This window comes from Nicotiana tabacum, chromosome 20 (assembly GCF_000715075.1).
Source record: "Nicotiana tabacum cultivar K326 chromosome 20, ASM71507v2, whole genome shotgun sequence".
NCBI lineage: Eukaryota > Viridiplantae > Streptophyta > Magnoliopsida > Solanales > Solanaceae > Nicotiana > Nicotiana tabacum.
In genome coordinates this window covers 139,202,599-139,274,687 of record NC_134099.1, presented here as the reverse complement: position 1 = coordinate 139,274,687, position 72,089 = coordinate 139,202,599, and the positions used below count along the sequence as shown (strand labels likewise).

Genomic DNA, 72,089 nt, shown 5'->3' with positions numbered 1-72,089 from the left:
GTTTAGGGACCAAAGACTTACCCCAATGAACTCCTCTGAAAATCCCTCTTGAAAAGTGCTCCCCACGCTTCTTCCCGTTTAAAAAGAGGTGAAAATGGCTAAAATTCACGAAGGCAAGTATATGTATGTTCTGCCCAGCGATTTCAGCATCTGCGGTCCGGCTTTTGCGGACTGATGGTCGCATCTGCGACAATCACTAACTCAGCCTGATTCCGCATCTGTGACTCCCCATCCGCATATGTGATACCGCTTCTGCGGAAATTCTACCGCTTCTGCGGCTCCTGCTGAACCTCCCCATTTCCGCTTCTGTGATGCCAAATGCCACTTCTGCAGCTCCGCACCTACGGTCCCACACTTGCAGGTGCGGTTATGACAGAAAACCAGCTGAAGTTGCAACTCCAAACTCCAAAATCCTTCCGTCAACCATATGAAATTATCCCGAGGCCCCCGGGACCTCAATCAAAGGCACCAACAAGTCTAATACCACTGTCCAAACTTATACCAATCCTTAAAACACCTAAAACAACATCGAAACGATGAATCAACCACGGATTCAAGCCTAAATATTCCAAAACTCTAAAAATACGCTTTCGATCCAAAGAGTCTATCAAACCTCGTCCGAATGACCTGAAATTTTGCACACACGTCACATTCAACACTAAGGAGATACTTCAACTTCTGGAATTCCATTCTGACCCTCAGATCAAAATCTCACTATCGAACCGGAAACTTCAAAATTCGACCTTTCGGCATTTCAAGCCTAAATTAGCTACGGACCTCCAAAATACAATCCAATCATGTCCCTAAGCCCAAAATTACCCCACAGAGCTAACGGAACCATCAGAATTCCATTCTGAGGCCGTCTTCACACTGTTCCAACTATGGTCTAATTTCCAATACTTAAGCTCTTATTTAGGGACTAAGTGTCCCAGAACTCTCTGAAACTCAAAACCGAACGTCCCAGCAAATCAAAATAGCAGAAATAAATACGGAAAAAGCAGTTAATAGGGGATTGGAGCGTTAATTCTTAAGACGACCGACCGGGTCGTCACATGTAAGATGTTAGTATGAAGTTGTTGCGAGATTTTATTTGCACCAGAGGTGCAGGTATCGCAGTAGAGCTTTAAGGCGTAATGTGGAAGGAAGGTTATGATAGAAACAAAAGATACAATGTGAGATTTAAAAGTAAGTAAGTTAAAAGGTGAAGAAGATATGAGATACCCGACTACAGAAGGTTGTGAATAGTCGCGACTTCAGATATTGTTTGGGGTTTAGTTTAAGTTACATAGGAGACCCTAGTAAAAAATTTGTAAATCTGTAAAAGTTAACATTTGAGGATGAATATTCTAAAGGGGGAAGGATGTTACACCCCATAAGTTTAACAACCTTGATACCGTTATATAGAAAAAAAATTGTTTGAAAAATATGATTTTATATAGTTATTATTATTACTACTTTCGAATAAGTTTTTAATTGTACACACGATATGAGAAAATTTATGAGGTTTTCTTTATTGTAAAGATATAAATTATTTTCTCACATGAAAAGAGGGTTATCATTTTACCATTTCAAAAATTAAGCGTACGAAAATTTGTACTCTCTATATGAGATTAGAATAATTATAAGTGGAGAAAATATAAGTATTTTTACATGGATATTTTACTGAAATAATAGTGTATGAATTTATTTTATATGGCACCACATGACCATGATAGTAGGGTATATATAAAGTGTAATAAAAGCGAATATCATATTAAGTAATTTGAAATAATTCTTAATTATCTGGATAATTGGTTAATTATTAATTTAAGTGGGATTTTGGATAATTACTAAAAGGACAATAATCCACGTGGGATTATGAGAGAATGGCAGCAAAGTGCCAACTATCTTTATGTTAAGGAGGAGGTGGCATCCATGCACACCAAAAACAGAAATACTATGAATTCTTTTGACTCTAATAGTTAATATTTTCAAGTTTGTACTCTTATCTTTACTACTCAAGTAAATCTCATCAAATCACTTGTACTCCATTTACCATAGTCAAGTTTCTATTAATTGATTAATATTTGTGGGGAAAATATCTTGAAGTGTTAATCATATATTTTTGCTACTATGCTGGTGCTTTTGTTATTGGTTGCTCAGATGCAAGTAGTGCAATAAATACCAGAGACACCAACTCCTGATAATGGAAAGAAGATTTTAAGCAGATCGATTAGTTGGACTACAAGTAAAGCATCTATTATCATTTATAGAGTGATTTGTACTATACCATGGTTGAATTGTAGAAATGATCCATGAAGGCTCTCAGCGTTTTGTACTGTGCCTAAGGGTCAGGAGATGTGATTTTAAAAGAACGCGGTCCAACCTTTCTCAAGAATATCATACGAATATTTCCCTACTCCGATCTTGCTATTACGTGTTATCGCTATTGTCATGTGTTAGAGGGATTGTCAAGAAAATCGACTCAGGTATGTTAAAGCTATCTCTTCTTTCTTTTGGCATAATCCATACAAATATTTCAACTTTTTTATTTGGATTCTTGGATACAAGCGTGAGTTTAATGGAGGAGTTGAGAAGTTGACGTGGACCTGAGAGGTTGAGTTGATAAATATCAGCTTCTCTGAGAGTGAAGTTGGATCTTGTTGGGTGGAGAGTGAGATACAGAAGAAAGAAAAATGATAGAATAGAGAGAAAAATGGTAGAGAAGCCAAATAATAACTTCTTAATTGGGAGTAATTTTTCTAAGTTGAAGTTATACTCTTTCTCGTCACAATGTGTCACGACCCATTTCCATAATAGGTCATGATGACGCCCAACACCATTGCCGGACAAGCCAATGCAAAAAATACTCAATAAGTTCTCACTTACTTTTAACAAAATAGTTGAAATAATTCCTTAAGTTAAAGTAAAAGCCAGAAATGAACAGTAAGGTGCTAAAAATAATCATACAATCCAAAAATACTAGTCTACTAATATGTCTGCCAAGACCTGATGTCACAAGTTGTGGGCAACTAGTAGAATATATAAAAGAATCAATCTATCCTACTATCAGAAAAATAGAATAGACAGCAAAAATAAATAAGAGAGACTCATTCAAGCTGCTGAACGGCATAGGAAGGGAAGCAACTCATCGTAGAAGTCTCGAAATCTGCTCAGGGATGCGCACCAGACTGATAGCTAGAGACACCTGCCTCAGATCCTGTACAATTAAGTATAGAAGTGTATTATGAGTACATAAACAATATGTACCCAGTATGTATCTCGTCTAATCTCGAAGAAGTAGAGACGAGAGGTCGACTTGATACTTACTAGGGTCAAATAATATGAGAAAGAATTTATTATGGATAGCACATTTAATTAGCATTTTATGGCAAGGAATAACAGTTCTTTTTCCAGATAATATCATGGGTATCCCTTTACATTTCAAGGCATATACGAAGTTCAATCCATAGGAAAATACTAAGTAAAGCATGCGCAAGTAATACCGAGGGTCGTACGGCCCGATCTAACATAAAAGTAAATTGTGTACTGCCAAGGGTCGAACGTCAAGAACCATAGATGCATCTATTACCCCGCTCGAGAATCACACATGTGACACGGTCAAATATAAATAAACTCAACAACATGCAGACAATAATGTGTATCTAAGGAGCAGTTATTCGCAGAAATATTCAATTTCTCTTTAAAAGGCCAAGGAAAATAAAGTTCCCCTTACTAGTCTCTTTTACCTTAATCAACATGATTTGTAAGAATCCGAATTAAACATTAAGTTACAAGAATATCACATAGAGCATGTTTATGGGTCCTAGACTACCCGGACATAGCATAATAGTAGCTACGCGGGGACTCTCGTCACCTAGTGCGTACGTAGCCCCCGCACATAGTAGCAATTTATTCGATTATTACACCTATGGGGAAAATTACCTCTTACAAGGTTAGAAAGGAGACTTACCGCGCTCCAAGTATACCTCCAAATGCCAAGAACGAGCCCAAACTCTCAATTTGGAGCCGAACGATCCGAAACTAGTTAAATGAGGTAGGAACTAGTCAATATAAACTCACAAGATCGTATTCTATCTATTTCTAAAATTTCCCAACCCTCAACACAAGTTTCCTAAAATCTGACCCCGGGCCCACATGCCCGGATTCTGAAATTTTTTGAAGGAAGTTGTTCTCTATAACCTAAGGATCAATAATATATGATTTCTAATTCATTTCATAACATATTTCGTGGTTAAATATATCTTTTGTCAAAACCCTAGGTTTTATTTAACCCCTTGATTTTACCTAAATTCTAGTGTTTAATCTACCTAATACACAAGTATTAAACTAAGAATAGGTGAGATAAACTTACCTCAAGATGCTAAGTGGAAGTCTTCTCTCAAAAGCTCCCAAAATCGCCAATGGAAGAGCGAAAAGTGGCAAAAAGTGAATTAGAACCCGTATTAAATGAAGCTCACTGCTTCAGCGATTTCCGCATTTGCGGCCAGCGGACCGCTTCTACCGTCCCACTTCTGCGAGAAATCGGATGCACCTGCAGAACCGACCAAGCGGGATGCGATCGCTTTTGCAGAGCCGCTTCTGCGGTTGTGGCCTGGCCTACCCTGGGCCGCATCTGCGATAGATGGACCGCTTCTGCAGTCTCGCACCTGCGGTCGACCAACCGCAGGTGCGGTTATGATAGAAGTAGATGCTTCAGCACTTTTCGAAAATTCCAACTTCACTCGAGTCTCGTTAGATTGATGCTTGGGGCTCCCGGGCCCCGCCCGAACATACCGATAAGTCTAAAATCATGAAACGGACCTACTCGAATCTTCGGAACGCCCGAAACAAGGCTAAATCTAAGAATCACCCCTAAAACCAATTGAATCAAACTTATGAAATTCAAGTTCTTAACTTTCCTCTAACGAGCTGAAATGCCCTTAAACTACTCGGATTGGCACCAAATTTTGCGAGCAAGTATTAAATGTTATTTTGGACCTCTATCGGGCTCCGGAACCAACATACGAGCCCAATACCCATGTGATCAATCATTAGTTAGTTTCTTTAAATCCTTAGAATTTCAGTTTAACAATTTCTAATAGAAATTCATTACTCGGGCTAAAGACCTCGGAATTCGATTCCGGGCATACGCCCAGGTCCCATATTTTCCTACGGACCCTACGGGACCATCAAATCATGAATCCGGGTCCTTTTGCTGAAAATGTTGACCAAAGTCAAACTTAGCCTTTTTAAAAAAATCCTTAGGAATCAAATGAGCATATTTCACTCCAAACTCTTCCAAATCCCCAACCAACCATCCCCGTAAGTCATAACTTAGTTAAAGCAAGCACGAGAAGTTTTATTTAAGGGAACGAGGTTCTAAAAAGCAAAACGACCGGTCGGGTCGTTACATTCTCCACCTCTTAAACAAATGTTCATCCTCGAACGGATATAGAAAAGTACCTGAGCTGCTGAATAAATGTGGATATCTGCTCTGCATGTCCTCCTTGGACTCCCAAGTCACCTTCTTGACTGGTTGGCCCCTCCACTGGACCCTCACCGCAAAAATCCTTTTGGACCTCAACTAGTGATCCTGCCTATCAATAATGGCAACTGGCTCCTCCTCGTAACCCAAACTCTCATCCAGCTGAATAGTACTGAAGTCAAACACATGGGACAAGTCGGCATGATACTTCCGAAGCATCGATACTTGAAAAATCGGATGGACTCCCGATAAGCTGGGGGGCAAAGCAAGCTTGTAAGCAACCTCCCCAACTAGTCTCAACACCTCAAATGGGCCAATAAACCTAGGGCTCAACTTGCCCTTCTTCCCGAACCTCATAATGCCTTTCATTGGCGAGACTTTCAAGAGAACCTTCTCGCCAACCATGAATGATACATCACATGCATTCTGATCCGCATAGCTCTTTTGTCTGGACTGAGCTGTGCGAAGCCTTTCCTGAATCAACTTTACCTTGTCCAAGGCATCTTGTACAAAATCTGTACCGTATAACTTAGCCTCACTAGACTCAAACCTCCCGATTGGAGAACGACAACGTTGACCATATAAAGCCTCGTATGGAGCCATCTCTATGCTGGATTGATAGTTATTGTTTTACGCAAACTCCGCCAAGGGCAAGAACTAATCCCACTGCCCTCTAAAGTCAATCACACATGCTCTGAGCATGTCCTCCAAAATCTAAACTTTCTGCTCCGACTGCCCGTCGGTCTGAGGATGGAATGTTGTACTGAGCTCTACACGGGTCCCCAACTCACTCTGAACAGCTCTCCAGAAATGGGAAGTGAACTGAGGGCCTCTATCTGATATGATGGAAACAGGCACACCGTGAAATCGGACTATCTCCCGAATGTAAATCTGAGCATACCTCTCTGCTGTATAAGTAGTCACCATTGGAATAAAGTGGGCCAACTTGGTCAACCTGTTAACAATGACCCATACTGAATCAAACTTCAGCAAGGTCCGGGGCAACCCAACTATGAAATCCATGGTAATGCGCTCCCACTTCCACTCTGGTATAGGCATCTGCTAGAGTAGGCCACCCGGCCTCCGGTGTTCATACTTCACCTGCTAGCAATTCAAACACCTAGCCACATACTCCACTATGTCTTTCTTCATCCTCTGCCACCAATAATACTGCCTCAAGTCGCGATACATCTTTGTGGCTCCCGGGTGAATGGAATACCGCAAAATGTGTGTCTCCTCTAGAATCCTCTCCCTCAGGCCATCAACATTAGGAACACATAGACGACCCTGGAGTCGCAAAACACCATCCTTGCCAATGGAAACCTCCTTGGCACCTTCTTGAAGTACCGTCTCTCTGAGAACCGCCAAATGTGGATCATCGAACTGCCGGGCCTTTATCTGCCCCAATAATGAAGACTGAGCAACCATACACACAAGAACTCGGCTGGGCTCTGAAATGTCCAACCTCACAAGTCTGTTAGCCAAGGACTGAATGTCCAAAGCTAGTGGCCTCTCCTCTGCTGAAATGAATGTCAAGCTACCCATACTCTCTGCCTTTCTGCTTAAGGCATCCGCGACCATATTTGCCTTGCCCGGATGATAAAGAATGGTGATGTCATAATCTTTCAGTAACTCAAGCCACCTGTGCTGCCTCAAATTAAGATCCCTCTGCTTGAACAAATGCTGTAAGCTACGATGATCAGTATAAACCTCACAGGACACCCCATACAGATAATGCCTCCATATCTTAAGAGCATGAACAATCGCAGCCAACTCTAGATCGTGCACAGGATAATTCTTCTCTGACATGAAGCATATGCAATAACTCGCCCCTCCTGCATCAATACACAACCCAAGACAAAGTGTGAGGCATCGCAATATACCATATACATCCCCAAATCGGAAGGCAACACAAGAACTGGTGCCGTGGTCAAAGATGCCTTGAGCTTCTGAAAGATCTTCTCACAATCGTCGGACCAACGGAAAGGAGCACCCTTCTAGGTCAATCTAGTCAGAGGTGATGAAATAGATGAAAAGCCCTGCATGAATCGTCTCTAATAACCTACTAGCCCCAGGAAACTCCTGATCTCGATCACTGAGGTAGGATGTGGCCAACTCTGAACTGCCTCAATCTTCTTGGGATCCACCTTAATACCCTTTCCTAATATAACATGCCCCAAGAATGCCACTAACTCCAGCCAAAACTCGCACTTGGATAACTTAGCATATAGCTTCTGCTCTCATAAGGTCTGAAGCATGACTCTCAAATACTGCTCGTGCTTCCCCAGGCTACGGGAGTATATCAAGATGTTGTCAATGAAGACGATAACAAATGAATCAATATAAGGCCTGAAAACCCTGTTCATCAAGTCCATGAATGCTGATGGGGCATTAGTCAAGCCAAAGGATATCACCAGAAACTGATAATGGCCATATCTAGTCCGGAATGCAGTTTTCGGAACATCCGAGTCCCGAATCTTCAACTGATGGTACCCTGAACTCAAATCGATCTTAGAGAACACCCTAGCACCCTGCAACTGGTAGAACAAATCATCGATACGAGGCAACAGATACTTGTTCTTGATGATGACTTTGTTCAACTGGCAGTAATCAATGCACATCCGCATAATCCCATCATTCTTCTTCACAAATAATATTGGCGCACCCCAAGGTGGTACACTGGGTCTAACGAACCCCTTTACTAAAAACTCCTCAAGCTACTCCTTCAACTCTTTAGGAGCCATACGGTATAGTGGAATAGATATAGGTTGGGTGTTTGGGGCCAAATCAACACAGAAATCAATATCACAATCCGGTGGCATGCCAGGAAGATCAGAAGTAAACACATCGGCGAACTCTCGAACTACTGGAACTGAATCAATCATCGGAGACTCTGCGGTGGTGTCCTAAACATAAGCTAGATAAGCCAAACACCCCTTCTCGACCATATACCGAGCCTTCAGGAAAGAAATAACCCGACTAGGTGTATCAATTGTGGAACCCTTCCACTCCAACCTCGATAACCCTGGCATATCTAATGAAACAGTCTTGACATGGCAATCTAGGACGACGTGATATGGATATAACCAATCCATGCCTAGGATGACCTCAAAGTCGATCATGTCAAGCAACAAGAGATCTGCTCTAGTCTCGAAACCACAGAATGTGACCACACAGGACCGGTAGATCTAATCCACTACCACAGAATCACCCACAGGTGTAGACACATGAAAATGAGTGCCCAAAGGCTCAGGAGAAATAACCAGGAAGCGAGCAAACAAAGATGATACATATGAATAAGTAGACCCTGGATCAAATAATACTGAAGCATCTCTATCACCGACGGAAATAATACTTATGATGACGACATCTGAGGCCAATGCATCTGGCCTGGCTGGAAGGGCGTAGAATCTGGTTGGAGTACCGGCTGGCTGGCCTCCACCTGACTGAGAAGTAGCTGGCTGACCTCTCCCTGCCTGGCCTCCACCTCTAGGACGGCCCATACCAATCTACCCTCCACCTCTAGGTGGCAGGGTAGCCGATGCTGAAATCATAGGTTGCTGACCCTGTTGCACTGCCTTGCCCCAAAGTCTGGGCCAGGCCCTCTTCATGTGACCCGGATCTCCACACGCGTAGCACACTCTCGATACCATAGCTTGCTGCCCTGATGTCTGAGTCTGCTGACCCGAATACCCACTGGAAGAACCATAGGTGGCTGGCGGGCGATATGAACTCTCTAGCGCGGCACTGAAGTGGGCACTAGAAGAATCCTGATGACCAGAATACCCGCCGGAGAAACCCTGAATAGCTGGTGGGTAGTAAGAACTCTCCGGCATCGGACTGAAATAAGATCTCACTAGAGCACCTCGGGGAGGGGGTGGTGGTGCTGAATACGGGGGTCTGCTGGGCTGACCCCTCCCGAAGTGACCTCTACCCCTAGATGGGGCACCTCTAAACTCTCCCAAAAATTGGGCCCTCTTGTCCTGTTGAATCTGCTCTCTACCCCTCTGGCGATACCCCTCAATCTTGCGAGCAATCTTTACCACTAGCTGATACTCAGTACCCATCTCCACCTCTCGGGACATGCTAGATTGAATACCGGGGTGTAACCCCGTAACAAATCTCTACACTCTCTCTGTATCTGTAGGAAGTATCATGAGTACATGGCGAGACAACTCAGAGAACCTCACCTCATAATCGGTCACAGACATCTAACCCTGCTCAAGATGCTCAAACTGATACCGTAGCTCTTCCCTCTCCGAGGGTGGAATATACCGATCCAAGAATAACTGGGTGAACTGACCCCAGGTGAGGGGAAGAGAACCTACTAGCCTTCAAAGAACATAGGACTGCCACCATCTACGGGCCCTGCCCTCCAACTGAAAAGTAGTGAAGTCAACTCCATGCGACTCTAATATCCTCATGTTGTGCAGTCTGTCCCTGCACCTATCAATGAAATCCTGGGCATCCTCATGACTCTCACCCCCGAAGATAGGAGGGTGAAGTCTAGTCCATCTATCCAATAACTTCTGCGGGTCACCGTCCGCAGCTGGTCTGGGCTGGGATGCCACTGCAGCAACTGGCTGGGGCCCATCTGCGGGTAGTGCACCCGGAGTCTAATACACTGCAGTTGCGTGTCCAGGAGACTGAGCAGTAATAGTCTGTGCTCCCCCTCCTACCTGAGATATAGTTGATCTGCTAGAAATAAACCAGCATGAGTCATAGAATCCATGAACCGCAACATACGACCCATGACCTCCGGGAAGCCTGGTGATGTCATAAAGTCCGTCGGGGTAGGCTCAGCTGCGGGCACCTCGCCCTGCTCCTCGATGATAGGATCTCCTGCAAGATTTGCTGGTGGTACTAATGAGATAACTCTGGGACGCCCTCGTCCCCTACCTCGGGTCGATGCCCTCCCCGGCCTCTGCCTCGGCCTCTAGCAACGGGGGGAGCAGCTCCTCCTAGGTTTGGAACATTAGTCGTGCGTGTACTCACCATCTGTAAGAGAATAGAAGAGGGAAATTTAGTATACCAGCCACTGCACGATAGGAAATGAATAAAGAGTAGTTTTCCTAACACCCTATAGCCTCTCAAAGATAAATACAGACGTCTCCGTACCGATCCGCAAGACTCTATTAGGTTTGCCCATGACTTGTGAGACCTATGTGAACCTAGCGCTCTGATACCATGTTGTCACGACCCATTTCCATAATAGGTCATGATGGCGTCCAACACTATTGTCGGGCAAGCCAACGCAGAAAATACTAAATAAGTTCTCACTTACTTTTACCAAAATAGTTGCAATAATTCCTTAAGTTAAAGTAAAAACCAGAAATGAACAGTAAGATGCCAAAAATAATCATACAACCCCAAAATACTAGTCTACTAATGTGTGTGCCAAGACCTGGTGTCACAAATTGTGGGCAACTAGTAGAATATACAAAAGAATTAATCTATCCTATTGTTCGAAATAGAATAGACAACAAAAATAAATAAGAGAGACTCTTTCAAGCTGCTGAACGACATGGGAAGGGAAGCAGCTCACCGTAGAAGTCTCGAAATCTGCTCAGGGATGCGCACCAGATTGATAGCCAAAGACACATGCCTCAGATCCTGTACAATTAAGTACAGAAGTGTAGTATGAGTACATAAACAATATGTACCTAGTAAGTATCCCGTATAATCTCGAAGAAGTAGAGACAAGAGGTCGACTTGATACTTACTAGGGTCAAATAATATGAGAAAGAATTTATTCTAAGCATGGATAGCACAATTAATTAGCATTTCATGGCAAGGAATAATAGTTCTTTTTTTTCTAGATAATATTATGGGTATCCCTTTACATTTCAAGGCATATACGAAGTTCAATCCATAGGAAAATACTAAGTAAAGCATGCGCAAGTAACACCGAGGGTCGTACGGCCCGATCCAACATAAAAGTAAATAGTGCACTGCCGAGGGTCGAACTCCATGAACCATAGATACATCTATTACCCTGCTCGTGAATCACACGTGTGACGCGGTCAAATATAAATAAACTAAACAACAAGCAAACAATAGTTTGTATCTGAGGAGCAGCTATTCACAGAAATATTCAATTTCTCTTTAAAAGGCCAAGGAAAATAAGGTTCTTCTTACTAGTCTCTTTTACCTTAATCAACATGATTTGTACGAATCCGAATTAAACATCAAGTTACAAGAATATCACATAGAGTATGATTATGGGTCCTAGACTACCCGACTTAGCATAATAGTAGCCACGCACGAACTCTCGTCACCTAGTATGTATGTAGCCCCCGCATATAGTAGCAATTTATTCGATTATTACACCTATGGGGACAATTCCCTTTTACAAGGTTAGAAATGAGACTTACCTCGCTCCAAGTATACCTCCAAATGCCAAGAACGAGCCCAAACTCTTAATTTGGAGCCGAACAATCCGAAACTAGTTAAATGAGGTAGGAACTAGTCAATATAAGCTCACAAGATCGTATTCTAGCTATTTCTGAAATTTCCCAACCCTCAACACAAGTTTCCTAAAATCCGACCCCGGGCCTACATGCCCGGATTCCGAAATTTTTCAAAGGAAGTTGTTCTCTATAACCTAAGGATCAATAATATATGATTTCTAATTCATTTCATAACATATTTCGTGGTTAAATCTATCTTTTTTCAAAACCCTAGGTTTTTCTCTAACCCCTTGATTTTACCTTAATTCTAGTGTTTAATCTACCTAATACACAAGTATTAAACTAAGAATAGGTGGGATAAACTTACCTCAAGATGCTAAGTGGAAGTCTTCTCTCAAAAGCTCCCAAAATCACCAATGAAAGAGTGAAAAGTGGCAAAAGGGGACTTAGAACCCATATTAAATGAATCTCACTGCTTCAGTGATTTCCGCATCTGCGGCCAGGGTACCGCTGCTGCGGTCCTGCTTCTGCGAGAAATCGGACGTACCTGCGGAACCGTCCAAGCGGGCTGCAATCACTTCTGCGGTCTCGAAGCTGCTTCTGCGGAGCCGCTTCTGCGATTTTGGCCTAGCCTACCCTGGGCCGCATCTGCGATAGATGGACCGCTTCTGCGGTCTCGTACCTGTGGTCAACCAACCGCATGTGTGGTTATGACAGAAGCAGATGCTTTAACACTTCTCAAAAATTCCAACTTCACTCGAGCCTCATCCGATTGACGCTCGGGGATTCCAGGCCCCGCCCGAACATACCGACAAGTCTGAAATCATGAAACAGACCTACTCGAACCTTCAGAACGCTCGAAACAACGCTAAATCTAAGAATCACCCTCTAAAACCAATTGAATCAAACTTATGAACTTCAAGTTCTTAACTTTCCTCTAACGAGCCGAAACACCCTTAAACTACTCGGATTGGCACCAAATTTTGTGGGTAAGTCTTAAATATTATTTCGGACCTGTACCGGGCTCCGGAACCAACATACGAGCCCGATACCCATGTGATCAATCATTAGTTAGTTTCTTTAAATCCTTAGAATTTCAGTTTAACAATTTCTAATAAAAATTCATTACTCGGGTCCGTTTGCTCAAAATTTTGACAAAAGTCAAACTTAGCTTTTTAAAGAAAATCCTTAGGAATCAAATGAGTATATTTCACTCCAAAATCTTCCAAATACCGAACCAACCATCTCCGCAAGTCATAAATTATTTAAATCAAGCGCGGAAAGTTTTATTTAAGGGAACGAGGTTCTAAAAGGTAAAACGACCGGTCGGGTCGTTACACAATATTTTGGAGATCTTACATCAATTAGGGACATCAAGATTATTAGAAAGAGAGAACTAAAGAAAGACGTGTATGGGGTGAGTTCACAAGGATAAGAAAAGGAAGTGAGGAGGTTAAATATAAAGAGCAGCAATTATTTTGTGCTTGACTAGTTTTTACTGACTGCTCCGCATGGGGTATTGACTAATTAAGGGAAATGATATTAGTGGAAAGTAGCTGAGAAATTCTACTAACTTCTGGAATGTGTTCTCTTTTCATTTATGTTAATACTGTGATTTAATTTTGAGTTTAACTTTTATGGACTAACGGTGAAAAAAATATTTATACATAAATTACTTAAAAGATAGTTTCAGATGATTTTTTTTGTAAGAGCATTGATTGATAATCTTTAACAAAAATTAATTACAGTGACTGTGGAGATTATTTATTATATTGTCCATGCATAATATCTTCTCTAAGGCCACAACACCTCAATATTGAAGCTATTAAGTTTTCAAGCAGCATATATAATTTTGCATGCGTCTCTTTAAGCTTCTAGTTCAGAAAACTTTTACAAGACCTGACTTGTAGATTCACCTGTCTTCTATGGATTAGAAGTCAAATATACTTAATAGAATCATTGGCTTAATTGTTGTCAATACAATGATTTTGAATCTTCTCTAGTGTTTAGCTAGTTTCAGTTCAGGTATGTTAAGTCTATCCCTCCTTTCTTTTGGCTTGATCCATATGATATAAATGAAACGAGAAAATTCACAACTTCCATAAATGACTTTATTCATAAAAGTGCTAGAAGTGCCTATGTTCTTGAATTCTCATGTGTGTCACAACCCTAAAACTGACCCGGTCGTGATGACGCCTATCGTGAAACTAGGTTAGCCGACACAACTCCCAAATTAACCATTTAATAAATAATAACCATTTTTTAAGCCTTTAATTAATCAAATATCTCATGATAAAAATCTAAATGAACAGTGTGGAATAAATGCTCAAGCCCTACATCGGGGTGTCATTAGTCACGAGCATCTACTCAGGCCTGAATACAACAAGAGTTTAAAAATGTACTAAATATAGTCTAAGAAAGACAAGAGGGAGAAAAGCAGTGCTGCGAACCTTGGGCAGCTACCTTGCTAACTCCAATAACTCTGCCACTGAGCAATCAACACCATCTACCGGGTTTAGAACTACCTGAATATGCACACAAGGTGCAGAGACTAATGTGAGTATGCCAACTCAGTAAGTAGTAAAGGTAAATGAAAGCTGAGTAGTAAGAAAACACGTAAGACACAACATAACGCTACAGCAAATGCAGTACCTTTCCAAAACAGTACAGAAATTGTTTTCTTCATAAATCAAGCTTAGTTTTAGTAAATCCATTTTTAAACAACTTTCAATAGTTTCAAACGAGTGATAAAAAAAGTGAGTAAAAATGATAGAAACGTAAACAGCCCATCGGGCAAAATATGTACCATAAACCGCCCATCAGGCATAATATCAACAGAACCAGCCCCTTGGTCTACCGCACAATCACTCGTAATCAGCCCCTCGGGTAAACATGGATAAGGAACAGCCCCTCGGGCATCAATATGAAATGACAACAGCCCCTCGGGCTACAACATATCACTCACACTGGGTACCAACGCTCACTAGGGGTATACAGACTCCGGGAGGGGCCCCTTACGGCCCAAACACAATAACAAGACATCTAGTGGCATAATCAAACAGGCTCTCAGCCTCATAACAACAAGCCACCTCGTGGCATAAATCAATCAGACCCTTGGCCTCACAATATCGTGAATCAATAACAACCTGCTGCGGCGTGCAGCCCGATCCCATATATCCTCACAACACAGGCCCTCGGCCTCGCTCAGTCAGAAACCTCTCAAGCTACTCCGGCAACAGTAAAACATGATGCTCAACCCAAAATATCATTTAAAATATAAAAAATGAGTAAATATGGCTGAGTTATGAAAACAGTAGAATATAGCATGACTGAGTACAAATATAAAGTAAAAACAGTGAGGAATAGTAGTAAAAATCCCCTAAGGGTCCAAAACAGTTGGCAGGAAGCCCAAATATGGCATTCAGCCCAAAACATGGTAATAATTTCCAAAACACAACGACATCAAATAGTTTTCAATCAAATTCGCGACTTAACAATCATACCGGACAGACTAAGTCACAATACCCAATGGTGCACGACCCCACGCTCGTCATCTAGCGTGTGCGTCACCTCAAAGTAGCACAACGATGTGAAATCAGGGGTTTTATACCCACAAGACAAATATTTACAATCATTACTTACCTCTATCCGATTCAAACTCTAGCCCGTGATGACTTTGCCTTTCTAATCGGCCTCTAAATGCTCCAAATCTAATAAAAATCAGTATATTATCATCAATAAACGCTAAAGGAACAAAGCCCAAGCAAAAACAATCAAATTAACTCAAAAATCCCGAAATTGGCTCAAACTTGGCCCCGGGCCCACATCTCGAAATCCAATAAAAATCACAAAACTGGAAAACTCATTCGCTCACGAGTCTACCCATATCAAATTCACCAAAATCCGACATCAAATGGCCATCCAAATCCCCAAAATCAACTCTCCAAGCCTTCTTCCATTTTTCCCAATTTTCACCCCAAATTCCCAAATTAAATGATAAGAATCAAGACATAACATGAGATTTAACCAAATTTGAGTGAAGAATACTTACCCCAATCAATTCTCTAAAAATCCCTTCAAAAATCGCCTCAACCCGAGCTCCATAGCTCCAAAAATGCAAAAATGGCCGAAATCCTCGAAATAGAGTATATTTTAATCTGCCCAGGCATTTACCCTATGCTATCATGAACAAACTAATGCTATAGCAAAGCACAAAATTTTTCAGCCCTTCTTTTACCCTATGCGATCGCAGCCATACCCCCGCGATCGCGTAGAACAAGTATTTCCAACAGCCTTCTCCAACTCTTCCGGATAGCCTCTACTATAATGGTCATAACTTTTCATACAAAAATCCAAAGTCAGAGCTACAATTTTTATTTTTGGATCATCTTCAAATTCCTTATAGTTTGTGAGATATAACCTTCCAAAGTCGGGTCAGTGCAACATAGATTTTACTCTCAGACGTCACAAGCATAAGAATTCCAAAACTTCTGAATTCCGAATTCGATCAAAAATTCTATCAAACCTCGTCCGAATGACCTGAAATTTTGTACACACGTCACAAATGACATAACGTACATACTCCAATTTTTGGAATTTCATTCCGACCACGATATCAAAATTTTCACTGTCGATCGAAAAATGCCAAATTTCCAATTTCGCCAATTCAAGCCTAAATCTACCACGGACCTCCAAAATACATTCTGGATGCGCTCCCAAGTCCAAAATTACCTAACTGAGCTAACCAAATCATAAAAATCCAAATCCAAGATCGAATACTAAAAAGTCAAAACCTTGTCAAACCTTTCAAATTTAAAGCTTCAAACTGAGAATTGTTCTTCCAAATCTATTTCGATTATCTTGAAAACTAAAACCGGTGATTTACATAAGTCATAATATAAAACACGGGGCTAGTCATGCTCGAGAACTGGCGATCGAAATGCAAAAGCGCAAAATGACCGGTCGGGTCGTTACAATGTGTCTTATTATTACATCTTCTATTCATAGGTCTCAGAATAATATGTAAGTTAAAAACGTTTACTTCATGATATTAATCAAAGGCATAATGGTTTTATGACATTCACGTACTTCTCATGCATTGCATTCATTTACATGTGCATTTACCCATGACTCAAACGACGTTATATATATATATATATATATATATATATATATATATATATATATATATATATATAAATATATGGGATATGGGAAAAGGTTATGACATTATATACGCATCACCACCTGATCAGCTGGTATACGTTGATGATTTTGCCTACAGTGGTCGAGATGATATTATATACGCGTATATATATAAATATATGTATATGGGATATGGGAAAAGGTTATGGCGTTATATATGCACCACCACCTGATCAGCTGGTATACGTTGACGATTTGACCCATGACCAGATGGCATTATATACGCGTATATATATATATATATATATATATATATATATATATATATGTAAATATATGTATATGGGATATGGGAAAAGGTTATGGCGTTATATATGCACCACCACCTGATCAGCTGGTATACGATGATGATTTTTCCCACAGTGGCTGAGATGATATGATGTGATGCCCTCAGAGGCTTTATGATGTTATGTACGTATAGACCTATGCATTACATGACATTTATACGCATATGCATGATACTATAAATATTTCATGATTTACAGAGCTATTCAGATTTACAGGTTGAGTCATTTACTCTATATTTCTTCGATGTCCTTAATTAATATTGACTTACTGTTATGTTTCAGTTCTGCCTTACATACTCGGTACATTATTTGTACTCACGTCCTGTTATTGGGGACACTGCATTCATGCTTGCAGGTATAGATAATCAGATTGATGAAACCCTCGCAATAGATGAGGTCTGCGTTCAGCGAAGGATCGGTAAGACTCCCCCTCATTCGGAGTGCAGCCGAGTTTTATGAGTCAGCGTGTCAGAATTTTTGCTACAGACCTATGGGTAAGCGGTACCCTATCCCATTCTATGTCAAATAATCTTAGAGGCTTTGTAGACGTAGATTTATTATGTACAGTATGTCAAAGGCCTTGACAGCCCGTACGTATCCATGTTTTATGAACGATGGTTAATTGATATAACATTTGCCCGCTTACAATTGTACATTACGAGTTGTGGCCATATTTATGTTGGCTCATGATAATTACAAAAGGAATGAATGAGTTACAGAGTGGTTCGCTCGGGCCAGTGCGATACCGGGTGCTAGCCACGCCTCCCAGGTTCGGAGCGTGACATCATATATATCAATATATCTCAACCGCCTATGTGGATCCCATAGAGAGCTTCATTCAACCAGTCAACCTTTGGACTTGTTTCTTAGTAGTCGGTTCTCCGGTATCCCTTCAATAGCTTTGATGCAGTTTGGGTTGACTCTGATCCCCAGTTGTGACACTAAGAAACCCAAAAACTTTCACGAGGCTATGCCATATGCGTACTTCTCTGAGTTTAGTTTCATTTTGTACCGTCTCAGTATGTCAAAAGCTTCCTTCAAATGGTCGATATGGTCCTCCGCCCTTACGGACTTGAACAACATGTCGTCAGTACGTCGAAAGCTTCCTTGTTGATTGCTATTCCTCTTTTTCTTATCTTTCTTCTGTTGGGTTATCGTGTTTTCTAAGATGATGTAGTAGCATTCTCGGGACGTGCCCCGTTCTCCCTATATGCTGAATATCCCCCAAGGTGTTGGGAATTTGATTACTTGGTGTAAGTTGGAGGGGACGACCCTCATGGGATATATCTATGTTCATCCTACTATGGCATTGTATGTGATGACCTGGTCCATAATATGGAACATTGTCTCCAGAGTTATGCTGCCGGTCAAGACGGGAAGCGTAATTTCACTCGAAGTCCGTTCTACTGCATTATTAAAATCTGTTAGTGTGATGCAGTGCGTCACTATGTCCTCGAGTCTTATTTGGGTGATGACTCGGGGATGGATAATGCACGCTCCACTCCCATCATCTGCCATGATACGTTTGACATCAGTATCTAAAATTCGTAAAGTAATGACAAAAGCATCATTGTGAGGGAAATTCAAACCGACGGTATATGACTCGTCGAAGATGATACTTTCTTCGAGTCCATCATACCGTTTGTGTGTGATAGATCTTTTGAGCTTGTGAGTGGCAGTGAATTTAACGTCGTTGATGGAGGTGTCATCGCTTCCACCGATGATCATGTTGATGGTGCGAGCCACTGATAGTGTCTCCGGGGGGCCTTGAGGTTCACGACCTCTGATGAAGTTGTTTCTCCCCTTGTCACTCAGCAGCTCTTTGAGGTGTCCATGTTGTAGCATCACAACCTCTTGCCTAAGGGCGATACAGTCTTCTATTTTTTGTCTGCATTCCTGATGGAACTTGCAGAGGGCTTCACATTTTGTGGTGCTCGGATTGAAACACCCTGAATTTTATAAATAAATTATGTGTATTAATGTGATCTTGCTTTTATTGCTAATGATTTATCACTTTTCTTTAATTTAATTTTTCTACTTTATTTGATTAAAAAAGGTATTAAAAAACTAAGTATATCCTATTGGATCCCTTAAATATATTTTGACCCATTTGATAAAAATAATATCTAGCTTCTATCCATTTGGAAGATAAACCCTTTATATTAGCAAAATCTCTTTCTATCTCTCATAAGACAAGCTTATTTGAAACCCTAGTTTGGATTTGTGGAGAAACTCTGTCAAACTTGTGGCAAGCTTCTTTTTCAACATATTGTGGTGAAATTATTAAGTTTGTTGTTAGAGAATTTGAGATTTTGAAAGTAAGAGATTTAATCCCGCTTTTGAACTGGGCAGTAGTTAGTATTCTGAGCGTAACGTTTTCTCTAAAACTTGGATTGTAGTGCTTAAAACATTTATAGAAAGATAAGGCATAGATCTACAATTGTTATGAAGACCAAAAATGGTCAGTTCTATTGTCTACTATGTCAAATGAGGGCTGAAATACAGGGCAGAGTTGCTGCCAGATTTTTACTAAAATAATTGTGACCCATTTAGTCCCCCTTTTTGATATTCATCATGATTTGGTTTAAACATATTTGAATTTCAGACCTTAAGTGAGTGTTGATTACGTGTTTAAGGTACAACAGACATTCATTCAAGCTAAGGAGCACACCTTAGGAAAATCGCTCTTTTCTTGGCTTAGAAAATCTTAAATCCCTTGATGTCATTTGAGCTTTAGAAACACTAAAGCTACAAGGTTTGCACATAACTTGAGTGTTTCTTTCACTTTAATTTGTTGAGATATTGTAAGTGGTTAAGGTTTGATGAAATTTAGGTAAAATTTGTCGTCATATTGATTTGGTTCTACTTTACTAGTTTACTTGCTTTGTTGCTGGAGAAAGAATATCTTGAGGCATTTTGATTTATTAGTGGTCATTAAGGGTATAATTTCGTAATAGAGTTATGAATATGTTAAAAATCATATGAGTGTCATGTGAAGTATTTTTGAAAGACAATTTAACTCGCCCACATATACCGATTGCTTGAGCATCATTGCATTCTTGTCAGGATTTTATCCCTTTGTGATGGTGACTTTATCACTTTTATTGGCATGCCTTTTGTTTGGATCTTGACCCATCTTGACTTTGGATTCACACTCCATCTTAATCATGGACTTTTTCCATTTTGTGTTGGATGGAAAAGCCACTTTCAATATGACTCTTGATTCTCTTGATAATTGGGTGACGACCCTACTTGATCTAGCACTCCGGTCCTTCTGGTTACTTGATTATATTTTGATGTAATTGCATGATGCATGTGTTGGGAGAATCAACTAATCGGTGGACTTTCTCGGATTATAGTTGAAAATCTTCTTGATATTGGAGATTTTAAATAATGGTATTTTAAACTATTTTATGATTTGATATTTAGCCCTCTTGAGATGATTGTACCTTCATTAAGTACTTGATGCTGATTTTAATAAGCTCATATCTAGAATTTATTCCTTGTATTTCTTTCATAGCTTACCTTTCTTTTATTATGAAATATTAGTTAAGTTTATGAGGCAATAAGATTTATGCTTAGCGATAGTTTGTTACTATCGTAGGTGATGTGCCGGGAGATGCTTGAGGATATCATTTGAAATAGACTCTTTAGAAGATTAGATGAAGATCACACTTGCATAGGCATATGTAATTTTTTGTTTGTAGACTTTTGTGGACTTGTACATGATCCATATGATATACTTAGATATGCACTCTTGAATGATTACTATGTCATGACATTATTATTTTGTTAACCTAATCTTGGTAAATGATTTGACTATTTTGGGGGTGTTTATGCCCAAGTCTTATATTTTATTAAATTTGGTACTTGAATTGAACTTGGGAGATTATTTTTGAAGACTTAACTAGCTTTTATTTGATTGAGAGTTGAACTTTATGCTTAGTTTGAGTCTCGAATGGTGTATGAAAAAGATATTCTTCTACTAGGTATTTGGTAAATTTTAATGTATAAATTTAACTTAAATAGATGTTGCCATTTTCTTCTTCTTTTTTTTCCTTTTTTTAATAGTTGTATCTTGAAATTTTAAAGAGATTTTTATGAGATTTTTCTAAGTTGAGATGTCATATGTCGAAGTTTATTCACGGGAATATTTCTTTTCCTCTTTTTGATAGTTTATTTTATTAAAAGAATGGTTAAATTTATAAGTATTACATTAGTGTTTATAAGTAGCATCCTCCTAGGGGGTTGCTACACGGATCGAACCTCATCGTTGGCGGCCACTTTACCTTCGTTCTGAGTTTCTCCAGGGCATAGATTATTTCTGTAGGTGACACACAAAAATTGTGAGCAGACAGTAAGGGGGCATGCCTCTTTCATTCTGGTGAGTCCCCGTCCTCGACTTAGACGGGCCATCATCATAGAAGAAGGAAGACCGGGAAGGGGGGAGGATGACGTATGGTTGACGTCGCTCCTTGTTTGGTTGTGAGACCAGGTGATCCCTCCTATGTTATCTCTACATTCTTTCCTGGGCTCGTCTTGTACCGAGATGAGCTGTTGGGTTAGTCTATTGAGGTCGTCATTATCTGATCGTACTTCGACACAGTAAGCATTGTGGATTTTATCCCAAGTGGTTAGAGGATACTTCATCAAACGGTTCAACAATTTTTTGGTTGCTCTTGAACCCTCTCTACTCAACCCGTTCTGAAACACTACGACTGCCATCCCTTAGGAGACGTTTGGTAGGGTCATCTTTACCTTGTCGAATCGGGCTAGGAAGTCCCTCAGTCCTGCTCCCAAGGAATGTTTGATGACGAGAATGTCATTTACTCTTGTTTCGGCTTTGTTGGCCCCAGCATGCGCCATTACAAACTTATCTGCCATTTCTTCGAAGGTTTCTGTAGAGCGGGTTGGTAGCTGTGAATACCATGTTAATGCCCCTCCCATGAGGGTTTCGCCAATTTTTTCAGCAGAATAAAGGACACTTGTTCTTTTGTGAGTTCGTTGCCCTTCACGGAGGTAACGTAATGAGTCACGTGATCTTCAGAGTCAGTCTTTACGCCATATATCCTGAGATATGGTGGAATTTTAAAGGTCTTTGGTATGGCATGTGGGGATGCTTCCTCGCTGTACGGCTGCTCTATGAATCTGTCGGCATCCCTCTTTTGCAGTAGCTTAGAGGCGCCCGATATCTTATCAACTCGTTCTTTGTGTTCTTTCATTTGATCTCTGAACATTTTGTTTTCGTTCTTCATTTCTTCCGTCCTCTTTAGAATAGTGGCGAGGACGTTGTCATCTGCATTGTTAGTAATATTGTGAGTTATACCTAGTGTTGGAGGGTCTGGTTGGTCGCCCTGCTTGTCTGCTCATTGCACGGTGTGGGATCTTGTGGTCTTCATGGTCGTGCATGGAGTAGGTTTTTTGAGCATGCTAACTAGTGTATCGGTCAACCACGCTTCGAGGAGCTTTTTCATGGCCAATGGCGTCCTTTCTCCTGTAGACGTGAAGACCCCTTTTCCATTTGGTTTTGTTATGCCATAATGGAGGGGAGCGACCTCTCGCGCCTGGGGGAGGCAGTGGGTGTCGCGTCATCGCCCAGCATTTCACAGCTCTCATTGATAACGTTCATGAGGTTGCCAGGGAAGTCACCTACCACTTTAGTCTTATCTCCTTGGTTACCTGCTATGTAAGTATCTGTACGTGTAAAGAAAGAGAAAAACTTTGTGGTTCGTTAGGTTAGCTACTCACATGAGTTGTAGATCTAAAGGAAAATAAAAATTAGCTAAGAATTCCCTACATACGGCGCCAAACTGTTTGATCCAAAAAACTAGATCCGGGTTCAACTAATTAGATTTAAATAAAGTATAGTCAATCTTAGTTAATATTAATATCCAAAAGACAATATGACTGATTTGTAATAAAATAATACGTATGTGTTAGGTCGGGTGGAAATAAATGTGAACAATGTCTACAATATTTAATGGCTCAAAGGGAGTGAGATAACATTAACTAACAATAAATAGCAATGGATGATATTTATTTAAATAAGAACGTATGAGTCACCCGAAAAGGGGTAAGATCCGTTGATATTCCTTTTGACAATGATGAATGATTGATAAGCCTTCGAACACTCAGGTTGTTCTTGGATCAACTGGAAAAGTTAGACAAGAATCTTAGTAAAATGGTATATTTCGTATGTTTGCAATAGGGTCAAATTCTCTCAATAAAGTCAATGTCTTCTCTTACAAGTGAATATCTTCTATCACCTATCATTGCGTCTCTTTCTATTTATAGGGAACATATTCCTAAAAACCCTAATAGTACTGGTACAGAGATATCCACTAGAATATTCTCTTTTGTGTCTTATCTTAAAATTAGTCATTATAACTCTGTCTAAGATGCTCGACCTTGACCTTGATCTATGACGACTTTACGAACTTGATCTTCACTGACTCCTCGATCGCACCCTTCATCGCCTCAAGGATACTTCGACCTAGGGCAGATTTTTGTTGAAATCTTACTGATATCACGTGGCGGCCGATGAAGGCTATCATGATGATGACGTGGCTTGCCTATATCAAAAGATATTTTTTGGCCCATACATGTTGATCATCTCTTACTTGTTATGAATTTATATTTTCAATAATGTTTGAACTATTAATTTCAAAGTTATAAGAAAATGTTTAAATAAACTTTTCATGTTTAGCAAAGAAAAGCAATGGTTATTACTTCTAGTTCAATTAACTTATATTCTAATGTACCTCAATTAAGATTTTCTCTCAAAATTGTACTTTCTTTTGGATAATGAATTAATGATACTAAATTTGTTTTGGTTTTCATTTAAGGCCAAATACATCGACAATCCCTTAAAGTTTTTCACACTTTTCACTAAGATACTTCATTTTAAGTATGTTCCTTTACTTTTACCGTGTCATTCAGACACAATATGCTAACAGGCAAAGTAAGTGTCTCTCACATTTTTCAAGCGCGTGAAAATGATCTGAAAAACAAACCTTTCATACTTGCCGAAAAATGAATATTTTTGATGAAAAAAATTTTCAGTGAAAATTTCTTTTAAATTTTTAGATCTTCCAAAAACTCTTCAGATCCGAAAGCTCTGCGGTGAGACCTAATGGGTCGCAGGAGAATTTTGTCGGCACCAATTTATTCCGGCTAGGCAATGTTGAGAATATGCTTAACTTGTTGGTGCACTGGATAAACAAACTAAGACCCAAAAATTTGTTCCTATTGCAGCAACATTAACAAGAAAATTTGCTCAAAGGTTGTTTTTGATTGATTTGTCATTAAGAAAAAGGTATTTTTGGTTCCTCTTATGTTGTGATGGGCAAGGTTTCGCGTGAAGATTTGACGCCGATAGGCGGTGATCCGCGACAACAGCCATGGCGTTATCGGCTTCTCTTTGCCCCATTTTACACAGATATGAGCCTCAAGGATTTTCAGTAAAGGATGGTCGGCCCTCTCTGTCATGTCCATGATTTTTCCATTATTAAAACCAATAATTTTTTGAGAAAAGAAGAACAATAAAAGGAAAATATTGAACCATCTCGGCAGCACTCCTTTATCTCTGTAAAAAGGGGCTATTGTGCTCTTTCTCTTTCTGCTGTTACAACAACTAATTTGCACAAATAGCTGATTTTCTTCGCTAGAAATTTTTTTCTCCAATCATTTTGGTTCCAAACTCTCAGTAGTTTTAACCTAAAATGGAAGAATGAAGAAAAAGAAGAAAAAGAAGAAAAAAAAGTTAAATTTCTGGAGGAGAAGAAAGAGCTGGAAAAGTAATGGCCGGACATTGATTTTTACACTGAGGAGGAATCGTTGGGGAAGATGACTCGTTTTTTTAATTTGATTAAGTTAAATCCACATGTCCTCGTCTTATTCGTTATTGTGGTGTGTGAATTACATGCACCTTTTGTGGTTGGCTGCTTACGAATTTTGTGTCTAAACGATACAGTAAAGGCCTGGTTAAAGTATTTAAATGGAACAAAGTTAAAATAAAATGTCTAAATAAAAAATGTGGACAACTTTAAGGGTCTGTCAATGTATTTGGCCTTCGTTTAAAGTACACTAATAATACCTAATCACATGTAAATCATGCAAGTGAAGTGGGACCTTAAGCATAGCAGGGGCAAACAAATTTAATTCACAAAAGGGAGAATTAAAAACGGTAAAAAGTTGTCACATCGCCCCCCCCCCCCCCCCTCTAAAAGAAAGAAAAAAAGAAAAGGAGGAATGTATATCTTTAGCAGCTTCCTAAAATATTAGCCGACAATATATATATTTTTTGTATATAGTTATACACTTTTCGACTAGTGAATGCAATTAGTTTCAGCCGACCGACGATTTTACATTTTGGCCAAAGGAAAAAAAGAAAAAGAATCTCAAAATTGAAATACAAGTTACATAGTCTTCCTCTTCCATATAAATTACAAAACCAGAAAAAGATAATACCATCTATTAAATACATTATATATCTTCCATCAATAAGTTATAGGTTCTTGAAAGATAAAATTGGTGGCAAACAAGAAAAAAAAAACATGGAGGCTACTCTTAGTTTACCCCACAACTATAAACCATATCTCAGTATATATGTCCTACACAAAAATCAACTCTTTCCATTTTTCTGATTGTTCACATGCTTTCTTTTGAAAGAGAAAGCCATCAAGCAGATGTGCACCACAAAACATCCTATAAACATAAAAAGTTGTTGCCACAAATAAGAAGAATGGCGGTATAAACATGACTTACTTCCAGTGGTAGATCCAGAATTTAGATGTTGTGAGTTCTACATAATTCTATCGATATTTGCTTTTCGTGCATATATATAAAAATCAACCCACTTAGGTTCAGTCGAACCAACGAACCTTTTGTTGGATCCACCACTGCTTACTTCATTTTGTCATGCATTAAGGGGCTTAGATTATTCCCCTCTATTTTCTGAAGTCACTTCAGATGAAGCAATTGTACCGTGGAAGCTCTTTGATGCAGGAGTAGGATTATGTTGAGGTTCATTATTCACCTTCCTTTGGCCTGCCTCAGCTAGTCGTCTAAGAAGATTCGTGACTGTAGGAAGGAACTTTGTGGATAAAGAGAGAAGTCCAGGAAGCTGTCAACACATGTGTCAAGATCAGGTAACAGATAGATTGTTATTTTGAAAGTTCTCATCATTGTAATGGAAGAAATGAAGTGCAGCAATCATACTTATATCCCATCCGTTTGTATTGCTTCATGTATAGACCCCTTTTGTCCAGGTCTAAACAGTTAACTCTAAAAATGTTACAGAAAAGAAAGGAAGGTACAAATGTGTTTCATCTTAGCAGACTAGATTAGGAAATAACTCCTGAAAGCCCACATAAAACATTCCAAAGATTATGATGAATCGAAACGCCATTGAAAGGTTAAAACGTATTTGTGTTGGCGATTTTAGCTTTGCATGAACTTTTACAAGAACAACAACAACCCAATATAATCCCACAAGTAAGGTATGGGGAGGATAGTATGTATGTAGATCTTATGGGCAGAGAGGTTGTTTCCAATAGACCCTCGGCTCAACAGAATTCTAGAGAGTTGCAAAAGAAAATGGTAGGAAGTGTCATACTTTAGGACAATGGAGGAAGTTTAACAACAATATCTTATGAATGAGCAAAGACCAAGAGTTCATACAGTTATTTGGTCAAATGCTTCTAATGCAACAAAACTGAAATTTTAACAAATCATATTCAACACTTACAGCGCCATTGCGGAATTCGCCCGAGATGTCCAGTTGCACCCAGAGGGCTTTCACTAGTAGAAAGGCAACAAATATGACTCCCAAATACAAAGGATTTCTGAAAAGAGTAAAAAACCAATGTGACATATGTGATTACGGTGGATACATGCTATCATCAAGTGGATATAAAAGCCTCTATTCGTCAAAAGGGGTATCATGACTAACAACAACAATAACAACCCAGTGAAATCCCACACGTGGGGTCAGGAGAGGGTAGTGTATACGCAAACCTTATCCCTACCCCGGAAGATAGAGAGGTTGTTTCCAATAGACCCTCGGCTAGGGGGTATCATGACTAAGAGTATCAAAAATACTCCAAGAGAATGAAACAAAATGGATAGAGAAATGTTGACCCAATTCTAACAAGAAATTGAGAGGTGGTCATTAGTGGGGAGGTTGGATTATGACCTGCTATTGAACATATATTTGACCCAACTCATGTTTACCCAAGCAAATATTAAACGAGTTGGTTACAGCCATACTTTTTAAAACTGTTTTGACTCGCGCAATCCAAACCCACTCATGATCCATAAGTAGGAAATGGTACCTCAACAGTGTCATGAATTCATTGAACCCCAGAATAAGCAACGCGACAACTGCCCATGGAGGTGGCAGCCAATTGTTATTTCTCCTGCTAGCCTCCTAAAGTTAAAAAAAAACCTGATGGTCAGAAGCTAACAAAGGAGTCTACAAATATTACAACCCTGAAGAGAAATTTTTTGTCCTGATTGAATATATCAAATAGAGATGTCACGGCAGATGTTAAGAAAAAGTGCTATGTTAACATACAATTAAAAGGCTCAGAGAATCGTTGGAATCAAATTATAGAGCTACAGATTAACGTGAATCATACCTTTAAATTTGTCTGATTCAAAGGTACTGAAAAGTGTTGTCAAAGGTGAAAATCATAAAAGAAGAACCAAGGTTGATTGGGACTTTAAGTGCAAAGTGCAATTAACGTGTGAGCTTTAGTTAAGAAGGTGCAAAATTAATAATATATAAAATATTACTATATGTCTGTGCGATCGTAAAAATTAAATATAAAAGGAATGAAGTCCTAAAAAGCACAAAGTTATGTGCAAGATGTAAGATAACGTGCCTGAGCAGCAATGGCTTGTGTAACAATGTATTCAGTCTCAGTGTTAAATTGCTTCCACAACGACTTGCATTGGATAGGTGTGATCAAAGTTTTTGATGCAGAGACCTGCAATGAAAAGTTAATCAAAAAAGATGACAGATATGACAGGTCAAATATGGAAAAAGAAAAAAAAAGGTTATTCAATAAATGTGTAAGTTCAAGAGATGAACTTTTACATCCAACTTTCTAATCATGAAGGTCTAAATATGTGACGACCCGACCGGTCGTCTTAAGAATTAACGCCTCGATCCCCTATTAACTGCTTTCCCCGTGTATATTTCTGCTATTTTGATTTGTCGGGATGTTCGGTTTTGAGTCTCGGACAGTTTTGGGGTACTTAGTCCCTAAATGAGAGCCAAGTGTTGGAAATTTGACCGTAGTCGGAACAGTGTGAAGACGACCTCGGAATAGAATTCTGATGGTTCCGTTAGCTCCGTTGGGTGATTTCGGGCTTAGGGGCGTGTTCGAATTGTGTTTTGGAGGTCTGTAGCTAATTTAGGCTTGAAATGCCAAAAGGTCGAATTTTGAAGTTTCCGGTTCGATAGTGAGATTTTGATCTGAGGGTCGGAATGGAATTCCGGAAGTTGGAGTAGCTTCGTAGTGTTGAATGTGACGTGTGTGCAAAATTTCAGGTCATTCGGACGAGGTTTGATAGACTTTTTGATCGAAAGCGTATTTTTAGAGTTTTGGAGTTCTTAGGCTTGAATTCGTGGTTGATTCGTCGTTTCGGTGTTGTTTTAGGTGTTTTAAGGATTGGTATAAGTTTGGACAGGGGTATTGGACTTGTTGGTGCTTTTGGTTGAGGTCTCGGGGGCCTCGGGATGATTTCGGGTGGTTAACGGGAAGTTGGAAAGTTGGAAATTGCAGCTGAAGTCTATGGGCTGCTGTCATAACCAAATCTGCAGTTGGTAGGCTGCAGATGCGACTACCGCAGATGCGGAGTTGAGCCGCAGGAGCGGCTAAGAGAAATTTGAGTAGGGACGCAGAAGCAATAGGATTACCGCACCTACGGGACCGCAGATGCGGCATCTGGGTCGCAGGTGCGGAGATGGAACTTTAAGTGAGAACCGCAGAAGCGGTATCGCAAATGCAATGGGTGGATCGCAGATGCGGGATTTGCTGGGCAGAACATATAAATAGTTGCCTTCACGAATTTGAGCTATTCTTTCACCATTTTCATCCGGGAAGTAGCTTTTGGGGAGGTTTTTGAGAGGGAATTCATGGAAACTTCGAGGAGGTAAGATTCTTGGAACCTAAACTCGTTATTGAGGTGATTTTTATCATTATAAACATAAAAATTTAAGGAAAATCAGTGGTAAATTTGGGGGTTAGGGCTTGACTAATTAGAGACCTTTGAGTGATGATTTGAGGGATCATTTGAGGTCCGATTTTGGTACTTTTGGTATGACTGAACTCGTGAGAGTGTGAGGATTCTGGAAATGTAAATTTTACCTGATTCCGAGACGTGGGCCCGAGGGGCGTTTTGGTCATTTTACTTAATTTCGCGTATTAGCTTAGAATTTCTTTGTAGAATCAGTTACTTGAAGTGCTATTTACATTATGAAATTGAATTGAATAGATTTGGTCCATTTGGAGTCAAATACATGTGGTAAGAACGTGGTTTCGAGTTGATTTTGAGCCAGTTCGAGGTAAGTGGCTTGCCTAACCTTTGTGTGGGGGACCTTCCCCTTAGGATTTGGTATTATTGTTAATTGAAATGCCTTGTACGTGAGGTGACGAGTGCGTACTTGTGCTAATTGTTGAAAATCCGGTTTTCATTAAGTAATTACTAGTATGTTTCCTTCCCTGTTTATATTACTTGCACTTTAAGCCTGTAGTTAGCGTAGGAAAGCATGTCTAAGTGATTTAATTGCTTTATTTGCTCAAACTGCTTTACCTGAATTCTGTGCAGCATGCTAGACTAGAATTACTTGTTTGCCTTAATATGAAATTGACATTTGCTGAATATTTTCCTATTACTGATGTGTATTTATATTGGGACTACGGATGTGGGATTCCGGTAGATCCCCCTTGTCTGTTTAATTGGGACTACGGATGTGGGATTCCGGTAAATCCCCTTGCACAGTTATATGGAACTACGGGACTGCACCCGGTAGATTCCCCCAGTACTGGGTATTTATATTTGGGACTACGGATCGGGATTCCGATAGATCCCCGCGCACTGATAGTTGGACTACGGGACGGGATCCCGGGAGATCCTTCAGATATATATGATGGACTATGGGATGGCATTCCTGGAGATCCACTGGATAGATGTAATTGGGATTACAGGACAGTATCCTGGAAGGTACTCCCATTGTTATCTCTGTGTTGAGTTGTATTTCCTTTCTGTGATTATTTGTCTCTGTTCTAGTTGTTGTTGTTCTTTTTATTCTATGTTATTTCTTACTGTTGCACTTAATTATACTGTCTTATTCTACACTGTTAGGCCTTATATTTTATTTAACATCAGTAGGGCCCTGATCTTCCTCGTCACTACCCGACCGAGGTTAGGCTTCGCACTTACTGAGTACCGTTGTACTCATGCCCTTTCTGCGCATGTTTTTCATGTGCAGATCCAGGTATTGACTCACTCCTATCATTCTTGAGGCGAGGCGACTGTTTCAGAGACTTCGAGGTATATCTGTCGCGTCCGCAGACCGAGGAGTCCCTTTCCATTCTATCTTGTAGTGATAGCCTTTCTATTTTCTTCTGTTGATGTAGACATTCTGGAGTTAGAGCATTTTTATTATATTCGTAGCTTGTGATTCATGGGTTTCCGGGTTTTGGGAAAGTGTATTGGTTTTAAGAGTTAATATTGTGTATGCCGAGCGGCACTTTTAAACGTTGTTTTATTACTCTATTTTTATTTTAAATTGTTTTCTTTCTGCAAATTTGGTTTATCTTCCGCATCTTAGGCTTACCTAGTCGTAGAGACTAGGTGCCGTCACGATGGTTCACGGAGGGCAAACCGGGGTCGTGACAAAATACCAAAATGAGAAAGGTAAATAAATGCAAATGTTAGACTAAGCGGCATGATTAACATAGAAGGGTATATATAGTACTGCACTGATAAAAATTGATAATTTAATTGAGATGGTTCAAAGAAAATATTCACATTTTATGAACTCTATTAAATCACTTTGGACAAAACTTGAACAAATCTTGCTTCTCCTTTTTCTTTGATCATGCTTATCTTCTTGTAATTAACTTCTAAGACATACCATCTTATCAACTAAGCGAGTTACCTCATTCCAAGTGCTAGAAGCCAGAGGATCCAGAGATGCAATGCCTTTTTTGGTTGAAGCACCTCCATCCGAAAGAGCAACAGCGAGTGTATTCTCTATGCTATCACGTTCATCTTCCAAACGAATTGCAGCCATAACTGACAGGAGCTTCAGAGACTGAGGAGCGCATTAAAAGGACAGAGATTTATGTGATATTCAAACCTTAAACAGACAACCGAAAAAGAAAAATTAATTCAGTCAGTCATACAGCTGATCTGGCAGTTTTGGTAATAGCTCGAATATTTTCCTTTCCAGTCCAAACTCGTGGCATTGAATCAGAATCATAGCTAAATAACATTGAAAACCTGTCAACGAATTTCAGGTCAGTAGAATATGGAGTATTATATATCTAAAATATTACCATGTAAGAACTTCTGAACAAGATAACCAATATCACTACCTGTCCTTCATACGAATCAAAACCCTTCCAGCCTCTTCCTTCGCCTTTACTTCAACCACTCCACGTGCATAATCCTTCAATCTCAAAACCATATTTTCCCTTGTTTGTTCATCCATTTCAAAACCAGAAAGTGAAGCCGAAAACCCAGCGAGTGCTGAGTCAGTCTCACGCTGAAGCAGTTTTCTTATTGCTGGCCATGTATCATCAGCAGCTCCATCTAAAAGACCCTCCACAGGTCCAGCTAAAGCATCATTTAATTTGGTCTAGACAAAAAATCGAGAAACTTCAGTGCCAGTATAACTACATTTAAAGATACGGTCAATCTCAAAAGATCCAATTATAACAAGGAAAAATTTATTGACATTATGAATGTTGTAAGAGCCGTTCAGCTGTCAGGTGACAATGTTTTGTCATGTTGAACTTTTATTCCAACAAATGCCAGATTATTTGGATCTCAAAATCCTAGTATCTAACACTAGCCAATGATAAACCAAGTTTGAATAATTTTTGATACGTACTACAAAAGGACTAAAATATATGGTCACTAACATCGTACCTCGTAAAGAGTAGTAACTTCAGCCAGCTTGGCAGTACGAATTTCAGCAATATGAGCATCTATATCACGCTTGAGCTTATCCCTAACTCTGGATGAGTCCCATTTTGCTTGATCAATAACAGCATCTGCAAAATAATGTATCAGCCTACAAGTTTCAAAGAGCAATCTGCTGGGACTAAGCTCAACATTTTACGCTCAGCACAATTTATCAGTCACCAATGCTTTGTCTTACTCCACTTTGTTGATGCAATTGTTGAGTGTATATAAATAAAGTCCCACATGAAAAGTAGAAAAGAAAAATAAGCTACTTATAAGGAGTTGGATACTCTTAATGTTGTGAGGACTTTTGGGGAAAAAACTGTGCAGGCTTGGCCCAAAACGGATAATATCACACCATGTTAAGAGTATTTTTGGGCCTTTTTAGCCCAACAGCGATGTTCAGCAAGATATTTAGAAGAAAAATTGTAATGAACACTATCTGCTAAAGATTTGTCAGTTTTGCAAGTTTATCATATAGCAACAGCGGCTGTAATTTTATATCACACCCCTGGTAAACATGATCAGTAATGACAGTTAATATGATCTTATCTCACGAATAGATTAAATCGAGTGGGGTTACAGAAATGGCAGGTTATATCCTGTACCTGCGCATTCTTCATCAAACTGGGACATAAAAGACACAGTGCACTCATGAGCGGCCATTGCAAACCCTATACCTCCCTTCAGTTCCTTATCAAATGCTTCTTTGAATCTTTCCAAAGTATCAGATCGTATGCGTCCCAGCATAGATTGGTAGGCTGGTTGGACAAGCTACAACAGAATCATCACCGTAGCTGCATGAGAATCTTTATTGTATAGGTATAATAACACGTAGTTGGTACATCGTTCTAAGGGATAAACTCCAGTATCAATATACAACCACCACCACTACACAACTTAGATACCTCAGTAGAAAGTACATATACTATCAAAGTCTGTCATCAGGATTTCTTAGTTTAGTCTCTAAATTCAGTACTTTAATGAAAAAAAAAAATTCTCTCCATTTCAGACATTCATATCAACACAGTGATATTCGAATGCAGAAAATGACAGAAAATTGTTAGGAATGCAGATGAAACTCATGGAAGAGTTTTAAAACTTTGATGCGAAGTTTTCTCTATCAAACTAACTTTCTACCATGGTTTTGCTATGTTTTCCACTTCTATAACACAAGTCAAGATGATTATCTTAAATGTGCCTAGTCAAACACCTTCATATAAACTTAATGTAGGTAGTATAAATTTTTCTACTGGGGAGGGAAAATGAAATGAGATCAGCAGTTCAGGGGGTAACTACTAAATTAGCACTGAATTCGTTGGGTCTAGGAAGTCCTAGTAGCTGGCATCAAACGAAAGGAATCCACCAAGTTTTATTGGTCAAATAATCAAAGGTAGAAAAGTGAATTCAGCTATATACAAAGGTGTATACACGGAAACAATTTTAAGGGAGAGCATTGTCTAGCTAACTAACCTGAAGCAATTTCTCTTCCAACTGCTTTCGTTTTGTAGATCTCACTCCTTCATCAAAGAATGTAGCCTCTGCATCATATCTGAAAAGAGAAAAATCTTATAGCCCAAGTACGTATGTGCTTATTATTGACAACATGCATACAAGTTCATAACATGCATTAAGTAGTTAGTCATGTATAGTATCCCACATCGGGAAGTAGATACCTATTATTATGTAATCACTGTATATAAATAGGCATTGTACAACACTTTAATTAATTAATAAGATATTTCTCCCGTGCATTCTCACATGGTATCAGAGCAACCGTGAGAAATTTATCGCTGTGCATAAATTCTAGCAATTCCGGGAAGAGAAAACAGTCAACCGGAAGCCCTTTTTCCGGCAAAAACAAGTTTGTCCGCAAGAACCATACTATCTGTCAGTGTTGTGCAAAAACCAGCACCACCAGGAAGTAGATCAAAGCTCGGCAACCAACCCTCACAAAGATCTCCGGCAGAAAATGACCCACGCGCCCTCACGTGCCGCCGGAAGAAGTTTTCCGGCGAAGCTTCGACGTCCACGCTTTCTTCAGAACAATCTCTTCTCCTCGCGAATCCGAGCCTACCCATCCAATTAAAATCAAATTTCGACCATTTTTATATTTTTCCGGCGTGAACAATGAGTTTTCCGGCGAGAACAGTAATCCATAGAAAATTTTTGCTTTTTCCGGCGTAATATTATAATGGCCTTCGTATCAGAAGCCTTTAACTCACAATCCGTTGGATCCAACGCATTGAATCCAATCCATATGGTTTCTTTACTGGATTATATGGAGTTCCTTAAGTACAAAGCATGTAAACAGACACATCTTCAGGGATAGCTTCCGTTGTTCAAACAGATAGTAGCGTGACTTGTGTCTCTCAATCTTCAACCTCCGAGTCTTGGGTCATTGATTCAAGTGCATCTGATCATATTTCTGGTAATAAATCTCTTTTCACTACTATTTTATGTTTTTAATCTTTCCCAACAGTCACAATGGCAAACGGGTCTCAAACCAGGGCAACTGGAATAGGTCAAGCAAGTCCGCTTCCTTCCTTACCTTTAGATTCAGTTCTTTATGTTCCCGGTAGTCCCTTTAATCTCATAGCCGTTGGTCACTTAGCCAAATCACTTAAAAGCTCTTATTTCTTGATGAGCTTGTTTTTATATAGGAACGCAGTACAGGGCATATCATTGGTACCGGGCGTGAATCAGATGGACTTTATTACCTTATCCTTGCAAAATCACATGGACTCATATCTTGTCTTCCTTCGACAACTTCTCCTATTATCGATTCACCAGATTTATTACATACAAGGTTGGGGCATCCCAGTTTGTCAAAACTTCAGAGAATGGTACCTGGTTTATCCACTCTAGAGTATGAGTCATGTCAGCACGGTAAGCATACCAGCTCCCATTTCCCTCGGCGTCTTGATAATCGAGCAGAGTCACCTTTTATTTTAGTCCATTCGGATGTTTGGGGTTCTCGTCAGGTCAGTTTTACTTTGGGATTCCGCTACTTTGCCAGTTTCATTGATGATTATTCCAGGTGCACTTGGATATTTTTGATGAAAAATCGATCTGAGTTGTTTTCTATTTTCCAGACCTTCCACGCTGAAATTTAAATCAATTTGGGGTTTCTATCCGCACACTTCGTAGTGATAATGCCCTAGAGTATTTGTCTTCCCCATTTCAGCAGTTTGTGAACTCTCATAGGATTATTCATCAAACATCTTGTCCTACACATCTCAACAAAATGGGGTAGCTGAAAGAAAAAATAGACATCTTATTGAAACTGCTCATACCCTACTCATACAATCTCATGTTCCGTTGCGTTTTTAGGGGGGATGCAGTTCTTACATCTTGCTATCTTATTAATCGTATGCCATCTTCAGCAATCCAGAATCAAGTTCCATTCGCTGTCCTGTTTCCCCACTTACCTTTGTTCTCTCTTCCACCCCGTGTCTTTGGAAGCACGTGTTTTATTCATAACCTTACTCCAGGAAAACATAAGTTAGTTCCTCGTGCTCTTAAGTGCGTATTTCTGGGTTACTCGAGAACGCAAAAGGGATATCGATGTTATTCTCCTGACCTCCAGCGGTACATTATGTCTACTGATGTTAAATTCTTTGAAACCCAATCATACTTCACATGTCCCGGTAATCACTTAGATATTTCTAAGATGCTACCAATTTCATCTTTTGGATATTCAGTCACTATCTCCCATTCATCATCCTCTACAACACCAACTCCCCACCACCTATAGCTCCAGTTCCACCACTTATAGCTCAAGTTCCACCACCCAGTCCAGTTTCACCACCTACGGCTCCACCACCTAGTCCAGTTTAACCTTCTGCAGCTCCACCACTCTTGACTTATCATCGTCGTCCACGTCTAGCATCAAGCCTAGGTGATTCACGTCCTGCATCAGATTTTGCACCTACTGCGGACTTGTCTCCTCTTAGTCAACCAATTGCACTCAGCAAAGGTATACGATCCACACTTAATCCTAATCTCCATTATGTCGGTTTAAGTTATCATCGTCTATCATTACCTCATTATGCTTTTATATCATCTTTGTCCATTGTTTCTATCCCAAAGTCTACAGGTGAGGCATTATCTCATCCAGGATGGCGACAAGCTATGATTGACGAGATGTCTGCTTTACATGCGAGTGGTACTTGGGAGCTTGTTCCACTGTTGGTTGTCATTGGGTTTATGCCGTCAAAGTCGGCCCGGATGGCCAGGTTGATCGGCTTAAGGCTCGTCTTGTTGCAAAAGGATACACTCAAATTTTTGGACTTGATTATAGTGACACTTTCTCTCCCGTGGCTAAAGTAGTATTTGTTCGTCTCTTTTTGTCCATGGTTGTTGTACGTCATTGGCCTCTTTATCAGTTAGACATTAAGAATGCTTTTCTCCACGGTGATCTTGAGGAAGAAGTTTATATGGAGCAACACCTGGTTTTGTTGCTCAGGGGAAGTCTAGTGGTCTTGTATGCCGATTGCGCAGGTCACTATATGGTTTGAAACAGTCCCCTCGAGCTTGGTTTGGTAAGATCAGCACAGTTAATCAGGAGTTCGGCATGACTCGTAGTGAAGCTGATCACTTTGTGTTTTTATCAGCATCCGGCTCCTAATCTGTGTATTTGTTTGGTGGTTTATGTTAATGATATTGTTATTACTGGCAATGATCAGGATGGTATTACTAATCTGAAGCAACATCTCTTTCAGCACTTCCGAACTAAGGATCTGGCAGATTGAAGTATTTTCTAGGTATTGAGGTCGCTCCGTCTAGCTCAGGTATTGTTATTTCACAGCGAAAGTATGCCTTAGACATTCTTGAGGAGATTGGAATGATGGGCTGCAGACCTGTTGACACTTCTATGGATCCGATTGCTAAGCTCCTGCTTGGACAGGGGGAGCTTCTTAGAGATCCTACGAGATATAGGAGGTTGGTCGGCAAATTTAATTGCCTCACAGTGACTAGACCTGACATTTCTTTTCCGATGAGTGTTGTAAGTCAGTTTATGGATTCTCCCTGTGATAGTCACTGGGATGCAGTTATTCGCATTCTTCGGTATATAAAGTCAGCTCCACGCAAAGGGTTACTTTTCGAGGATCGAGGCCACAAACAGATTGTTGGGTACACATATGCTGATTGGGCAGGATCACCTTCTGATAGACGTTCTACGTTTGAATATTGTGTTCTAGTAGGAGGTAATTTGGTCTCTTGGAAGAGCAAGAAACAGAATGTAGTTGCTCGATCTAGCGCCGAAGCCGAATATCAGGCCATGGCTATGGCAACGTGTGAGCTAGTTCGGGTCAAGCAATTGCTCAAGGAGTTGAAGTTCGGAGAAATCATCAAGATGGAACTGGTGTGTGATATTCAAGTTGCTCTTCATATTGTGTCAAATCCAGTGTTCCATGAGAGGACTAAACACATTGAGATCGACTGTCACTTTGTCAGAGAAAAGATACTCTCAAGAGATATTGTTACAAAGTTTGTACAGTCGAATGATCAGCTAGCAGATATTTTCACTAAGTCTCTTACTGGTTCTCGTATTAGTTACATTTGTAACAAGCTCGGTACATATGATTTATATGCACCGGCTTGAGGGGGAGTGTTAAGTAGTTAGTCATGTATATTGTCCCACATCGGGAAGTAGATACCTATTATTATGTAATCACTATATATAAATACGCATTGTACAACACTTTAACTAATTGATAAGATATTTCTCCCGTGCATTCTCACAACATGTATATCAAGGAAAGAGCATAGAATTATGCCTATGTTAAGATGAATTCTGCGCAATCCAACTTTGCTTAATAGACATAAAGAACATCACCATATAGATATGCTTCACTACAGACATAAAGATACTCCTCTCAAACGTCATTTGGTATCTGATATGTAGTACAGCTACTTTGGAAGGTATAAGAAAGAAGGAGAAAGTTGAGCAAAATTGTATAGATGTATGAAAGATTTATCCATACAGCTATAAAGCATGCATACTATAATGTATGAGATAGGTGTTCTTACTCTGATAAACAAGTGTTCAAAATGGAGCTAAGCTTCTTCCCAAAGCCACCCACAGGATGAGATTGCACTGCCTCTTTTAATTGACACCATCCCTATAACAAAAGATTAATCATTACCTATAATTAAATGCCGGTGTTCAAAATTGGTCAATAAAAAAGAAAAACGAGTAATTCACTAAAAAAATTAATAAAATGCAAATACCTCATTTGCTGTGAAAGAATCATATTTTTCATGGGCAATTTCTTCACAGCGTACGGTAGCTACCATAACCTGCACTTAGAGTACAACAAGCACATCAATGAGGATATAGATGATAAACTGAAACTTCACTTGAGCAGATTCCGGGGACGTAACCTTATGGGCAGGGAGGTCAAGGTCCCTGTTCTCCTTTATAACCTCCCACATATGCTGTGCACTAAACGAAAAACCAGAAGCAGGAACAACTCCCCGCCTATCTCCAGCAAGACCCCCAGGTGCAATAGAATGAAAGAATTGTTGTCTTAGACTAGCCACCTTTACAAGGATAACAAGCATAAACATAATATAAACCCAAAGCTCACTAAACAAAAGAGTTGATTATTTGAGTATGTCGGAAAACACTATACGTCAAAGTAAACAGATTTAAAATAATAAGAGAGAGAGAGAGAGAGAGAATAAAACGATCAACGAAGTTCAAGTAATTGATTTGTCTCTACCTGCTCTTTAAATTGCTCTTCCTTCTCTTCATAACTAGAAAGTGCAACAACCTCAACCTGGACACATATCGATCAATATCATTACATGCATATGTTAGAGAAAACCAGCTAATAAGAAGGCTACATAGATCTTAACTTAAGAGACTTACATTAAAAAATTCACTTAAAGGTGTTTCCTCATGAGCTTGCGGCTTTGGGACGGAATCCCATATCTACAGTCCAAGGGAATCGAATAAGAACCAAATAATTGAGTCTACAATAATATGTATATTATGAAGAAACATGCACATGGTACCTTCTGAATATCTTCCCTTAGAACAGGCTCCAAATTTTCAAGCGGAGTCTATCAAATATTATGGGAAATTCAAAAAGTTAGGCAATCTTCTCAACAAGATCTGCAGATATAATCAATGTCGGAATATCTTCAACTGGGGAAACCACACAAGAGAGAAGAAGGAACCTACCCTTGTTTTATCGCGTATAACAAACATCAATGTCGTTTTACGTGGACTAAATAACCGCATCATAACCTGTTAAGATTAATCATTTTAAAAACAATACCAAATATTCAGACAAGACAACACTTTGTATTGTACCTGAAAAACAGTCTTCAGAAGAGGCTTATTAGCAGCTTGCTCACGGCCAATATCATGACACCACCTGTATTTGAAACTTTTAAACAATTTGTCCATTTTGATTCTTTTTAAGGTATCAATTTAGCTTAGGTACATGTAATTCACACACTAAAAGGGAACTTACATATTGATTAGCACTATATCAGAAACAGCAAGGGCAAATAAGGCACTTTGCTTCTCAAATGTAGTGTCATCCTAAACAAAACATCAAAATTGAATGAGGCAGGCAGCATTCAATGAACATTGGTAGCAGGAAACTTGGTGGTACAAATCAGTCAGTGAAATTTGACAATTACCAATATAATACAGCTAACAATGGATCCATAGACAGGTTTGAACACAGATATGAGTACATTAACAGAGAGATCAGGGAAGGTGGAAAGCGAAGTATCTCATAGACAAGCAAATCATGAAACTTGTTCCAAAGTTATATCAGTGAAGCATAGCAGAAGGCGGCAAAAAGGAATTAAGAAAACTATGAAGATTGTGGATACTAAATTAGATTAGATCACTTTATACAAAAAGTTGTAGGATATAATTAAATTATAAAAGCAATAAAACAAGGAAGAAATGGACAAACAGTGTTCATATTAGGATGCAATACATGTTACACATGCAGACACACCTAACACTTTGGGAGAAACACATAAGTTGTTTATATAGTCACAGGAACTAACATTCAAACCAAGCAATGGGCAAAAACGAGTATGGGAAAGTAAATCATCATCTAGAAAGTCATTTCAACAAACCTCTCCGCGCTCTCTCCCATCGGTACCCTCCAAATCCATAACAAGGGTGCACGGCTCAATCCCGACGCATCGAGCCATCCATATACCTTTTGTGGTTTGTGACCTGAAAAGAATATCAATAACGCTCGCTTTTATTAGGATACACAGAATTACTATGATAAGCTAAAACACTAATCCATACCTTCCTTTATAAGCATCCATCTCTCTAAAGTTAGTACCAAATAGATGATTTAACAGAGTACTTTTCCCTGGCATAATCTCAGTTGAAGTTTGTCAGGAAATGGCAAGCAGAATATAGCATCTAGTAAGAGTTAACTAAGATGATATATAGAGCTCAAGTGAAGCAGTAAGCGAATCCTCATTTAAGCATACAGAACAACAAGATAAATTTCCGTTAATAGATTACAAACTGGAAAATGGATGATAGCAAATTGAATTTATCTAGAAAGAATTATTACCGCTGCTTTGTGGGCCCATAATGGATACTATAGCATATGAAAGACCACAATCTGCCAGTTTAACTTCCTTTATGAAATTTTCAACTCCAGCAACATTGAAAACGCCATCCCCATCAATGAGGTGTGTGGAACAACATCCATCACTTTTATCTGAAAGCATTGATCCGTTATAACGTCAGCAAGAGCCCAACATCTAAAGATGCCTTGGATTGAACCAGCATCCTTTGTTTGGAAACAAATCAAATCCTCAGGGCATCATAATTCTTCATAGCAAGATAGAAAAGAGACCACATTTCATCCAAAAGCTGAAGGCCATAGAGTCAAGCTCTTAATGAAGGTACATCTATCCATAAATAGGAAAAACTATTATGCTGTTCTTTATCAGTTCAAACAATGCACACACTGACCCCTCTCTGAGCTCCACCACATTCTTACCAGGAGAGAAGAAGTAAAGCAACCTAAGTAAGAACACGCAAGACTCACTAATACCTGCATAACTATAACCAGCAACTAAAGGGCCCTTTATTGGTTTACCACATAAAAATTATGTCCGGCATAGAACTCTACATTGTCACTACAACATTTAGTTCCCAACATAGAAATCTACATATCTAAGGCAACGTTTGGTTACCATTTTTGTTTGTAGCGTAAGTACTACTCACATAAATTCTGGGAAAATCTATGTTGTGAGATAGAATGTGAAAGAATAAGAATAAATTTGTTCGTAATACCTAAAGAAGAGCAGCTAAAATAACAAAAAAAATAACCTTAAAAGTATCTTATCAAAAAAAAAATCCTTAAAAGAACGACATTTGTTTTAGTATAAAAAAATAAAATCTTTTAAAAAAAAATAACAACATGACAACATTCTATATAGAAAAAGTTCTTAACAATTTTTATTTAAATTAGTTAAAGTAAAGCAAGTACATGTTTACTAATTAATAAAACTAATTCTTTTGGTGTCGCAGCCCTGCATAACAATATTTGTATTATAATTAACAATTTAAGGCATAGCAATCCACATTTATCAACCCTACGTAACTAGTTTGCGAACCAAACTACCCTCAAAGCATAAGGTGATCATCTTTCCTTGTCCGGAACATAATAATAAAAAATAAAAAAAGCACCAAGAACTAAACACTCCTTAAAGTAGTTTATCCAAAGCATTCAAACAGCCGGATGAGAAAAACATGCACAAGTGCACAACAAAGAATGCATTTACATTAACTAAATCATCAAAATTAAGGTATTTCAGAATTGCGGCCCCTGTCTTAGGCAAGTTTCACAAAAGAAAATCGACAATTTGACATAAATTAATCGACCAAAATACCAAGCAATAAATAAATATTTAATCTTTATAGTTACAACACATAGCCCGAAAAAAAAAAAGAGCTAACCCGTGGGAAGAAAATGATAATAGCACAAGAACAATTAACTAGCATTGGATTGCATATACAGAGCAATGACAAGATCGAATTAATGGCATTGATATTAAAAGCAGAGAATTAAAATGGAGGGTTTCAGAAAACAAATTGTGAATATTTGCAAGAATAAACCGCAATAGAAATGGATCAGAACATAAAGAATAAAATAAAAAAGTTGAAGGCATACCCATTAGTGAAAACTCAAAGCTTGATCAATGCTTGTGGATTGGAATGTACAATTATATGATCGAAGCCAGTGTTGCTGTGCGATTTCTATATTTATGCAATATTTACATTAAACCAGTTATTTTAAATTTTAGCATTCACAATTTCCATGTAACCAAACAGGTGAAAAACTGGGGGGAAAAACAGATAATCTTATGAATAGGACGTGCATGGATCGGATCCCATGTCGTTTTATGAAAATCTTCCCCTTTTCCATCGGATGTTCCTACAAAGGGACACGCCAAATGTTCAAAATTAGTTAAAGAAAGGCAGAATACGATATTATTATTATTATATTCTAATATGTTATTCCAATTAAAGCTAACTTTTACCGTACATTCTATTTCTCTTCTTCCTCTCGTGAACCTATCATTTTTCTTCTTAATTTTGTTTTTTAAAAGAAAGTTTAGTGTACATCTATTTGACTATTCTCATTTACCATGTTTGTTCTCTTTACACGACACTTGTAAGCTACACCAATTTAGACGAGAAATAGAGAGAATAACGTGATATTTCAGTGAAATCGAAACAAGAAGAAGTGAGATGAAGTTGAACGGAGGAAATTTTCAGTGAGCTTTTTAGGGTACTAAGTCACCAGAGCCGATGGTCAGGTTTTTCATTTTCTGAAAATGAGTTTCAATTTGTTTTGGGGGTTAATTCTATAAGATGGAATATTTTAAGGTGTTAGAGGCAACTGTAATACATGCGTTTAATTTTTATAATAATTTTTCTCATATGGTTTACAAAGTGTCTAATTGGCACAAATGTGGTTTAATTGAAGTGCCTAATAGGAACAACTCTATGATTGTCCAAGTGATAAAAAAAGATCATGTTTAAGGGTCCAGTCATGTATTTTGCCTAAAGAAATGTACTTCATGTACGGAGAATTTTTGTCAACGTGCCTAATTATGTTAAATTATTGTAAATTTGATTATTAACCGGATACTTACGGAGTAACTTTCACCAATTCAAATACAATAACTTTGATTATTAATTATAGGGAAACTTACACAAATATCCCAAATAAAGCTCAACTTACCAACCTCTGGTCAATAGTCATAGACTTACTAAAACTAGCCAACAAAAATTGAAAAACCAAATAATAGGGTTCTTTCTCTCAAAGAATCACATGCAGAAATCACCTTCTATATTTTTAAGCGTGATTAGCAACACTAGATACAAGACGGAAAGAAAATTTCACGGATGAGGTAGCAAATAAGGTGATGAAATACAAAAATATATACAATATTCCAAAAATCTAAACAAAAAAGGAACTTTTTCAATGGGTATAGTTGAAATTCATTGAAAATATATAGATAAGTCAATATACAAAATTTGAGGAAGATTGGAGGTGATCTGGATTGGTTTTGTATCAAAATTCGTAATTAAATCGAGTTCAAAAAAGTCTTCTGCGACACATGTATCAAACATGTATCACGCATGTATCTCACACACAGGTATGCATGGATAGACATGCGATACATGATTGATACAAATATGATACATATGTGATACATAAATGATACACAGTGTGATACACATAATTTTTTTGATGTTCAGTTTTTACTTCAAATTTTCAATTCAAACCACCTTAAAACTTCACCAAATCATCCAAAACTGAGATTCAAGCTCCTTAAGTTGTGCCCAATCTATTCTAATAGCACCCACTCAAAACAAAGCAAAAATTTAATATTTTTTATACAAATAGCTAATTGGCTAATTTGGCTAATATTAATAATATTTTATCAATTGGCCAATTTTTGTAATGAACTACTTATAAATGGACATAACTGATAATTTCCCTTAATTATATATGTGAATTCAAGAATTCGTTATCACAGTTTAATTATGATAGCTAGATTATGACATATGATCACATGATACAGGCGGAGCTAGCCTATTAGGTATGGGTTTAGCCGAACATCCACTCATTTTTGCTTTAAACCTCCCATACATGAGAAACTTATTAAATATGAATATATATATATATATATATATATATATATATATATATATATATATATATATATATATATATATATATATATATATATATATATATATATATTCAAATTGCTCTGTTTTTTTTTAAATACTAGCTCTCTCACATATCACTAATAATCAAGATGAGTGGCCCTTCCGTTGGTGAAAAAACAATTATATTTCTTTTAACATCAAACAAATGACCATAAATACACATCTTTTCAATGTTATAGCGATTCCTTTTATAAATATCATTTTCATATTTGCCTAATTTTTTGTGGGTGAAGTTATCTAATGCATGTGCCGATAGAAAGTAACTATTATTTAATAAAATAATTGAGGTGTGTTCAAGCTGATTTTAACACTATATTATCCAGAAAAAGAGTGATCTTTTTATAACCGAAAATTTTCAAAAGGTTAGTAATTGCATCATTCAAAATTTAATTCAATAAATAATGGATCTGCTTCTCAATCCTTTTCACTTAAATATGTAGTTTTCTGACACACATCACGCTAGGATATAAAGATAATGTATTTTAAATCATAAGAGTTTTATTAAAAATCAAGGAGCCAATGTTGGAATTGGATTGCAATTTATAACCTTATACATCACCAACAATCAACAATAACAAATCTAGTGTAATCTCATATGTGAGATTTAGAAAAGTTAATGTGTACGCAGACCTTACCCCTATCTTATGAATATGGAGAGGTTATTTTTGCTAGATCTTCGGTTCAAGAAATTATGAAAATAAAGCAACAAATAATTACAACAAAAAATAACAAGGCAACGAAAACGACTGCACAATATCTACTAATAACGAACTAAGAATAAGAAAATACAGCAATAGTACCGGTACTACTTGTAAGCCTAGAAGAGACTCGAGACTATCTGTCAACCTTCAACTCTAATACTCAACCTCCAAACCTTCCTATCGAGGATCATATTCTCGGTAGGCTGAACCAATGACATGTCCTGCCTAATCACCTCACTTCAGTACTTCTTTAGCCTACGCCTGCCCTTCTTCATACTAGCTATGGTCAACCTCTCACTCAACCTCTCACGCTTTCTAATCAAGATAGTTATGTCTCGCTTTTTTACATATCGAAATAATTAAATGTCCGAACTATCTCAGCCTCTATTCCTGTGTCCTCCGCCGGGGCCCTCCCACCATATCCCTGATAATCCTTATACACCACAGTTCCTTATATACGTTTAATTTACTGTGGGAAAAAAGGTTCAATTAACCAAAATATAAAGGAAACAAAATATGACATTAAAGAAGTGTACTTATCAAAAAGGTGGAACCTTGGGAATTTGTATAAAAGCTTCGACCTGACTAATAAAAGTGAAGCATGGAATTTCAGATGGATCGACGAAGATCATGCCAGCTTACAACCACCATCTTCTTCTTCCTCATATCGTCTACTCATTCGTTCTATCTTCCCGGGGTTGCTCCTCGTGATTTTCAATCGGTAACCATTTTCGCTTTTCTTTTTTCTATTTATGTGGTATGCATGCTAAAAAGAATAGTATTGGGACCAGATAATAATTCCCATAATCAATTTTTGAATAAATTTGATATCTTTCGATTTTGTGTGTCCGCTAATATCTATCCATAATCATTCATAATCGTTTCTAGGTGGCCAGTAATTTTTATCCATAATCATTTCTTGAATAATTCAGAAGGGGATCCTTTAAGCAACGGTCAATTTGTATACCGTGTGACCTATAGGGTACGCGTAATCAGCCCCTGACGCACGGTTAGGCTGCCTACATCACACCTCCTTGGTCTGCGTGAATGCGAGATGCTTTGTGTACCGGACTGCCCTTTTATTTCTTGAATGTCTGATTCTGGGTGTCCCCCAATTTCTACCCATGTTCAATTTTCTGAATAATTTAGACATTTTCTAGTTTTGGGTGTTCAGTAGTTTCTACCCATATTCATTTCTTGAATAATTTAGATATTTACTATTTTGGGAGTCTATAAATTTCAAAAATTTATAACTTTTTTTGTGTACTTGTGAATCATAGTGGTTTGGATCTATTGATTTTCATCTACTGCTGAAGCTCTTATATTACCATGTTTTTTAATAAGGGGTAACCAGCGAAAATGTTTGGCTTGTAAAATGATTGTGAATATAATGACTAATGAACACAGGCGGATCCACAATTTAAGCTTTATGGGACTTTTAAGGTTCTTAGCTTTGAACTATTGTACTTCTATAGTTAGGGGTTCATATCTACTATTTTTTAGTGAATTTTTTACACATAAGATTATGCTCCGAGTTAAAAGTACTAGGTTCAGATGAACCTGAACCTACTACTGCTATGTTGCATCCGCCCCCTGCTAATGAAATGGCCTGTATAGAGTGGAATGATTTCATATGAAGGCGTGGTTGATTGGCTGATTGATTTATAAAATGGGCGTGATAATTGATCTCCTCTATTGCTAAACAAATCTTGGGAAAATAAGTCACATATGTATTAATTCTGATGAAGTTGATTATTTTCTGGATAGGCATGTTTAGTGTCTTATCCTATAATATGATATCCTCTTATATATATATATATATAATTTTTTTCTTTAAATTTTTTAATACCTATATGTAGACCAAGTTTGAGACAGTGAATGCGTGTGCACCTACTACCTAATTTTGATTGCTGGATCGTCTTCTGCCTCTTTAGGAGTTTTCTTTGGGGCCTTTGTGGTTTTTGTGTTGGTCTGCTTGAATGAATGCCTTTGGCAGAATACATTTTATTCATGCGTTGGTCTGCTTGAATGATTGCCTTTGGCAGAATACATTTAATTCATAGCAAATGTGCGTGATAAGATTGAAAAACAGTGACTAATTCAGTGTGAACTCAATGTAGAATGCTGTATATTCTAAAGCTCTGAAGTATCCTTTCTCATACATTTTTCTATTGGTTTATGTCTTGAATATCCTGTGCAAGAAACATTGGGCATTGCAGTGATTTCATTTTCCCAGTTTCATCTGGTCATTTAAAACTTGGTACTTCATAAAGAATTTAACACTTTGTACTAGTTGCTCAGGTAGAAACATCAGAAAGAAGATCAATTGAAAGATACCATTTTGCTTTGTTTGATTGTTGCTATCTGTGATATGTATAATTGTCTCTATAACAAGGCTGTTCTTATCTATGTGCTTACAGGGTGATCCACTTAATGTCAAAGTAAACAAGCTGTCATCTACAAAGACACAACTACCATATGACTATTACTACTTGAAGTATTGCAAACCTACTGAAATTTTGAATAGTGCGGAGAATTTGGGGGAGGTTCTTCGAGGGGACCGCATAGAGAATTCAGTTTATACTGTAAGGATATATGCTTTTTCCTTCTAGCTTGAAATTGGCATTAAAAAAATGTTTGTTCGTGTACTTACGAGTGAACAAGCTGAATTGGTTATATCTTGTGAATTAATACACAGTTCCAAATGAGACAAGAACAGCCATGCCAAGTGGTTTGTCGACAAGAACTTGATGCTGAATCTGCAAAGAACTTCAAGGAAAAGATTGATGATGAATACAGAATCAATATGTAAGATTAATCTAGTGTAGTTTTGTTCCAGTTCAGTCCCACCGCAGCATGATATCTTTGCTCATCTTTTTGCACCGCCACAAAAATTAAACATTGATTTTTCAAATAATTATGCAGGATTTTGGATAACCTTCCTGTTGCTGTTCTTAGACAAAGGCGAGATGGAAGTCAATCAACTACTTATGAGCATGGTTTCCGTGTTGGGTTCAAGGGAAATTATGCTGGGGTTAGTGCAGTCACTGAATTGCTATAGAATGATGACTTAATCCTCGCTAAGTAATCTAACCCTTAATGCATTTACTTTCTTCTGCCAGAGTAAAGAGGAGAAGTATTTTATCAACAACCATTTAAGCTTTCGAGTCATGTACCACAAGGACCCTGAAACTGATACTGCTCGTATTGTTGGGTTTGAAGTCACTCCAAATAGGTTTTAATGCTAACCTGTTCCTTTCTATTGTTTCATATTCTTTATTATTGGGGAGAGGAAGGTATAATTATCCCTAGCTGTTCTTTTCTCACTTGTTTTTTTTGACAGCATTAATCATGAGTACAAGGATTGGGATGAGAAGAATCCTCAAGTGACGACGTGCAACCAAAATACAAAAAATTTAATTCTAGGTGGTGTTGTGCCCCAAGAAGTAGATACAAATAAGGAGGTTGTATTCACCTATGATGTTTCCTTCAAGGTATTCTCTTACTGAACCGTTATCTGTCCTACTTCAGGTGTGATACAGTATTTTATTGTTTGTTGATTTCTTATCTGCTGCTATCTGTTTTCTGCAGGAGAGTAATATAAGGTGGGCTTCTCGTTGGGATACATACCTTCTCATGAATGATGATCAGGTTCACTGGTTTTCCATCATAAACTCCCTTATGATTGTCCTCTTCCTTTCTGGTATGGTTGCGATGATCATGATGAGAACTTTGTACAGAGATATTGCTAACTATAACCAACTGGAAACACAAGATGAAGCTCAGGAAGAAACAGGATGGAAACTTGTTCATGGAGATATTTTCCGCCCACCTATTAATTCTGGATTACTATGTGTTTATGTTGGGACTGGTGTCCAGATATTTGCAATGACACTAGTGACAATGATCTTTGCTCTGTTGGGTTTCTTGTCGCCTTCTAACCGTGGTGGACTTACGACTGCCATGGTTCTGCTCTGGGTCTTCATGGGTTTGTTTGCTGGCTATTCTTCTGCACGTCTTTACAAAACATTCAGGGGAACAGAGTGGAAGAGGATTACCTTGAGAACTGCTTTTATGTTCCCCGGTATACTTTTTGCTGTCTTCTTCATGCTGAACGCTCTCATCTGGGGAGAGAAATCTTCCGGGGCAGTGCCTTTTGGGACTATGTTTGCTCTTGTGTGCTTATGGTTTGGAATCTCAGTACCTTTGGTGTTTGTTGGCAGTTACCTCGGCAATAAGAAAGCAGCCCGTGAAGAGCCAGTTAAGACAAACAAAATACCTAGACAAATACCGGAGCAGGCATGGTACATGAAACCAGCCTTTTCAATTCTTATCGGTGGCATTCTTCCATATGGGGCTGTTTTCATTGAGCTGTTCTTTATTTTGACTTCCATATGGCTGAATCAGTTCTACTACATCTTTGGCTTCCTGTTTATAGTTTTTCTGATCTTGATAATCACATGTGCGGAGATAACTATCGTCCTCTGCTACTTCCAGTTGTGCAGTGAAGACTATTATTGGTGGTGGAGAGCTTATCTGACTGCTGGATCCTCGGCTTTATACTTCTTTCTCTACTCTATTTTCTATTTCTTCACCAAGTTGGAAATCACAAAGCTGGTTTCAGGCATCTTGTATTTCGGTTACATGTTGATTGCATCGTATGCCTTCTTTGTGTTAACCGGAACTATTGGTTTCTATGCTTGCTTCTGGTTTGTCCGGAAGATTTACTCCTCAGTGAAGATTGACTGATCAAGAGATAGCTCATAAGTTGTTGCAAGGATAGTGAAAATGGTCTGGGGTTCTGATGATTTTGAGATTTAGGAAAAAAGGTCATGTGGATTGCATCATATGACTTTGTGCCAACCGGAACAATTGGCTTCTATGCTTGCTTATGCTTTGTTCAGAAAATATATTCCTCGGTGAAGATTGACCGACTGTCTGACCAAGAGATAGCCATAAGTCCATACCTGTATAGAGGTCTGAATTCTGATGATTTTGATATATAGAAAGAAAGTAGCAGGTTTTCGTGTTGCATAGGAGTGAGGCTGAAGTCTGCCTGCCAACGACTGTTTTGTGTACGTTCACAGGCTTGACTTGTTTCTTGTCATTTAAGTTTATTTCATTTGTTTTGTTGGTTACATTGTTGCAACATTAATTGTAATTTTTTTAACAATACATATGGTAGAAATGTTACCAGAAATTTTGTTCTGTCTTGAAAACTTATGATGATGCATCTACAAATGTATGCAAGCTTGTCCTTTCAATTAGCAAATTGAAAACCATGAGAAACATTTATGCTATACTTCTGCATGTGATTAGGATAGCATTTCATATTAGTTGTCAAGAACAACACCAACAAGTGCTAAACAATGCAAGCACAGAATGCAAACCTCGGTATCTTGACAGATAACACATGCATATGAATAAGAATGAGAAAAAGGAGCTTGCTGTTACTGCAACATTGTTAAACTATTAATGTGCAAAGCAATGAATAATTGCTTTTCTTACATTGTTTATACAATGGAAGTTCATGGAAGCGAAATGCTTGCCAAGTCTAGCGCAAACAAAATTTGCACAAAATGGACTCATTACAGATCATCCCTATGTGCATTTGGAACAAACCTCAAATTCTTGTTTTACAGTAGCAGGCCAACACCAATCTCAGTAACTAACATGTACAGAATCAGGTGAGCTTTGATGAAAGAGGTGTGTTGCTTAACTGTACAACTTCATCCCCAGCAAAGCCAAAAAATGGTAGGTGCTGATTTTTGGATGTGTAGTAGCTTCTTCGAGAAATGTTGAGTGTTCAAACTATTTCTATCGCGGTGTTTAAGAAAAATCACTGAAAACCACTAATACCATCATGGTGATCAACTGCAAATGGCTTCCACTGAGAGTTTCTTCAATACATTTCGACATGGATCACCTCCGAAATTCTCTGGTGTCACACTCACTGAGCAAGACTCTTGCCCAACACAATTCTGCAAAATAATAACAATAATTAAAGATGCAAGTAGGTTTCTCATGTTTATACAAAGTGAGAAACTCAATTTTGATTCCAAAAATGAAGGTCAAGCTCATCAAACTATGATTCTTAAATACCTTTTCAAAAGCGTCATATGAGTGTCGGGCATGGCAACTTCCCTGCTGAAAGCTTCCACAAACTCCCTCTGGTGTTCCAAAGCTTGCAAATTTGATTGAAGAAATCTTCTGACCAGGTGCACACCGAAGATGGGCTTTAGGTCGGAGAGGTCTGTCAAATTTACCAGATGCTAGCCTCTGCCAATTCAACAACTGTGGTTGCCACTCATATATATCAGCACAAACACTTGCTATTTCTCTTTTGACTAAAGTGATTCCATAAGGATCTCCTCCCCATTCCTCAAATACAACTAACAAATTTCCAGTAGGATGTAGCCACGACCGGGGAACATGGTACCTGAATTTATGCTTCTCAGTAAACTAATTGGAGCTTCATGTTACATAAGAGGAAAATCAACCAAAGTTTGCCATGCTTACCATCTTTGTGAGCCCTCTCCGCAGTTACTTAGGCACTTTTTCTCGTCAAACCAGCCTGTATAGTAACAGGCAGTACAATTACCAGATGATTTATATCCAGGCCAATGGCGTCCGAGGCTCTGACCATTTATCCATACTTGACCTTTTCCCATGGTGTTCATATCTAAAGCCAAAGGCTCATTTCCAGCTGGAGCATTGAATGTAGTCTGCAAATTCAGCAAAGGGATTTAGTGGCTTTTACTCAGGTCTTTTGAAGGCAAAGAAATTTGAATTCTTGATATGAGCTACAGTAAATGTAAGCACTGCACCATAAAGCTAACTCCTTTTGGTGATGCCCGTCACCTATGCTAATATACTGAGCTTTAGAAGAACCTAATATTCCTGACTTATAGAAGGACAACTTTACTTTTATAACTAACCATGATAGAAAAGATATGAGTTATGCACCTTATACCAAGAGAGTGGCTGTTTCTGAGCCACTAAAGAGCCCTCAACCCACTCAACAGATGGGCTACCGCTGAGCGAATGAAGACTCAGGGCTTCTCCTTTTAGACCAACCTGGTCAAAGAAATGAACAGTCAGATAGACGGGCATTTAAGCAAACAACTCTTTTTTCAAAAATCTAAAAAGACAAACCTTGTAGAACCATTTCTGCCATGTTAAATCTCTTGTCCCCTCGTTAAGACCACTAAGTGAAACCGGTCCAAGAACACCAGCATTCCATGTCTCAAAATGAGGGCCAACATTCTACATTCAAGCACATGTAGAAGCAAGCCAAATGATGAGCATATTCTGGAATTACTGAAGTATAACTCTCAAAATCAGTTTTACTCGAATGCAGCACACAGAGCCATGCAGCTGCCATGAGGAGACAAACAGGCATATGTATGATATATGCACGTGGAATAGAGAAGAAGAGGGTGGGGAGAGAGGGACAAACCGGAAGACCAACAGCAATGCTTAGCAGAGAAATCTTGTTTACGCCAGCTCTCAGATTAATACCATTGCTGAAAGTTAGTTTTGGGTTTTCTAAGCTTCCGTACACAGTTCCTGCAAAACGAATGGATGTACAGAAATGATAAATAACAATGTTCAATTGACCTGGACATCAGTTTTTCTTATTAAACCAAATTGTTTCCTCGATTGGGTCGTAAATTGCATACGAAAAAAAGCCCGAAATCTCTGATTAAAAAAAGCCTCGACTCGCAATTGTATGTAACAAAAAACATCACGGACCTGCTAATTGACCATTCACGAACACATGCAATGCATGGCCAGCAGAGAAGACTGTAAGCCAAGGCCAATTTCCGCTATTCAAAAATCCTTCTGTTGGATCAATCTCGACGCTGCGGGTAAACATATTCAATCATAAACATGTGAGCAATCTAAAGTAGTTCGAGTGAAATTAACTTCATTCGTTTGTTTGTGAAGCAATACCAGAAAAAGAGCACTTACTCAGTCATGTACCACAAATAATCAGATACATCTCTTGTGGTATTTATCTGCTCCAATAACCCAACTGTGTAAGTATTGTCTTCATGCAATGCTGCGTCTTCGTTATATGACTGCCAAGAGAATCCTCTAATGACTGGACTCATCTTCATCTGTACACTTTGAGCACCAACCTTCACATTAAATTAAGAGTGTGAGACATCTTCATTGTTATGCACTAATAGCATAAGTAATTCAGGAGAAGTGCCTTTTTCTCACCCTCGCAGTATTATATACAGTGTTCTTGCAGTCGGGAAGAATGCTGATAGACCAGGGCGGCAAGTTATAATGCATGTTCCCAAATGCCACTTTAGCAAAAGAGTGCTGGTTGTAATTAGCAAGGAAGGCAGCGCAGGCCCCAGACTCCGACTTAAAAATACGGGCCTGTAAGAGAAAAACAAAAAGTTTGATTTCACTTCAAATATGGCAATGCTGACTGGTTTAAGAAGAATTTAAATGAATGTCACCTCTTGATAGTTTCCTAAGGGTGTCACAGTCGGATCAGCAGATACTAAAGCTGGCTCACAAAGCTTTATCGCTCTATGCAGGTCTTTCAAATGACCCCATTTAGGTTGACGTAATAACCCTGAAGATCAAAGGGGGAAAAATCACTTTGGCTAAACAATGATTTCCACTTCAGCTGCTCTTTTTCTTATCTTTTACATCTTCGCCCTAATTCTAATCATGGATTTGATAGTAAAGAAACCTCATAAGTAAGTTTTACTCAATAGCAGCGTGACAAACTGAACAACATAATATCATGTAAGTTTATCAACAGCAATAAACTAACCGAGAAACACAATATCATTTATGATGAAGAACAGGATTTCCAAGTAATTAATTTGATTGAATTGTTAATATCAGCTGGTTGAACTTAATAATAAGCAGTAGACATAGATGTCAGCAGCTTTTGCTTTAAATGCAGCTTGCATGACCTACTATAACACATGCATTTGCCTTCTGAACTAGATTCACTTAAAATTAGTAATCACAGTGTTCGGAACAAATAGAACAACGATTTGTTTTTGGGTAAGTAAGTCGTACAACAGGTAAAATTGTTCCTCAATCCAAACAGAAGCACAGATCATTCGGTCAAGGAGTCACCCTTTTCTGCAGCTGTGAAATGAAAGAGCAGACCCTCGAGGGTGATGTGAAAAATTTAACAGAAACCAGTGTACTAGCGAAGCTAGGGGCTAACACGAGAAAAAAGATAAACCAAAGAAAAAAATAGAAGAGTAGACCAAGTAAATTCTGCTTCTCCCTATTCAAATGGTTTATGGAACAAAACAGGAAGGTATTTTGATCCTTAACCTTCTCCTTAAACTACGATATTCAATCCAAACATTGATTCTAAGAAAATACATACCAAATTCATCAAGAGGTGCATCATAGTCATAACTAGTGGCGATAAATGGGCCACCAGCAGTCCTTCCAAAGTTTGTTCCTCCATGATACTGACAAAAATAGGGGGAAAAAAAAGGAAGTCAGAACAATGTATCCTCCTTGGATTCATATAAAACACTTAACTTGTTAAAGTAAAATTCCAATGAATTACCATGTAGTAATTGACAAAGGAGCCTCCCGTTTGTATAAATCTTGCGACAGCAAATGCCATATCCTCTGCAGGACGGTAAGGAACTGGACCTCCAAATTCAGTAAACCTGCCAAGAATATCAAAACCGAAATTATCCCGTCGTGAACTCTAGCAAAGATGTAAAATAAGATATTATACTATAGCTTATGAGAGATGCATGTGAAATTTACCAAGCTGTCCAGGCCTCAGTCCACATCTTGGGTTTATTAGCCTTATTTGGTAAGAAGTAGTCACAGTAGAAACCATTGCAAGTATTAATCTGCCCAGGGGAAGATATACATTAACATAAAGTACCAAAGTAAATTTAATTTAAAAAAAAAAAATAACAGAAGACATGCCAATACAAGCTTTTCTACTGGATGTTTTAAGTATTAGTAAAGTTAGTTATCACAAAATATGTTGCTCGGACTCTTCGAAAATGTTGCTGGGTGCGTGTCGGATCCTCCAAAAATAGTGTATTTTTGGAGGATCCGATACGGGTGCGGCATCATTTTGGAGAGTCCGCGCAACATAGATCACAAATAGAGCAAGTACGGTATCCCTTTGTTTGTAAGTTTGATTCAAACAGGTAAAAGAATGTTCTTTTACAGACCACTAAAAAGCAAACATAGTCACAAGTCGGTGACTACAAGAGTAAAAGGCAACTGAATATTTTTTTAAGAGACATGAAAACAGAAAGGAGTGGGAACATAAGCCACCACATGTGCAGGAGTTAAAAGTATTCTATTTAATTCATGACTATACATGGTGACAACTGACAACTGACAATAATTGTTGCATAAGAACCCCACTAGAAATGGGAACATAGCAGGAAAGATGCAAAGAACAAGAAGAAAATATACAGACAATAAGAATAGAAAATCAATGAAATGCTATAGAATCCACTTACTATAGGATCAGGGACATCATCTTGCTTGCACATGATCCATGGGACACCTGTGCCAAGATCCACTGCCATTTTTGCCGCCCACTCTGAGTAAGCTTTACCAGGTTCACCTAGTTCCCACTCCATAGGTCCATATTCATTTTCGATCTGTCATAATTTTTCAAAGACGGTTATTTTCACCCAATTTACCTTTTAGTTTTAGCTGTAGGAAGAACCTTGAAATTTGCAAGATTGAAAAGTTTTAACAACCTGAGATAGAATAATTGGACCACCCTGAGATTGATACAACCGTTCTGACTTCATCATATCAACAATCTTGGTAGTGAACTTTTGCATTGCAGCCTATGTTGTAGCATTTTAGATAAAAAGAGTAACACCCAAATTAGAAACCAATCACATCAAAGTAAGACTAGTAACAAAAATTGTTGCTATGAAGAATTTTTCATTTGGCAGCTCAATCTAACCTTGAAAGGCTCGTTGTCTGTTCTGAAACTGATACCTGGAACATACTTTAGCCAAACTGGAAAACCCCTGAAATTGGAACAGGTAATATGATCAAGAACTTAAACTTTATGTCTATATGGGGTATCATTATTTTGGCAGATATGACCATAATTTTGAACATTACCCAAAATTCCATTCAGCACATGCATAAGGTCCAATCCTGAGATGGACATAAAGTCCTGCTTCTTGCACCACTTTAATAAACTTCACTAAATCATACCTCCCTTCAAAATAATACTGGAAAATAAAACAAAAAAATAAGTTAAATAGCAGCAAATGATGAAAACAGTAAAAATTGAAAAAAGGAGTCTACTTTACTCACCTTCCCTTCTTCAGACTCATGTCCATTCCAGAAAACATAAGTTTGTATCACATCCACTCCTCCTTCTTTTGCCTTCTGAATAAGATCTGGCCACATCTGTGTAATCAAAAAACAAGGATAGAGATAATAACCTTATAAAAATCCGATTTTAAACAAAAACAACAACTATACCCCAGTCCTAAACAAATTGCAGTAGGCTATATGAATCCTCACTGCTTCATTTATACTCAACTAATGTCATCATCATACCAAAAGATTGTCTAAACACCCAATCTTTAAACAATAAAAAATAAAAGTTTAGTCAGAGAGTGAGAGAGCAACTAATTTAGACACCCATTTGCCCAAAAAGCCAATCTTGAATAAAACATGGAATATACAACAACAACAACAACAACAACAAGGTAGAGAGGCTGTTTCCGTTAGACTCTCCGCTCAAGAAACAGTGAAAATAAAGCAACAACAAATGTAATAGGGTAACGGAAGCAAATGACACAAAAATAAAACATGGAATATGGAATCAACATATTGAAGTAAAAAACAATTAGAAAGATAACATAAGCATATAAAAATCCAATCTTTAAACAATAAAAATTCAAAGTTGAGTTAGAAAGGGAGTAAGCAACTAATTTAGGCACCCATTTGCCCAAAAAAAAATCTTGAATATAACATGGAGCATGAAATCAACATGTGAAGTAAATTGTTCCCATGAATTATACCTCAGGTATGCTTCTTGGGTAATGAATGGAGCCAGAAATGAGGATTTTTCTTTGGCCATTTACAATAATAGCCTTATGGTCATATGACACTGAAGCAATTCCACAAGAAACCCATGAACTCAATAACACCAATAAAATCAGCAACACATTCCACATTGCAATCCAAGAACAATCCATGTTGGTCAGCATTGAGCATTCAGCACCCCTTGTACCTCAAATTCTTGCGCCTTTTACAAGGCACTTAACTTTATTCCTTCTTTTTTAGTTGCACTTTATTCTATTCTTGCATTATATAGTGAGAGAAAATGTAATAGTACTACTAAATATAGTATTGGGAGAGTGGCGAAGAGAAACAGCTGTTTTTGTTTGTCTTTAGATTTTTCTTTTTCCTTTTTTTGTTTATAACATACTTTCCCTTCTAGTGCAGACTGCAGAGTAAGAGAGAGAATAAAGAAGAAAGAGAAAAATGCTGTCCAAATAAAGGAGTACTGTCGTAGTAGTAGTATAGTTCTGAGTGACAGTGTGAATGTGTGACCAAGTGTGGACATTTTTCCATTATTAAAAAAATAAGGTTTCATAATTAAGATTTTTGTTTTTATTCTTATACTTACGTTGAATCTGGTTTTTATTGGAACTCTTTTGGTTTTATTCGAGACATACTATATGTCATTTTGTTACACTTTTTAAAAATGATATCTAACAGTGTTAATAATTACTCCCTCCCATCTTGACCTTTTACTTGTCATATTTGGATTAGTATTAATTAATAAAATAACTTAATTAAATTATTTTTCTTTATTCTTTTATTTTAATTCTTTTTTTTCATTACATTAATTTTTCTCCACATTTATTATGTAAGACTAAGGTAAAAAAGTAATTAATTCTTCCTTGGTTTTTTAAAATGACATTATTTTGGATCAACTATTTTTAGTAATCATGGCAATTAAAAAAAATGAGAGAGAGTATAGATATTTGGATAAATAATTTTTTCCTTTCTATAATCATGTCATTTAGCTAACACTCTATTAGTTGAACTGTAAGGATAAATTTAAAAAAAGAACTATAAATGTCCTCATATGTTTTTTAAAATATTAAATATTTTCAAAATAAATTCAATCTACTAAAACAACTACAGTAATATTTAAGGTCAAAGGTAAAGTGTGTTACCGTAAAATATGTCTAATATATATTTGTAAATTATTTACAAAAATGAGTTAATATTGTAATTAAATGGATTTTTTTAAACATTAAAAAGTACGAGGATTCCTATAATTTATCAAATTAATGTAGAATTAAAACACAATTAGTTGATCGAATGATTAAGTGAGAAATCGGGATCTCATAAAATGGGGAGAAATTCAAAAATAGCCAGATTTACAAGTAGTCATTCAAAATAGCCACAGTTTCAAAAGTAATCGAAATTTAGTCACTTTTTATGTACGGATAAATCTGAACAAAAACATTGTTCAAAATTCAAAAAATACTCCAGCATAATATATAGGAGTTCCAGTATATAATACTGGAACTCCAGTCTAATAATATACTGGAGTTTGGAGCACCGGTGCTCCAGTCTCCAGTATATTATACTGGAGCCAGCAAAGTATATCGGTCCAGCATAATATGCTGGAAGTTCATACACAGGTACACCGAACTGTAGTATATTATGCTGGACCGGTCTCTATTACAGCGAAATAGTGATTATTTTTTAATAACTTGACAAATGCTGGCTATTTTTGAATAATCAGTCCATAAACTAGCTAAGACCGCGCTATTTTGTCGTTAAAATGGGTAACTAGCCTATACCTCCTGTTATAGGTGCATGAATATTATTCATCCCACTATAATAATTATTGATGGTCCCACTTATCTCTCCACTTATCCGCAAAGCTTACATTCAATGAACGAATTTCCCCGCTGCCATTTTAAGCATTTGATTTTTTCATTAAATTGCAAGTAGAAAGGTTAATATTTAAAGCTGCTGTTGGAGAAGTGAATTAAATTGCGGGTTTTTAAAGCTACTGTACAAAGATTCCTTTTTTTGTTTTCATTTTCTTATACCCCACCAGCACCGGCGTACCGTAAAAATATTCCCGCCAATCCTTAAAGGGTCGGTTCCGGGTTTATGGGTCGGAACCGTAATATTTGTTCTTGTTTTGTCAAACGACAAACGCGCGTGACTTCACGCTCTTGGGATAATAGTGGCAGCTATGATTGAGGATGATGGTAGCGTGGTGGTGGTGATGGTGGTGATTGAGCGTGGTGATGGTGGTGGTGGTTGAGTGTACTGGTGGTGATGGCATGATGGTAGTTGATAATGATAGGTGGTGACGACAGTTAATAATGAATATGTGATAGCATCTTAACAAAATTAAGTCCATATTATAGATCTTAATCATACAGACTTATTCAGACCTATTAAGTGGTTGTGAAGTAAAAAAAATAAACACACTTAATGATTAAGATCTAAATAATTAAGATTCAGACTTTAAAAACAAACGCACTTAATATCTGAGATCTGAATGATTAAGATTCAAACATCCATTAAGTGCAAACAAATAGGCCTTAATCCGTTGTTCAAAGTATTTTTGTGGTCGCCCAACCTTTCAAAATCACCTTACGTTGAGAAGCCCTTTTTATACCATAGAGTTCCAAGCACAATTAAGAAAAAATAATGTGGTAAGCGGACATCTAGTTCAAAACTAGTGAATATGGTGAATTCTCATAATACAAAATGTATGATGATGTATGCATGCAATTAGACACGTATTACATAATACTAGACTGGTACATACTTTAATAAGTTGACATAGATGATGATTATATATCAAAAAGTACTTTGGGAGAAATAGCAAATTGTGTTTTATCAGACATTTGGAAAGTGCTTCATTTAGTATTAGAGGAACAACTTATGTTTGGCCTATAATTTTTAACTTGAGTGTCAAATTAAGGAAAAAAAAACTTTATAATTATTATTATTATCGGTAAGTGATTTTAAATATCTATTATGAGAGGTCTTAATAAAGTTTTTCATGCTAATATAATTAAGATGTAAAGAATCCCAAAGTACATTCAAAATCTAAATCAATATTTATACAGTTAAACCTAAATAATAATATTGAACATCGTATACAATTAACTAATATTTATATGGTGATTTAAGTAAAGTTGTATTGTGAAAACTTTATCCTTTCTCCGTCCAAGTTTATTTGTCCATTATACTTGTATACGGGTGGAACCGGGCTCATGGTACACCCCGATTTCCGATAAGATAAGCCAAGCTCGAGACATGATGACATGGGACCGAAATCGAGGCAAGGGCCTCGTCGAGTCAAAGTCCGGAGATATGAGGCTCGCCCTCGAAAATATAGGGTCATGGTCCGGGATCGGTCCTAACCCTGAACGACCTCGAAGAACACTGTAAGGCAATCAAGCACGACCAATAGAAGGCCGTAATATCCGCGATCGGCCGGATATCACGGCGTGAATCTTGGCACGTATCGATGAAGAACCGACAATCAGTTAAACAGAAGATTTTTTACCTTTTGTGGAATTGTACCTAGAGTAAGATTCCCCTACTATATAAAGGGGTCTGATAATTCATTAAACATATTGTATCACGCATTCCAAAGCAATATATTATTATTTTCTCTATTATTTAGCTCTTTTTCCTGTTCATTAGTGTTAGCTATTGAGAGCCCGATCGAGGGCGAATATTTCACTAAGGCTAAAGTCGTCCTCCTCGCGTGGTTTGAATTCATTTTATCTTTGCTTCTTCAATCTAATTCAATTTATCTCTTTGTGTCAAATTAATCTGTGTATCCTTAAAACCACTTACAAATTTAATTGTTATCCGATTTTGAGGGTAAACAGTTTGGCGCTCACCATGGGGATAAGGATAATAGTGGCTATTTGATATAAACTTCTATAACATACCCTATTTTACACTTGTTCTTTGGAGTATCTTTGATTTCAAGTTAAAGTTTGAAATGTCGAACTCCCAGTCTGCCCCTCTAAACATGCATGCTGAATCCGGCCATCATCACGAGAATAACAATGTAACACCCGATAACGAGGTGCCCCCCATCGACCTCAACGGAGTTCCAGCCGGATACCCGATCAACGCTAGCTCGCATGTGGCCATCAATGCAAATTTGCCTATCGATCCTGATAACATCATCCACAGGGAAGTCCGATCGGTTGCACAAAATACGCACAACGGTGAAAATGATGGGATCAACTTGCGTGTGAACTTCGAAATGCTACAAGCTCAACAAGCAGCAATGCCCAGCTCCAAAACCAAAGCCATGCCGCGAGTAGAATTGAGCCCGAGCCGTCCCGGGAAGTCACCCGCAGAAATAAACCAGTCACGGAGAGGCCGAACGAAAATGAATTGGGAGATAACCCTGGGATCATAAAGATGCTCGAGGAGTTGACAAAACTGGTAGAATCTGAAGAAAAGAAAATCAAAGCCAATGACAAAAATGTGGAAACCTACAATTCCAGGGTCGACCAAATCCTAGGAGCACCGCCGTTATTAAAAGGCCTGGATTCCAAGAAGTTTGTTCAAAAACCTTTCCTCCGAGCGCAGCTCCAAAGCCGATCCCTAAGAAGTTTCGGATGCCCGAGATTCCTAAGTACAACGGAACAACCGACCCAAATGAGCATGTGACCTCCTACACGTGCGCCATCAAAGGGAACGACTTGAAGGACGATGAGATCGAGTCTGTCCTGCTGAAAAAGTTCAGGGAGACTCTATCACCGGGATCTATGATATGATATCACAACCTACCTCCTAATTCTATTGACTCGTTTGTTATGCTTGCAGATTCCTTCGTAAAAGCAGACGTCGAGGCTATCAAGGTCGAGACCAGGAAGTCAGACCTTTTCAAAGTAAAACAGAGGGATAATGAGATGCTTAGAGAATTTGTGTCCCAGTTTTAAATGGAACGGATGGACCGGCTTTCGGTCACGGACGATTGGGCCGTTCAAGCCTTCACCCAAGGACTTAATGTTTGAAACCCGTTGGCTTCACAGTAGTTGAAAATCTGGTAGAATATTCGAATGTTACTTGGGCCGACGTGCATAACCGGTATCAATTAAAAATAAGGGTCGAAGATGATCAGCTTGGGGCCCATTCTGGGTCCGTTTATCCCGTCAGAGCCGTCGACAAATTCAAGAGAGATGTTGATCGTGAACCAAGATCAAACAGGGATCAGTATCAGCCATACAATGGAGATCGAAGAGGCAAGGGTCTGGATGAAACCCTGTGAGAAGTGAAAGGAGTGATCGAGGTCAAAACAACCGAAGACTCATGAGCAAAAACAGTTTCGACAGGCCCACCGGGCCTAAGGAAGCACCAAGGTTATCGGAGTACAACTTTAACGCCGCTGTCGCCGCCATCATATCTGCCGTCGGACGCATCAAAGACATCAAATGGCCTCAACCTCTATAATCCAATCCAGCCCAAAGAGATCCTAACCTAATGTGCAAATATCATGGCACTCACAGCCATAGAATAGAGGATTGCTGACAATTAAGAGAGGAAGTAGCCCGACTATTCAACAACGGACATCTCCGAGAGTTCCTAAGCGATCGAGCCAAGAATCATTTCAGGAATAGAGATTCTAATAAACAGATCGAGTAGGAAGAACCTCAGCACGCCATTAACATGATCATCGTGGGGTCAATGTTCCCTAGGGGTCGATGCTAAAGCGCACCAAAGTATCCATCACAGGGATAAAACAGACTCGGGATTATGTGCCAGAAGTAACCTTGTCTTTCAACGACGAGGACATGGAAGGGATTGTGCAACCCCACAATAATGCACTGGTAATATCTGTACTGATAAATAAATCTCGAGTTAAGCATGTGTTAATTGATCCAGGTAGCTCGGCCAACATCATCAGATCGAGGATCGTGGAACAGCTCGGTCTACAAGATCAAATTATGCATGCAGTCCGAGTTCTAAATGGATTCAACATGGCATGTGAAACCACTAAAGGGGAGATAATATTACTAGTGAATGCTTCCGGGACCATTCAGGAAGCCATGTTCTATGTAATCGGAGGAGATATGAGGTACAACACTCTGTTTGGAAGGCCATAGATCCACAACATAAGGGCAATACCCTCGACCTGTACCAAGTGTTGAAATTCCCAATGCTAAGAGGGATTAAAACAATCTACGGAGAACAACCAGGCACAAAGGAAATGTTCGCAGTAGAAGAGGTAATCCCGATATCCTCACTTACAATGATAAAAGATCCGAGCTCGGTCGCCAAGGAAGGAACCAAATAGCAGTCACCGACACCGATCCCAATCGATCCGAAGAAGCAGGGGACGGTGAGGACGACGACTACGGAGTCCCCATGTCCTTTATAATTCCCTATGATTCTAAAGCCACCAAATCAATGGTCGAGGAACTGGAGCAGGTCGTATTGATCGAGCACTTGCCCGATCGTACGGTATACCTGGGCATGGGGTTAAATCCCGAGCTCAGGAAAAAAACTCGTTCATTTCCTTATAGCTAACATAAATTGTTTCACTTGGTACCACCTTGATATGATATGGATCCTGCCGGAAATAACTACTCACAAACTGAGCCTGGACCTGAAGTTCCACCCGGTCAAGCAGAAAAGGAGGCCTCAGTCCGAAGTCAAGCATGCATTCATCAAGGACGAGGTATCTAAACTCCTTAAAATAGGGTCCATCTGGGAGGTCAAATACCCGGATTGGTTAGAAAACGTAGTGGTAGTCCCTAAAAAGGGAAACAAATTAAGAATATGTGTAGACTATAAAGACTTGTCCCAAGGACTCTTTTCCTTTACCTAACATCTATCGCATAATCGATGCAACGACCGGCCACGAGATCCTCAATTTTCTCGACGCTTATTTCGGGTACAACCAAATTCGGATGGACCCGGGTGATCGGGAAAAAAACTTCCTTCATCACCAAGTACAACACCTATTGCTATAACGTAATTCCATTCGGACTAAAAAACGCCGGTGCCATTTACCAAAGCCTAGTAAATTGGATGTTCAAAAAATAGATAGGAAAATCAATGGAGGTTTATATTGATAATATGTTGGTTAAGTCCCTGCGAGCAGAGGACCATTTGATGCATTTGCAGGAAACCTTCGACATATTGAAAAAATACAATATGAAGCTGAACATTCATGGTGTATAACCGGGGGATCGAGATCAATCCTGATAAAATCAAGGCCAAAAGAGAACATTACCGTAGTGGACAATGTCAATGCCGTATAAAGGTTAATCGGACGCATATCCGATTTGGGTTGACTCATCTCGAGGTCCTCCGACAATAGCCATCGGTTCTTCTCACTATTGAAGAAGAAGAATAACTTCTCTTAGACTCCGGAGCCAACAAGCCTTGGAGGAACTCAAACGGTACCTCTCGAGCCTACCTTTGCTTCACACTTCGAAGGCAAACGAATAGTTATACCTATACTTAGCAGTATCCGAGGTGGCGGTAAGTGGAGTCCTGGTTCGGGGAGAATAAGGTACGCAATTTCCTATATATTATGTTAGCAGAACTCTAGACGAAGCCGAAACTAGGTATCCTCACCTAGAAAAATTGGCGCTCGCTTTGCTAAGCGCCTCTAGGAAGCTAAAACCATACTTTCAATGCCACCCCATATGTGTTGTAACTACTTACCCATTTGAGGAACATAATGCATAAACCCCAGCTCTCAGGACGACTGGCCAAATAGGCCGTGGAAATCAACGATTACGATATCGAATATCAACCCTAGACCACCATCAAATCTCAAATTTTGGCAGACATTGTGGCCGACTTTACGTCGGCCCTAATACCCGAGGTCGAAAGAGAGTTGTTGTTGAACTCGGGGACTTCTTCGGGAATTCGGACCCTCTTTATGGACGGTGCCTCGAATGCAAAGGGGTCCGAACATGGCACCGTATTGAAGCCACTGACGGGTAATGTAGTTAGATTATCTATTAGGATTGTGAAATTAACTAACAATGAGGTCGAGTATGAGGCTATGATTGCAGGCCTCGAAGGGGCTAAAAGCTTGGGGGCAGAGGTGATCGAACCTAAGTGCGACTCCCTCCTTGTGGTGGACCAAGCTAATGGGACGTTCAAAGTCAGAGAAGAGCGAATGCAAAGATGCCCGGATAAAATGCAGGTAACACTACACCGGTTCAAGGAGTAGACTCTACAACATGTACCTCGGGATCAAAACAGTGAGGCCGATGCTCTTGCTAACTTGGGATTATCGGTCGACGATAATGAGTTCAACTCAGGGACGGTCGTGCAACTCATGAGATCGATAGTGGAAGAAGGTCACACCGAGATAAACTCAACAAGCCTAACCTGGAACTGGATAAACAAATATATAGAGTATATAAAGACTGGAAAACTACCCTCGGATCCTTAAGGATCGAGGGCTTTGCTTACGAAGGCGGCCCAGTTTAGCTTGTATGAAGACGATAACTTATTCAGGAGAATGTTCAATGGCCCACTCGTAATATGTCTAGGACCGGGAGATACCGAGTATGCTATGAGGAAAGTCCACGAAGGCACCTGCGTAAATAATTCGGGCACCGAACTATTAGTTCGAAAAATGATCATAGTTGTCTACTACTGGATCGATATGGAAAAGGACGCACAGGAGTTCGTATGAAAATGCTACGGTTGTTAGAGGCATGCTCCGATGATTCATCAGCCTGGGGAGCTACTGCATTCAGTCTTGTTACCCTGGCCGTTCATGAAATGGGGGATGGACATTGTCGGCCCCCTGCCATGGGCACCCGGTAAGGCTCAATTTATATTATTTATGACTGACTATTTGTCTCAATAGGTGAAAACCCATGCATTTGAGAAAGTCAGGGAGAAGGAAATTATTGATTTCATCTGGGACCACATAATATGCTAGTTCGGAATGCCGGCCGAGATCGTGTGCGACTACGAGAATTAGTTCATCGGCAACAAAGTGAGCAAGTTTTTCGAGGACTATAAGATCAAAAGAATCCTATCGACACCCTATCACCCTAATGGGAATGGGCATGTGGAGTCCACGAACAAAACCATACTCCAAAACCTCAAAAAGAGGTTGACCGATGCTAAAGGAAAATGGAAAGAAATCTTGCTCGAAGTCCTATGGGCATATCATACGACCCCAAAATCCAGTATCGGGCCACCCCGTTCTCGCTGATCTACGGTGTCGAAGCTTAATACTGATTGAAGTGGGAGAACCGAGTCTTAGGTTCCGATATGCCACCAAAGAGTCAAATGATGAGGCCATGAGTACGAGCCTGGAACTTTTAGACGAAAGACGCGAGGCCGCCCTCGTCCGGTTGGCCGCACAAAAACAACGGATCAAAAGGTGTTACAATTGGAGAGCTAACCTTCGACACTTTAATGTCGGGGACTTGGTGTTAAGAAAGTTCATACTAAGCACCCGGAACCCGAACGAAGGGAAGCTGGGGATGAACTGGGAAGGTCTGTATCAAATTATCGAGATCACCGAAAAAGGATCATACAAACTCGGAGCAATGAACATTGAGCGACTACCGAACAATTGGAACATAACTCACTTGAAACGATACTACTGCTAAGGTACGACCCCATTTATTCTTTTTCTTTACATATTAGACTAACACTTGCAGGTAACGACCAAGGAATGATACAACTGTTTAGGCCTGAAAGCACGCGTTGCACTCTTTTTTCCTTGAACCGATTTTTTCCCAAATGGGTTTTCCGGCAAAGTTTTTAACGAGGCAACATCGAATCATGCTAACTTAGAATTGAAGACCGGCTATGAATCAGTGTCAAGGATCACATCAACACTATTCGAGTCTTCTCTATGATTGGCCTCGAATACTGGGGGGATCACCCTCGGATAATGATTTTAGCAAGGAAAGAAATTTTGTGCTCGAATAGTCTAAGCTCGGTGGATAGAATTTACTGTAAGGGCCAAATGGTCAAATGAACCATACCCACATAGACCATCCGAGCCCTAACATAAAGCTTGTACACATGTGTAACCTTGTATATTACGCACAGAATGAAAGAAAGTTTCTACCTTGCGAATAAATAATTTGTCCCTTAAATTTTTTTTCTTTTTTAAATTTGGTCCCCTAAAGACATCGAGCCCAAGGGCCACCTCTATCCGGATCCAAGAGATCACCCTCACTCGGGGACTATCGTCCAAGGTAGGCTTAGACTGCTCGGGATATCGAAGCCCGGGGGCACAAAGCCTATTATGTAGTTCCCGAACTTTAAAGTCTACGACCATCCCCATTAGGGGACTATTGTCTTGGGGTAAGCCTGTATGACTCGGGGTAACAAGCTCATTAGGCAACACCCGAACTCAAAAGGCTACGACAGTCCTAGAATGGCTCGGAGACGTCCGAGACCCGTAACCAAAACATAAGGTCTTCAAAATTTCTAAACCGGTTCAAAAGGCTACCCTCGGCAAAATTGTAACCTAAAATATTCTAAGTACTTTGGGGAAAGCTTCCGGTCATACCGAGCCCCCACAAGTCTTAAGCAAAATAATATCAAGAACGAGCCTTGTTCGAACCTCCGAACAAGACCTAATTATACGTGCTAATGAATTTGATATCTTTGCAATCATAAAGAAAAGAGCAAAAGGAAACAAGCTTAGAAATTGTCGAAGGGATAAAGAGCCAAACGACCTCAACAAAAAATACAAAGGTGCAAAAATAAAGAAAAATCTACAAAGCACCTAAACAGCCTGGTTTTCACCGGAACCAGCTTTGTCATCGAGACCACCGGGATCTTCTCCTCCCCCAAATATGCTGGAACCCTCAGAGTCTTCTTTGTCCTCAGGATATGCCAGCTTCTTGGCCTCGTCCTCGAGCCCCTTAGCATTTTCAATCTAGGCCGATAAATCAAAACCCTGGCATGAAACTCCTCGAGGGCCTCCCTACGAGACTGCCACTTCACATATTCAACAATGTCTTTCAAGTGGTCCTTGGCTGCCTCAGCATCGGCTTTTTACTGGGCAACCATCTCATCGGCATCGACCTTGGTTATTTCAGTCACTGACTTGGCTGCTTTAAGCTCTTTGGCGAGGGTCTCCCGATCGGTAACAACTAAGCTCAGTTGAGACTGGAGTTCCTCAATTTTCTGGGACCGTGCCTCAGCCTTCTCCCTCATCGCATGAAGTTGAGCCTCCATCGAGGCCAACTGCGCCCGGGCAGAATCCTTCTCCGAGGCCAAGCGATCCATCTTGACCTTCCACTCTTCGGCCTTGACTTTGATTACATCCATCTTGGCTCGGAGTTGGTCGATCCGATCAAGCTTCTGTTGGACCTGCGGGTTCTGACCGTTAGTCACCGTGTCTAGCTCGTCATCGCTAACTTTACCTGTTCCACCAGGCTGGCATGTTATTTCTGAACCACGTCCAGCTCATATCGAAGGCTCTTGACTTTTCCCTGATATTGCTCACTAAGAAGTTTATACATATCTCTCTTCTCAGCAAGCACTTTAACTTCGGCCTCCAGCTGGCTCAGCTCATCCTGATACCAAAGGAAGGTTTCATGGTAAAGCACAGAAGCCTGCAAATATGAGAAGAGATATTAGGATCATCGAGAACTAAAGTTGAAAGGTAAAAAAGTTTGGTAACAGCTTACCCGGTTCAGCACCTACTGTGCTTCATTGAAAAGGCATGGGGCATCCACCTCGTTCATTTTGGTCTGGTCTTCATCGGTTACCAGGCACCAGAGGTAGCTAGCTACCCCGATGAGGGCGGAAAGAACTCGGGCATCCTGCGGGATGGTGATGACGATTGAAAGAACCTTGAGTAACGGAGATAAAAGTGCTAAAGAGTATTGGGTACGAGCATAGAAAGTTTGATGTAAAGTGACAAATGAACAAAGGAGGGGGTATTTATAAAGTTTCCACGATGTTTCGCGTCCAAGAACAGTTAACCGGTGGCTGACACGCATTTAAGGCCATTATGACATGATTGACGAGACGTTTCAGGTTTTTTGTCGTTTGTGACACGTCATATCGAAGAGGAAATCAGGGAGCTCATGTCATTTCTTGTCAACTTACTCTCCGAGAAATAAGGGGACTATCTATATACGGGTGGAACCGGGCTCATGGTACACCCTGGTCTCTGATAAGATAGCCAGGCTCGAGACATGATGACATAGGACTGAAATGGAGGCAAGGGCCTCGTCGAGTAAGAGTCCGGAGGCATGACGCCCGCCCTCGAAAATATCGGGGTCATGGTCCGGAATCGGTCCTAGCCTTGAACGACCTCGAAGAACACTATAAGACAATCAAGCAGACCAACAGAAGGCCGTAATCGTGACCGACCAGATATCACAGCATGAATCTCGGCACGTATCGATGAAGAACTGACAATCAGTTAAATAGAAGATTTTTTACCTTTTGTGGAATTGTACCTAGAGTAGGATTCCTCTACTATATAAATGGGTCTGATAATTTACGAAACACATTGTATCACACATTCCAAAGCAATATATTATTATTTTCTATGTTATTTAGCTCTTTTTCCTGTTCATCAGTGTTGGCTATTGTTAGCCCCGATCAAGGACGAATATTTTACTAAGGCTAAAGTCATCCTCCTCGCGTGGTTTGGATTCATTTTATTTTTGTTTGTTCAATCTGATTCAATTTATCGCTTTGTGTCAAATTAATCCGTGTATCTTTAAAATTACTTACAAATTTAATTGCTGTCCGATTTTGAGGGTATGCTCTTGGCTATGCTTATTATTGGTTTATGCTTACTGTGGGGATAGTTTGATAAATATAAAATTTTGACAGGAATATCTTCTCCAAGAAAAAATAAATAAAAGTATCTCTTTTTGCTCCACTTAAATTTTATCTTTTTCTCCGTACCTAAAAAAATAAAAAGGCTGCTTTAGACGTTAAACCTTTTGAAACGTGGAAAAGTATAAATTTCACATGAAGCACTAATAGCATCATGCACTAAGTACTAAGTAGTTACAAATGACCTTTGACATAGCAAATATTTAAAATTGAAAAAAGCTTAGACTTATTTGAGGTGAGGCACTTTGAATATTTTGTCGATCTTTCGGTGGTACTCACTACTGTCCAACTAATTGTCGACATTTGACAAGCGTAATTATCGTCAAAATTAGAAAATATTTTTTTATAATATTGATGTCTGAACCAACTTACGTACATATCAACTAATTATGTATATTTTTTTTTAGGTTTTGAGCAAGTTTCTAATATGACATGTCTAGTATATACGCCTCCTTTTAAACTCCAATTTTTTGCCGAAGATTGAATCCTAAAATTGATAAACTTCAATACTTTTTACTATCGCAAATAATCTCTAAATTAATTCTGTTAAAAAAGAATAGCTCAGTATCGAATTGTGCATCAAATGTTGCCATGTGAAGGGCATAAAGTGATAGGGCAAAACCTTCATTTTCAATAATAAAAAAGAGAATGAATATACAGAATAAGAGCGAAAGTCTATGAAAAGTTAAACTTTACCAAAAAAAAACTTACTCCTATTAAGAATTTATATCAAACCACGATGAAATGGAAAGTACTTATAATAAATCAATGGAGACATACTTGTATGGGTCTGAATTTCACCAACCAAAACTTGCAATGAGCACAACAAATGGTCGAGTACCTGCGAGTCGACGCCAAGAAGGATACAACCTCGACAGTAGATTAACCCATCTAGGGGATGTCGAGAATATTCCTCAAGGATCTCTTGCATGTCATTTCTTTGGGGGGAGGGGATTTCTGAATATATAAGAAGAATGGGAGCCTTGTAAAGGAGGGAGGCACACTTTGTAAAACTTACTAGCCTTGAATGAAAAGAAAATTAACAACTCTCTTCTCTCTATTCTTATCATCCTAGAGTTTATTATCTTCAGCTACGATTTACCCCTTCATCTTTGATTGATTTGTCCAAAAAGAGTCTAATATCGTTTGAGTCAAACAATTTGGCGCCGTCTGTGGGGATTTCCATAGCTGAAATCATAGTTCTCATCTAGATTCTTGAGAGTGACGATTACTGTTCTTCAAACCTCATAAAAACCAACAATGACAGAAAAAGAAGCGAGGATGAATACGATAGCAGATGTCTCAAATAATCTCCTAAACTCCTTCAACAAAGCCAGTAGGGAAGACACTGAGAACACAACACCAAGAGTTACACCGGAGGAGGAGATCTCACATTCTCCACACGGGGATCTGACGGTCTTGCACGAAAGGGGAGCCTCAACGTCTGCGGTGGGAGAAACACCACCAGCAGTCAAAAAGCTGCTAGAAGAATGGTTGACAAGTGCTTTGAGCAACATGCTCGAAAAACCTCCTCAAGGAAATGTTGAAGACCTGCCGCCTATAGGAATCACAGCTACCACTAATGACCAAGCACTACACGAACGGGCAACACCCGCACTGTCACTGATGCGGGTGATGATGCACTCATGGCCATCTTAAAGAAAATGGAAGAGATAGAAAATGAGAACAAGACGCTCCGTGATCAAATGAAGGAGC

The 72,089-nt window shown here is 38.9% G+C and overlaps 3 protein-coding genes across 6 annotated transcripts; 1 reads left to right on the top strand and 2 right to left on the bottom strand.

Moving 5' to 3' along the window:
* Positions 1–25,797: 25,797 nt before the first annotated feature.
* On the bottom strand, positions 25,798–43,158 carry LOC107771827 (protein ROOT HAIR DEFECTIVE 3-like). 4 transcript variants are annotated; one of them, XM_075240851.1, is made up of 24 exons: positions 43,133–43,158; positions 42,758–43,021; positions 41,147–41,296; positions 40,870–40,936; positions 40,689–40,791; positions 40,064–40,134; positions 39,901–39,964; positions 39,769–39,834; positions 39,600–39,647; positions 39,454–39,516; positions 39,305–39,361; positions 38,964–39,122; positions 38,811–38,879; positions 38,610–38,701; positions 34,047–34,125; positions 33,182–33,347; positions 32,538–32,662; positions 31,982–32,244; positions 31,790–31,886; positions 31,543–31,698; positions 28,256–28,360; positions 27,704–27,798; positions 27,118–27,214; positions 25,798–26,493 (listed from the first exon to the last, which is right to left on the bottom strand). In XM_075240851.1, exons 2-24 carry the CDS (start codon positions 42,759–42,761, stop codon positions 26,308–26,310), a joined length of 2,382 nt encoding a protein of 793 aa, XP_075096952.1. In that variant the 5' UTR covers positions 42,762–43,021; positions 43,133–43,158; the 3' UTR covers positions 25,798–26,307. The 4 variants fall into 4 exon arrangements, 3 of the variants coding, with proteins under 3 accessions (XP_075096952.1, XP_075096951.1, XP_016448272.1); XR_012703760.1 differs by lacking the exons at positions 42,758–43,021; positions 43,133–43,158 and having other exon boundaries at positions 25,798–26,075; positions 26,252–26,493; positions 41,147–41,306; XM_075240850.1 differs by lacking the exon at positions 43,133–43,158 and having other exon boundaries at positions 42,758–43,052.
* Positions 43,159–46,027: 2,869 nt separating this feature from the next.
* On the top strand, positions 46,028–50,752 carry LOC107773978 (transmembrane 9 superfamily member 7-like). Its single transcript, XM_016593742.2, has 7 exons — positions 46,028–46,254; positions 47,954–48,118; positions 48,232–48,341; positions 48,459–48,567; positions 48,656–48,768; positions 48,877–49,027; positions 49,125–50,752. Exons 1-7 carry the CDS (start codon positions 46,135–46,137, stop codon positions 50,280–50,282), a joined length of 1,926 nt encoding a protein of 641 aa, XP_016449228.1. The 5' UTR covers positions 46,028–46,134; the 3' UTR covers positions 50,283–50,752.
* A 211-nt stretch (positions 50,753–50,963) lies between these two features.
* On the bottom strand, positions 50,964–58,044 carry LOC107770114 (beta-galactosidase). Its single transcript, XM_075240849.1, has 19 exons — positions 57,566–58,044; positions 56,850–56,945; positions 56,652–56,764; positions 56,488–56,554; positions 56,273–56,365; positions 56,027–56,170; positions 55,308–55,396; positions 55,099–55,204; positions 54,910–54,997; positions 54,011–54,129; positions 53,763–53,927; positions 53,508–53,677; positions 53,289–53,398; positions 52,993–53,102; positions 52,689–52,799; positions 52,500–52,610; positions 52,053–52,258; positions 51,636–51,972; positions 50,964–51,514 (listed from the first exon to the last, which is right to left on the bottom strand). The coding sequence occupies exons 1-19, from the start codon at positions 57,752–57,754 to the stop codon at positions 51,404–51,406; spliced, it is 2,535 nt and encodes an 844-aa protein (XP_075096950.1). The 5' UTR covers positions 57,755–58,044; the 3' UTR covers positions 50,964–51,403.
* Between the last annotated feature and the right edge of the window lie 14,045 nt (positions 58,045–72,089).

What these genes read in the sequence shown, in the direction of transcription:
- LOC107771827 (XM_016592786.2), bottom strand. Translation starts at nt 41,306, where the DNA reads ATGCTTTCAGATAAAAGTGATGGATGTTGTTCCACACACCTCATTGAT. An exon ending in TATGGGCCCACAAAGCAGCG is followed by an intron (nt 40,937 to 41,146) that starts GTAATAATTCTT and finishes AGATTATGCCAG; the next exon opens with GGAAAAGTACTCTGTTAAAT. An exon ending in TAAGGGAAGATATTCAGAAG is followed by an intron (nt 39,517 to 39,599) that starts GTACCATGTGCA and finishes CTTGGACTGTAG; the next exon opens with ATATGGGATTCCGTCCCAAA.
- LOC107773978 (XM_016593742.2), top strand. Translation starts at nt 46,135, where the DNA reads ATGGAATTTCAGATGGATCGACGAAGATCATGCCAGCTTACAACCACC. An exon ending in CTCCTCGTGATTTTCAATCG is followed by an intron (nt 46,255 to 47,953) that starts GTAACCATTTTC and finishes ATGTGCTTACAG; the next exon opens with GGTGATCCACTTAATGTCAA. An exon ending in TAGAGAATTCAGTTTATACT is followed by an intron (nt 48,119 to 48,231) that starts GTAAGGATATAT and finishes ATTAATACACAG; the next exon opens with TTCCAAATGAGACAAGAACA.
- LOC107770114 (XM_075240849.1), bottom strand. Translation starts at nt 57,754, where the DNA reads ATGCTGACCAACATGGATTGTTCTTGGATTGCAATGTGGAATGTGTTG. An exon ending in ATGAGTCTGAAGAAGGGAAG is followed by an intron (nt 56,765 to 56,849) that starts GTGAGTAAAGTA and finishes TTTATTTTCCAG; the next exon opens with TATTATTTTGAAGGGAGGTA. An exon ending in TATTTGTGGTACATGACTGA is followed by an intron (nt 53,399 to 53,507) that starts GTAAGTGCTCTT and finishes GTTTACCCGCAG; the next exon opens with CGTCGAGATTGATCCAACAG.